Raw genomic sequence first — 60,948 nt, 5'->3', positions numbered from 1 at the left:
CCAACGTAAAATTATGACAATTTTACGAAACATTGGTTTTATGCCAAATATTACAGGAAAAATAAAATTGTGTCTGTCGTAATTTGGAAACTTTTTTTAAATAAAAAAAACTTTTCAGATTTTAACTTTCAATTTAATCACTCTTGGGGATTTATATTGTACTTAGAGTTAAGTACTACCAGAATTTACGTAAAATAATCTCTTTCAAATAAAGTAAAAACTGTTGAAATCGGTTAACATCATAAAGAATTATCCCTGAAAAACCAACATACTATACAGGTCGCGCAAATTAGTTAGCGAATTCAGCGAGAGATGACGCTACTTCTAGTCAAGTTACATGAGAAACATGATTATTTTAACTATTGAAAGTTTGTACGGATACGGAACTCGGTGGGCGAGTCCGACTCGCACTTGGCCGGTTTTTATTTATTTGCATAAGTATACATTACATTACCTTATGCATAGTTTCTTGTTCTTACTTCTTAATAATACCCAATAGTCATATTTTTCAGGAGATCACGGTCATTAATATATTTTTGGCTGGCCAGTTTTTCATTAAAAATTGACAATACTTTATTGATATATACAAAACACACATAAGAGGCGAAACTTATCAGTTATCATACAGTTCGACTAAATAACCCTTTCGATAGTGTAAGTAAATATGACTCTATATATAAATAAATACACAGCAAGCAATCATCCAGTATTTGGCTGCCATCGAGTCTGGGAGGAGCGATCTTGGTCGGCGTCCGCACTGACGTCGTTTTCGCGCACAACCCACTGCGTCCGCGCAGACAGACCAGTACCACATTATCAGTAACGGTGTTACGACCGGCCTCGGGACTAGCGCCAGGTGAAAGTCTCCGAGTCTCAGACGCACAACTCTCCTCGACTGCACAGCACGCGTTCAATTTCGAGTTTATCAAGCGCGAATTACCCGAAGTTAGATAAAGGAGTAAATAAACAATAGGTCGTGCGGATCCGTCGGTTACAGTACAGCCGGTGCGGTGCGCGTCGCGTCATATCACGCCTGACGAGTGCACGTTGAGCGGCTGATAGTGCCGCGAGCGCAGGCGCAGCTCAGTCTCGACCATGCTGACGACGGGTGTCGTCGTAGCGCTGGCGCTGCTGGCAGCCGCCGCCGCCGACGACGCCGACAACCGACTGGACAACGCCACCGGCCAGGACCCGCCCGCCGAGGTCGCCGAGAAATACTTCATTAACAAGATCTTCGACAAGTACGGCGACAAGGGCTTAATTACCTTCGAGGTGAGTTTTTTCTTTTCAATTCAATAACACAGAAATATCTTAAATAACTTAGAGGCAGTTATTCAATTTATAATCATTGGAGAGTTATTATGCGTTCGATTATGAATGAGTGATGGAAAGTTAGTCAACTTTCTACATGATATTTATAAGCGCACGTAACTTTACATAAACAAATTCCTAACTATAGCTACCTAGTTAGAATAGAGTGACACTTCACAGCAAATAATAGTAAATACACATAGTATTTCAGCACCTTAATTGTCATGCTTGACTGATTTTCTAATAACCAATGGAACTGAAGTTTTCCTTAACGTTATAAGCATTCAGTCAACGGAAGTTCATCAACCTCAGGTACACTGCGATATTTTTTATCGTAATCATTTGTCAATATTGAACTTTTCAGTTATTCCGACTAAAATATTGATAGCTCCGTGAGACACGAATAAAGTATATCCTAAATATTCTAGATTCAAAATACAAAATTGCCACTGATCAGACTGAACTACCGAGAACTAACACTCAAAGCAAAAATATGAATTTAAATACAAAATTCTCCTTTATCTACCCAATTTATGAATGACTATTGTATTATGTTATTCATCAATATTACACGACTAATTATCTCAGATACCTGGCTAATTTAAATAAACAAATACTAATTAGTTAAGTACCTTTACACATTATGAATTAAATAATAGGTGGATATTTCTTACCTACTGTTAATAAATATCTTACTCACTGTTAACAGGTTCGATTCTCGCGTCAATACAAATATTTACGCATTACGTTACATTACATTCGAGGTTAAATGGTTCCATTAAAATATATACCTATATTATATCCATAACATCAGTAGCAAAGCATGCGACCAAACTAATTATTTATATAACTACTTAGCTACATTACTCATTAAGAATTTACGACTTTATGGAACTAATGTATATCTAACTATGTGTCTTAAAATTTGTTTTGTTTTAAATTTAGTTTCGATAGGTACTTATTTTAGATGTGCAGGACTCCTAGGTTTGACTTTGAATCTACTACTTATTTCTAAATAATAACAAATATTTATAAACAATCTTATTTAGTCCTGCACTGAACAAACTTTGTAGAAAGTAAAAATAATTATATACATACTGTAAAAAATCTAAAAAACAAAATGCACTTACCACCAATTTATCCGAACTTGAGACCTACCTGACTATTATTATTATTATTCCCTGATATAAGTAGGTAGGTAATTATCTGTATCAGACAATATACATAAATACACAATATACAAATGCCAATTGCCAAATCCTAATGCCTACCTTAATAATTAGTGTTTTGCAATCAAACAATATTCCAATCTAATGATATTATGAGAAACTCGACAATATTATTGTTTCGAAGCCAAACAAAAAATTGTTTTTATATGAATAATATCATCATTACTATTGTTCGCTCTGTAGATTAGGCCACACACAAACCTACACAATGTACACAACTACTAATCTATTTATTTTTGACATCACCTGTTTGGAAACGGAACTTTTCTTACCGACTAGGGGGAAAGAAATTACACTTTTCCTTCCTTGCTAGAAGGGAAGAGAAGTAAAATTTCTTTTCTAGGATTTTCTTTTCTTATATGCATCTTTTTTAAATGTAAATAATATTTTGGAACATAATTATTTTGCTACCATATGACACATATGTAATGTACTACACTGTTGTGAAAAGCAGTGGCACATTTGTTAACACTTGAATCCCTCACTTTGCTCACGATTATTTATTTTAGAATCCCCCGCTAAGTAGCTCGAGTCGCTGCCCACAAGATCGCCGTAAATGGAAGCATTTTGCTCCCTAGCGGCAAAAAAACTAGGTATTACCCATTAAATGTGATAGTACTGATAGTAATAGGTTTATGTACATACGGTGTAACATGAGGAAACCGAATAATTTTAACAGCGTATTCCTCATGATATTAGAAGAGTAATAGTTATTTTCCCCTCACTAGCTCGGAAACACGCGTTTTGTCCTTTAATACCTTGAATATAGCCAAATGTTCTGCTTCAAAATTGATAAAAGTGGATTAATCTAGTGATAAAGATGTTTTACCACCTGTGGAACTACTGGAAGCAGTGATAAACGAATTTTTCCCCTCACTAGCTCGGAAACACGTGTTTTGTCCTTTAATACCAGCGGGTAAAAACGCATTTTATCCACTAGTGGGTAAAGTAATTTGACCTTGAATAAAGTCAAATTAACTGCTTTAAAATTGATAAAAGTAGGTGAATCTAGTAATAAAGATGATTTACCACCTGTGGAACTACTGGAAGCAGTGATAATAGTTATTTTCCCCTCACTGGCTCGGAAACACGTGTTTTGTCCTTTAATACCAGCGGGTAAAAACGCATTTTATCCACTAGTGGGTAAAGTAATTTGACCATGAATAAAGTCAAATTAACTGCTTTAAAATTGATAAAAGTAAGTGAATCTATTTAATAAAGATGATTTACCACCTATGGAACTACTGGAAGCAGTAATAAACGCATTTTTTGCGTTCTAGTTTCCTCGCTATAGTGAGGGGAAAAGTTTTGTGTTACACTCGGGTGCAAATGTATTTTACTTCTCGTGTGTTAAAAAACTCGCAAGTTCAGGATTCTATTCTCGAACCCACACTCGACGTTAAAATACAACTCTGCCCCCTTGTATAACAAATAACTATTCTTATACACGGGGGCAAAGTTGTATTTTAACACACGAGAAGTAAAATACATTTGCACCCGAGTGTAACACAAAACTTTTCCCCTCACTATAGCGAGGAAACTACAACGCAAAAAATGCGTTTATCACTGCTTCCAGTAGTTCCACAGGTGGTAAATCATCTTTATTACTAGATTCACCTACTTTTATCAATTGGAAAGCAGTTAATTTGTCTTTATTCAAGGTCAAATTATTTTTACCCACTAGTGGATAAAATGCGTTTTATTTTAAAGGACAAAACACGTGTTTCCGAGCTAGTGAAAAAAGTTTTGTGTTACACTCGGGTGCAAATGTATTTTACTTCTCGTGTGTTAAGAAACTCGCAAGTTCAGGATTCTATTTTCGAACCACTCGCTTCGCTCGTGGTTCAACTATGGAATCCTTTCACTTGCTCGTTTTTCAATTCCGGACTCGGCATTAAAATACAACTTTGCCCCCTTGTATAACAAATAACTTAGAGCCCATTTAGACGTAAAACACGTGTTTCCGAGCTACTGAGGGGAAAAATACATTTGCACCCGTGTGTAACACAAAACTTTTCCCCTCACTATAGCGAGGAAATTACAACGCAAAAAAACGCGTTTATCACTGCTTCCAGTAGTTCCACAGGTGGTAAAACATCTTCATCACTAGATTAACCCACTTTTATCAATTTTAAAGCAGAAAATTTGGCTATATTCAAGGTCAAATTACTTTATCCACTAGTGGATAAAATGCGTTTTTACCCGCTGGTATTGAAGGACAAAACACGTGTTTCCGAGCTAGTGAGGGAAAAAGTATTTTTTAGAAAAAAATTAAATTTTTATTGTGTCAGTTTTACGAATAAAATTTTCTTTTTATGTGAAAATACATTAAAAAAAACTAAAAACAAATAACAAAAAAATTTTGGTGATATTTGCTTAACGTCATTTAACATTTTATCTTTTTTTTTTGCCCTCCGAAATGCGTAGTTACCTTTCGGTGCCCTCATGTTACACCGTGTATGTATAGTATATACAAATTCCATAAATTATTCCATAAATGGTACGGGTACGGGATTTAATACTTATCTACAACCCGTTTTTATTGAATTCCGTTAACTTTAAGGGATGGTTGTTTAGATCAAATATAATTAATTTCCCTAAGAGACTAGTGTCTTAACTCTTACAGTTACCAAGTTATTAAAAAAATAAAAATAATTACTGAACATGTGTGTGACAGCCTTTACCAATTCCCAATGTTATTTGTTTTGACATGTGCCGTCAATCACTTGACTCAAACTTGAATATTATTCTTAAGGGTCTCTCACACTAACTAATTCATTTATTATGTATATGAAAACGATGAAAAAATTTTTTTTCTGAATTTAACTAAAAGTAATATACAGAATGGTCCCTGATAATGAACCTAACAACGTGTCGAATTTAACGGAAAACAAAAAAAACACTGTGTATATCCCGCTAGCTTCCATGACGAATTTCATTTCCTTGCATCGCAAACGTAAATGCATTTGCCGTCTTGCCAGAGCGCTCTTACCTAATCCTTACTGAACAATATGACACTCCTCTATTTCTGAGATGGCTGTTGATTAAGCACCTAAAATTGCACCTCGACGGTATTGTTCTCTACAGAAAAGATAAACACGAGGTGATTACTGAGCAAAGCACGGGTTGAAGCAAAAATATTAGCCTTATAAAGACTTGGATATACTTAAATAAGTAGACTATGTTTTTTTAGCTTTTTGATTTTTATCGACATTTCGACGCAGTTACATGCATCATGATCTCAAAATCATCAAAACTGAAGAAGGCGGGTGGATGTCTACACAACTTTGTAGAAATATCGGGAGCTCGATTGATTGGGAGCTCCACATAAATCAAAAAGGTAATCACGGTCTAATTATATTCCGGCATAGAATATATAAAAGTACAAGTCCGTCAAGTTCCGGTCAAGTCTAATGAACATAACCGTGAATCATTTAATTAACACTTATAACAAAAATATTGCTTTTCATAGAAGGTACTAGTAAAGTATTGATGATATTACAAGTTTTTAAATATTGTTTGAATAGCTAATCGCATACAGCACTTACACAATAGTTTTGATACATACATTATACCATACTTTACAAAACAAAAAACCGGAAATGATGTTCTGTGACGCTTACGACTAATTTTCTATTGATATTTGTTACCTACAAATGAAAAAAAAAATACTTTTTGATTTGATATTTTAAGTGGTAAGCTGAACCCGTGTTCGATTCCCGGCTCGCCACCAGTGGGCTTGATCGCGTTTTCTTTGGTGTTGTAGGTAGGTATTGTATTTATTTCAGTCCATAATTTCAAATGTTTTTTTTTATTATCCAAGAATTACACCGTTTAACAGTTAAACTAAAGCACTATGAAATTCATTAACTAAGACTACTTTAAGTATAATAAAAACAAAATGCCATTGATACGAAATAAAAAATTAGCAAAATAAATATAAGTAATAGATAACTCCCTTTTATCCATCGCCTCACATAATCACACACTTCACACAATTCCACCCAACTGCAAATACATCGCATTCCGGTGATACATAATTGATTGGAGAGCGCAGTGGTGATTTACCATAAAACACAGTACGATTTTCAGGAACCGCGACAAGTTAACGGTAACGGCTTCTCGGTCGGAGATTAAAGTTAGCCTTAGCTTTCTATCAGTCCCTATATACCTAACGTTATTTATGCATAGATATATAGGTATCTCTACAAAAACCTTCTATCTGCGTAGAATAAAATAAACGTGTGACGTCAAGTTGCGCCTATTAATAATTAACTAATTAAAGTAATTAACAATGAAACTGACTTACTTAAACGCTACGTTCGAGCAGCCATTATAGATTTATGTTACAGCTGGTTAAATAATGTAAACAAACATGATACCTACCTAATTATTAATTACCAATAATCGATAATTTCATTTTTTTTTAACATAGTTAATGCTTACGTATTTAAAATAGGTTATCCTACGTTTTTAAAAAAACATTTTACAAATTATACATAACTATTTCATACGCCAATATTAAGCTACATTGTAAATTGTAACTGTCTTAACAATACAGTAATTATACAGAAATATGTACCGGTCTATATGCTGCGGCGCCTGCAGATGTTTAATTTATGCCACCACCTACTTAGCAACAAAAATAATGTACATTACGAAAAGTGCGTTAAAAAATATTGTACAGTACGAGTTCATAAATAGTGGCGATAAATTAAAACACGTCACTACTTTTAAAAAAAACTTGTATCTTCGTCTGTCAATGAAACGAAAATTGTAGTAAGTGACCCTCCGAAGTTTGGAATGGCATATAATGAACCACTTCTGCACTAGTGCGTAAAGAAGCACACCAGATACTGAAAAATATTTTAAAGTCGAGTTCATAAATATGTGTACATTTTTTCACCTTATTGCATAGAATTAAGATTAAAAAATGTACACATAATTATGAACTCGACTGTACAATACTAATATTGCACCATGAATCAAACCTATTACTGAAATTCAGTTATTTATTTATGTTATAAAAAAAAATATAAAAAAAGGTAAGTGGATAGTCAAAAATGTAACCATGATGAATAGACTAAAAGTTTGTAGAAAAATGTGGCGTTTGTCTAAAAATTACTCGATCGTCCTTATCACACTATACGTATGGCCCGATGTTTTATCATTTATCGCGCGACCATACTTGCCTGCCTCTGGAGTCAAGCATAGATCTAAGTCTATATTATTACTCTGCTGGTAGTTTCAAAAAGAATTTCAGGGTGTAACAAAAAAGAATCATCTATTCTCATCAGGAAAAAGTAGGATAAAATTTTTTTTCGCAAAAAATTTTTTTATCTTTTATGGAATTATACACGAAAATAGCGAAAGAAAAAAATTACGGTCGCCCTTAAACGGATCGCGTTACACTCTGTATTTTAATATCACAGCTACACAAGCGTGATGGACCATAACGAGCGCGGCGACATTCACAATATCACCTAAATCTCTTCACAACCACTAGCCTGTGAAATTTTCACAAAAACGTAGGTTTAAAAATAATCCTTTATCTATGTGTGGTTAATTAGCGAAAACACAGGATATTTAAATTTATAGTTGTGTTGTAACGAATGGTGCGAAAGGCCTTAATTGCCTTGCACAATCAGTAAGCAGGTGCAGGTAATTTTCATTTGTGATATAATCTTATGACGTTATCAATTTTCTTCGTTCTTCTTAGAACTAAATAAATGATACATACCTACAGGATGTAATTTTTATAACCGGCAATATTTTTTGGACATAGGGACCTAGCTATGCAAAAAAATAATATAAACATACCACACGTACACATTCAAACACATTACATTTCACATTTCGTTAAATTTTACCTAGACTTTACCTATTTCACTCTGTCTCAAACAATCTCTAATGAATCGCCGCACACTCCGCACAGCGGTGACCTAACGCGCGGGGCGAGTTGATCGGGTGATCCGGACGATTGTTTACTCGTGATGCACGCACTCGGTGAAAATTCAGGGAAATGTTGATTCAAATTAAGGTACCTACAATTTTATTGTTTTTTTGTTCTGTATCAGCATGATCAGCTCCTGAAATACAACCTGTGATTATTGATTTCCGATAACTTTCAAAGTCTTAAGGTCAAATCTGGGGCCACGGTAGTGCCCCCGCAAATACGAGCCAAGTGCAAGAGGGTTTTAAATTAATTTCTCTAAGAAACTAGTCAAATTAATTTAACGTTTACTTTATGTTACACTTTTATTACTTTCTAATTTAATTATTTTGACATGGGGTATTGCTGCTTATAAAGATTACACCCTGTAATTTATATGTGAATACCTTAGTATCTTCAATTAAGTATGTATTTACAGTTGCTGTTAGGTAACACATTTTTATCTATATAGGAAAGTGATAAGTAATGCTATTCGATTATGAAACATTTATTTATTTTTGCATTATCTTACTATTCAAGTGGTGAAATTCGGTCAGTGAGTAAAACACGTTTGATATTTTGAATTCCGATGTTTACATAGTTAACATGTTTTTGCTTCTATTTGATAAATATTAGGTTTTCCTGTCAAGATATCCGTTATCATCATCATGGACTATGATAACTTGTTAATACTAAAATTTTGTCTTATCCCGCCGCACCTAATTGTTATCTAATCTTCTTATTTCAGAAACATTACATACTACTGAATGTTAAATAACCCGATACCTCGAACTCATATATCGTCACTACTTTAAAAAAAACTTGTATCTTCGTCTGTCAATGAAAAGAAAATGGTAGTAAGTATGTATGGAATGCACATAGACTTACTGCGTTTTAACTTTGAGGAACAGCGTGAGATACGAGATTTTTTTAAAGTAGTGACGATATGTATTATGTACACTAAATGGTTCTCGTCTGGCCAGATGGCCAAAGAAGCCTATAATTCTCTCCCGGCAGATAGCAAAGAGACGAGTCTTGACATTAAGCTCTTGTAGAATAGATACATTAGTGCGACGTGCTGTCCATGAAATTACACATTATTATTTATTACTAATTACATACTCTAATAACTATCATAGTTTGCACGTGCAGCATGTTCCTTAGTGTGTCGGAAAATAGGGAGCCCGTCAAAAAAAGAAATTGGTCATCAATAAAATAATTAGTTTACTTTCTCTACCAAAAATGGATAAGTATGGAATACCTATTCTTAATTTGTATATGTGGCTTAAGTTAAGAGTAATGATCTCTGAGAATAATGTCCGTGGTTGTGGCTAATTGTCACGACTGTTTCATATAACTACATATGTACATATAGTATAGGTCGTGTCAATGAAACTGCATATTCTTTGAGAATGACTGAGGACTAATATCGTCACTACTTTTAAAAAATCTCGTATCTCACGCTGTTCCTCAAAGTTAAAATGCAGTAAGTCTATATGCATTCCATACATACTTACTACAATTTTCTTTTCATTGACAGACGAAGATACAAGTTTTTTTAAAAGTAGTGACGATATGCAGAAATCTCGACATCATTAATAAAATGTTTATGTAACAAATTACTGTCATATTGCCCACGCTACAATAGGCTAGTTTCCTACTAGTCAAATCAGCTTCTTTTTAAGAACTGTCAAAACGATTTGCTAATATGGAATTACTATGAAATCCTGAGGAGTGACGTCACGGTCAATTCATTTACTTTATATCTTTCTCTTTGACTTATTAAATAGAAATTATGTTTAAACATAACTACTGTCCATATTTTTCTTCTAATTATGTGGTGTTTTATTTCGTGCACTGCATATAATATTTTATTTTAAGTATAGGAAACTAGCCTATTGAATCCATGTTCCGTAATCGACTTCTAAGACACCCAAGAGAGGAAAGGGGGTAGTGACATTCTTACTCCGTCACCACACTGACATAGCCTAGCACATTTCTGGTGGAAAGGCGCTAAGTATGTACTTCTAAGCTATGCTATAAATTTGCAAGATATTATTATACATACCTACTTACCTAGATATATCTTATTTTAATTTATGAATGATGAGTTGTAATAATTATGTTGTAATCCTTTGGTCGCTTATCAAAAATGGCAACTACAATTCGTTGGCCTTCAACTTGACTTCCTAGTCTCCGTTTCTTGTATTGTAAATAATTTTGCGCGTTTTTATCTGATATGGTGTTGTTAGAAGGGGATACCTGTTTACGAATAAGTTGCTATCATTTGGGAAGGAGGTTTTTAGCCCGTGTGGTGACGGGTTAAGAATTTCACCACCCCCTTTCTTCCCGTGGGTGTCGTAGAAGTCGACAGTGGGATATGGGTTAAATTGTGGCGTAGGCGAGAGGCTGGCAACCTGTCACTGCAATGCCACAATTTCGTTTTATTTTACCCCCTTTTTGCCAAGAGTGGCACTAAAACATCAAAGGTTCATGTGCTCTGCCTACCCCTTCATGGGATACAGGCGTGATTGTATGATGATGATGATGATTTGAGAAGGCTGATATGTTAAATAATATTTGTATAATATTATAATTTCCATCCGCCTTTTCTATTAGTCTTTTTACATATAAATATACTATTGTAATTTAGGCAACGTTGCCTAAATTTAGGCAACGTGATAATATTTCATTGCAAGATAAGTTAGGTACCCAAAAGCTCTCAACTAAAAAAATAAAAAATTAAAACAAACAATAGTACATAGTTTGCTTGGGGCTAAGTTGATCTGTGTAAGGTGTCCCCAATATTTATTTATTTATTTATTGTGCAACCTGGGGCGGAAGCTGAAATATTGCCAACGACAGTAGCAGGAGCGATTTAAAGACTCGAGTTAGCAATATTCTTACGCCCCGTGTTACACACAATGTTTTTCATCATACTCGCAATATAAAAATATGTAAAAAGAAAAAAGTTCAATACGGTACTAGAAATTTCATAACTCCCTCGGGAGAACGACTTTTCTATAACTCCCGCTCCGCCTGCGTGCAATAAATAACACAGGTGTGATAAAAAGATACTAACATTAACATTGTTCTTATCGAATCCCTGTGTGCGTAGCCGAATACACATAACGCTCACGAAACGCACACGATAATATCTCTTTCGTAGCTATCTATATCTCTCGCTCTATTGCGTATTGGCGCGACAGAGCCAGACTACATTTCTGACCCGTTTCGCGTCGCAGATATTCCATTCGGCTACGGGGCCTGATCAGTGATGACCGTCATATACTTAAACAGAAACATAAAAAAATACTTAAAGAATTTCGCTAAAGTTATCCTTTACATTTCCTCAGGGTTTCGAGCACTTGCTGGACAGCTTAGGGCTGGGTGGGCGCGTGTTCTCCTCGCCGCACGCGCTGGCAGACCATCGTGTAAACGGCACCTTCACATTGCTGCACGACACACAGCATCGCCACCGGCGCTCTCTCTCCAGTGAGTACTGACTTACAGCTATGTAGATTACCCCACCTGTAAGCTGTAGACCTGTGTTGGTCAATATCTCTACCGTGTCAACTGCACGTTACTGCACGACACACAGCATCGCCACCGGCGCTCTCTCTCCAGTGAGTACTGACTTACAGCTATGTAGATTACCCCACCTGTAAGCTGTAGACCTGTGTTGGTCAATATCTCTACCGTGTCAACTCCACGTTACTGCACGACACACAGCATCGCCACCGGCGCTCTCTCTCCAGTGAGTACTAACTTACAGCTATTTAGATTACCCCACCTGTAAGCTGCAGACATGTGTTGGTCAATATCTCTACCGTGTCAACTTCACGTTACTGCACGACACACAGCATCGCCACCGGCGCTCTCTCTCCAGTAATTACTGACTTACAGCTATGTAGATTACCCCACCTGTAAGCTGCAGACATGTGTTGGTCAATATCTTCACCGTGTAAACGGCACCTTCACGTTACTGCACAACACACAGCATCGCCACCGGCGCTCTCTCTGCAGTGAGTACTGACTTACAGCTATGTAGATTACCCCACCTGCAAGCTGTAGACCTGTGTTGGTCAATATCTCTACCGTGTCAACGGCGGCTTCACGTTACTGCACGACACACCACTACTATGCCACTAATATACTAGCCACCACTGCGATGGAGATATCGACCAGCCAGGTGTTGTTCGATATTCTCCATTGCGTCAAAGGCATACAGACTCATACAACATAATCACCGACGCCCCTCTCCAGGCTAGACAGTAACTTGCCTGAGTGTCATCAGCAGCACTTCTAACGCTAAGTAGAGAAATTAATAAGGGCTACTTACCTACAGCTAGACAGGCCGAGGCACCTTCACATGACTGCACGACACACGGCATTGCCATCCCTCCAGTGCAGAGTACCTACTGACTTACATCTAATAGATAGGTTGAGATGACGTGGTCTGTTGTCATGGATGACACTGGTGACACTGGTCACCACACCCCCGCGTTAATGCCTATAAGGCTACCTACCTAGAGTTTGAACGCTAACAAAATGGTACTCTCTACAGAGTTAGATTATCGCGTAGCTCCTTAGTTAATGAGTACCTACTTAATAGTGGACCTGTAATCGGAAGTGGACTTTTAGCAAGGTAATAGTCTGTTATTACCGAGGCTACAGCAGCTTCAGTCGACCATCGTTTGAGATATTATGGAATACCAAAGAGGATCGAGTATTATAGAGAGTTACTGTCAAAGTAAAATGTGTAATCACAGTGCATAGACTGCCATCTCTCGACACAAGCTTAAAACTTTTGAACCTCAGTTTTGACAATTTGGCCAATATTCTTAGCTGGATATGTGTTAAAACGACAAATATTAATATTAGCGCCATCTAGCCGAGCGTCCCCCAAAGGTGTATCGCCATCTAGGTCACCGTACCTTTTTCTGTATGGTTTTGAGGTACGTTTTTTTCTTAGACTTTATCTGTCTATACGGAGTTACATATGTCTTTGGTAATAGCTAATCAAACATCAGGTAGCTACTTATGTCTTTCTTATGTTACCTAGAATCCGTCTACGTTACGATAACTCTTGGTTGGATTTCTTATTAGCAGTGACAGTTTATGGCCTCACAAAACTTGGATATCGACAAGTATGGAGGTGGAGATTGCGCATAGGGAAATACTTTTGCTTCTTAGCACTGATCTGCGATAATGCAATGTGACAATGTGAACTCATTGAGTTTAGAGGGATATTCATATTATTCACATTCGAAAATATATCAGAAATACCTACGAATAAAACATTTCAAGATTTATTTACTTTAACATGTATATAAACAAGTAAGTATGTAGGTATCTATCAATATTATGGCTTCCTCTATTCAAATTCGACAGCGATGGTTTTACGCTGTTAAAAGAAAAAATCTAATATGTAATTAGACTAAGACTCTAGGTCAAGTTCGGTAAATGACTTTTGGCCTTGACTTTAGAACTGTCTCTATAATCATTTAAGTAAGTTTGTAAATAGACTCTACCGGGTTGATAAGTTGTTCGACCTTCGCGCCACTATTCAACCGTCATTCAAGAGATAGGTATGACTAAGGCTTAGCGAGAAGGTATGTTTGATTAAATAAGTATATGATTTGATCTCACGGTGTATTTACATTCAGTACAAACATACACATCATTGATAATAAACCCTTAGAAACCTTCATAAACCGCTGCGATAGCGGAAGAACTACATTTTAACCTTAGACTCATTAGTCGCAGACAGTGAATAGGTATATGATAGTACGTATAATAGGAACCTATATGTAAATAACTTATCACGGAAAAGGAGACACGTGCCAAATCTTGATACCGCTATATTCTTAGAATACATAACAATTATTCCTTTCGCAAACATAATGAAGTCCGCGATTAATTTCCTGATTTTGCTCGGTCGCAGTCGAGTGGTCTCACGTTGTCGCATGCCCACAAAAAAGGCAATTGTAGACACCGTTTCGTATCAACCTATCAACTACGCGCCAAACACGCGACTATGACCAAACGACAATAATGGGCACCAATCCGTTTTTCGACGGCCTTTTGAAGCTGTGACCAATCCGGCTAGATTGGCGTTTGTCAATGCATTTTTCAGGCTACCGTGAGGAAACCACATTAGTGGAAGCATTTCTTCCTGATCATTGTTGGTATATGTGATTGTAAAATCTAACCTTGTCCTGTCATACGACCTTCAATGCCTTTCAAATGCCGAATATACTGAAAAAAACGCTTATATACCAGTACTTTGGAAATTGGATTTTCTCTACTTCCTCAGGCTCTAGCGGAAAAGAGGATATAAGAGGTGATAAATTAAAACACGACCGAAGTCAAGTACAAATAGTTAACGATTACCGAATTTAGATAGTCGGTAGATACTTATTCCACATAATAAAAAAAATTGCAATCTGTGTTTAAAAAATAAGAAATTACTAAGTACTTAAATAGGTAGTAGGTACACGAAATGATATAATATACGTGTAGTACCTACCTATAATACATATGATTAAATTTTTCATCAAAACCTCAAGACGTCAAACGCGTTATCGAATGTAGTATGAGTTGTTAGAAATTAGCATACTTAGGTCCGGTGTATTCTATTCTAACATAACATGTCCCGCGCTGATTTCAATAGAAAGCGATACGAACTCTTCGCGCTGCTTTCTTTTGTCTCTAGATTCCCTTCGACGCAAATCGACTTTTAACAGACTTGTTTTATCCCTGAAGGAGACGGTTCTGTATTCGGTTGTAGCTTTTTTATGTGTAATCGACGATCACTCCAAGATCCGTGGCCGAACTTGGGATATTAATTTTTTGCAATGTAAGATCGATCTTGCTTTTTGAGATTATAGAAGCGCATATGCGTACTCTCAAGTCGATTTCTGTTTTCAACTTTTTTTTGAGGATTTTATGGCCTGGTTACGAGACCTTTAAGCCAAGTCTTTAATTTTATAATAGAAATAAAGTCTCTTTCATCCACTAAATTCCTCAATCGTCTAAAAAAATATCTTATCGAACTGTGTCCATATAGTCTTAAAGAGTACTTTCAGCTTGTAAAATAAAATAAAATGTATTGCATGTTAGTTTTACTTTTGTAAACATTGTTTAAATAATGCTACACCAATCTGGTAAAATTGTATTGAAACTTATTAAACATGTACATGTACCATCTTATGTAAACATACAATTTATGGCAAATAAATGAAATGAAATGAAAGTTTTTCAACTTTTCAGTTCCTTTCCTCGACATCCTTACAGTGTCGTATTGAGCCATAGAATGATTGTTAATTCAAATAGAGATCGCTGAGTGGAACTGTCGGCCGGGATCTCTCAATTACGTGCTTGCGTCTTAGTATTACCCAACAGCCTCGATTGCCAAGTTAGGCTATTATACTGATAAGCTGAATAAGATGAAAAATAGCTAGTCCCGGTCACTCCAGTCTCACTGCCCGTTTGCGTGAACGGTACATCGGTGACCTAAGCAAAATGCATTTGGACCTTTCGCTTCAAATGTACCATTTACGGATGACCTCTAATTCCGTGTCAAGTATTATTATTGATGGAAGATCACACATGTACTGGTTTGCTTCAGAGGGGTGCTCGGTGAGGTCTCGGAATAGCATCCCTGTGTATGTGTATGTCTCGTGCGGACGGATAGTGTCATTGTCATTTTATAGCCCGCGATTATCCTATTAGGGATCTCGCTCTTGCCAGCTCGCGTAAATACTAAATTCGATCAAGTATCCTCCTCAATAGGGTCATAGCCGGACATAAGCAGTCGTTGTTCTATAATGCGTTCATTATGCAGCAATAAGTGAATTTGTTCAGCCATTATCATAAAAAGTCGTATCCCCAAGGGTACCATAATATACATAGAGTTTATTTCCAATTTTATCGTTCGATATCTTAATATGATTTTCAGCGGAACCAATACTGAAGAAGTCATGCCTGTCGCCGAAGGATATATTAGAAGTGTACGGCATAGAGAGCGAGCCCGGAGTGATCACCATCAGCCCGCAGACGTTCCTGGACATGTGCCCGGCGCTGGTGTACCAGCTGGACCAGCGCTCCTGCTACAAGACCGAGGCACCGCCCACTAAATTGGATAAACAGTGGAGTAAGTAGTATCTAAATTATTAGTATTAGTTAGTACTTAAGTGATACATTTGTACTTTGCTACACCCTTATCAGGGTCCATGTATGTAATACATAGGTATTGTATGTGGTATGCAAATAAATTCTCTATTCTATTCTCTATTCTAAATTCCTTACCACTTATAATACCTAAGTATCATCATGTTAGATGTGAATGTACTGCATGTATTGATAAGAAATTAGTTGGTAATCTTATCTGTGGCTGCTAGATAGTTCTTATGATGCGAACACAATTTCTCACGATTACTTTCTTCTATTTATAGCTTGGATATACGCATCACTGAGCATACTTGTGATCAGCGCTACCGGCTTACTAGGAGTAGCAGTGGTACCGCTGCTCAAGTCGGCTATCTTCAGCCAAGTCCTGCACTTCCTCGTGGCCGTTGCAGTGGGAACGCTCTGTGGAGATGCCTTGTTGCATTTGCTGCCACATGCCCTTAAATCACATGGCCCTTCATCTGAACCGCAGGAAGAAACTGAGGTTATTCTTAAATGTAGTGTCACATTCCTCACTATTTTACTTTTCTACGCTGTCGAAGCGATTATGCAGACATTGCATGGAGGACACGCCCATTCTCATGACGTTGCCCTTGCACCAACTGTGGAAGAAATTAAAACAGAGAGTGCTAAACAAATAGAGCCCGTACCTATAGAATTAGGGGCCATGATGCCGGGGTCCCCGCCGCCGCCCGCTGAGCGGCCGATGACGTCGACAGCGCTGATGGTGATCGTGGGCGACGGCCTGCACAACCTGACGGACGGGCTGGCCATCGGCGCCGCCTTCGCGGGAGACCCGGTCACCGGCTTCGCCACCGCCCTCGCGGTGTTCTGCCACGAGCTGCCGCATGAGCTCGGCGACTTCGCTGTGCTGCTACGTTCCGGCATGAGCATCCGGCGTGCGCTGTACTACAATCTGCTTTCATCTGTGCTCAGTTTTATGGGCATGGCGGGCGGAATTTGGCTTGCAGAAGACCACGAATCTGCGTCTCAGTGGATCTACGCCGCGACAGCGGGTACTTTCTTTTACATAGCGCTGGCGGATTTAGTGCCCGAGATAAACGAGAACAATCATGGAAAAAGTATGAATTTATTGTTAGCTGTGTTCGGGATTCTCACGGGAGGAATAATTATGTTGCTCATTGCTCTTCATGAAGACTCGATACAATATTTGTTCAGAAATTCGGAACAATGAGAATCCGAAGTTGTGGAGTAATATAATGTGATAATTGTACTCACGGTTGTTCAAATTGTTAATAGATAAAAAGAGTAATGTCATTAGCTATAGGTAAGTAGGAGTGTAAGTATTTAAGTAAAGGCCCTGAATCCGTCTTGTATTAGTAAAAAATAGGCCGTTATATTTATATAGGTATTTTGAATATCTATTTTTATAACGAGTATTATACGTAAAATCTATGAGTTACTATAAGTAGATAGTAAGATTAATTAGTCCTAAGCGTTAAATAAGCTAAATAAGTATTTACTAAAATGAAGCCTTTTATATTTAATAATATTTAATTTCCTAGTTCTGATGGTCTAAATGTACATAAATAGAAATAAGTAAATATGGTTTAATTAATATAGTTATACAATAACAACTGATTATAAATACCTACATAGAACGAGTATTTTATATTTAATAGTGCTTTTTCAATTGATAATTGTCATTGACACTGATTAAACTTTCATATTGTTATGTATAGGTGAATAAAATAAGGGATCATCCATAAATTACGTCACACTAAAAAAACATGTTTTTTGTCACAGCTGGTCACATTTGTTAGACTCCCCCCTCCCTAGTGTGACGTCACATATTTTGCAAATTTACACGTAGAAATTATTGAATGAAAACAGCGGTTTGAAATCAATCTTATTTCCATTTATGTACTTAAATTATTCTTCACCATACCAGCAGGTAAAGGCTCTCTTGATAGGTACTTCAAAAACGAATGACAAAGTTTTATTTTATCAACAAGAGTGCAAAGTAATTTCATATAAATTTTAACTTGAGCTGGTTGTAAAAAATATTTATCAAACTAAATTGTTTGATGTTTTGCAGTTAATATTTTCCACGTGTTGGTGTGTGTATGTGACAAATTTCTTTAACATACGTGCCTTGAACACACCGAAACGCTCAAGATTCCACATTCTGAATCGGTCGACATAACAATTGGTATAATATATTTATAACCAGATGCAAAGCCGAAAATAAGTGATAGTCTAGGCCATTTAGAAATTTTTTAGCTAAATGTACATGGCTTACTCTTAGACAAATTTATTTTATGGTATACGATAGACATTTTACAACACGAAATAAAACCAAAACAATTACCTACAGTAACAAGAGTACGCTTATCGATTTAGTCTGAAATTTTGGAGTTTTCACTGACAAGTTTTAAAAAACGACGAATCAAATTTTATCCAAGTTTATAGCTAAAGAATGCTCTAAATGGCTTAGACTATCGCCTAATTTCGGCTTTTAATCCGGTATTTGTAGATGTTTATGAGGTTTTAATAAAGTAACAGTTTAAATTTCGTGTTTTAACCCTTAGATTATGATATGTGACGTCACGAAATTTAGGACACCTCCCTCCCCCTTGTCACAGATTGTCACACTTCGTCGACCCCCTCCCCCCTAATGTGTGACGTAATTAATGGATGATCCCTAAGTAGTGTAGTTCACTGATCGCTTCAGATGCATGCTCGTATTTAAAAAGGTAAAATGAAAAGTATTAATCATTACGTATTTCCATGATTGAGTATGTTGAACGTAAATAAGTAGGTACCTAAGAATTAGCTGCCGATTAGATAAAGCTGCCTTTACCATTGATTAAGTATTTTCCTTGACTTCTATATTTTGTTAATAAAAAATTCGTTGGAACAGCTTTAATATACGTAACTAATTTTTGTATTTTTTTTTGTATCTACATTCTAGATATTATTAAACTTATATTCATTAAACTTTACTGAAGTAACCCTGGAACGAAGACGGAAGGTTTACATTTTAAAGCCTCAACCACACATAAAGCGTTTTGATAGCGTAGCGTTAGCGGAGCGGAATGCGCGCTGGACGCGCGCGCATTCCGCTCCGACGCCGACGCCCAATGCGCGCAACGCCAGCGTTCGTCCGGCGCACCGCTATCATTACGCTCCGCTAACGCTCTGCCTACGTCAAAACGCGCATGTGTGGCCGAGCTTTCTTGGTCAATTCGCTCGTCTAATTGAGTCACTGCTGGATGTGCTTGATAAGGCGAAGAAGGTATTGAGTACTAAATATCCATACCTACCTGTTCCATCAGCTATTGTTGAGCAGCATAATCAGTAGAACAGTTTTTTTTTGTTTGAAACAGCATAATCTTCTATACTTTTCTTATCAGTTTTGGCGTTCAGGGGTAGTTTATCACTTTCATTTTCTAAAAAACTTTTTAATCTGGCAAAATTCGATGACACATTTGAATGACACTCTCTGTTGCAATGTTTAGAAAGTTTTAATTTAATTTATTTCGTTCTTTACATATTCATTTTACTAGTCTATTGGATATCCACACAAACTAAATAAAACAACGTGCAGGCTGCACTTAAGAAGTTCTGATTAATACTAAAAAATTACCTAAACCAAAACACTCAGTCAAAATTTCTGGTCGGATTGTTTTGACAAAACACTGTAACTTTAGTCACCGATTGAAGAAATGGGGAGTTTTATTTTGACAAAATTTTGACCTATGTACCTATACCAATTTCTTTTACAAACAAATAACTTAATAAAAATAAAAATTATGAAGTTTTATAACTCTCCTCTCAATATCTACCCACTTAAAGCAACATTTATGTGTTACCTAAACATTGAACCTACCTAAGAAAAGGCTAATCGACATTAGTATTGATTAATGATAATGACTGTATAGTTCTAGTAAGTAGGTAGGTAGGTACGTGTATATAAGATTTCAATTAACAAATAGACCACGTGACCCCTACTCGCACAATTTGATTAGGTTATATCGATTTCATGGTACCAAATTATAATTTGATTAGTTTCTCGATGTCATGGTAATTATAGGTACTAACTACATATTAGGTACCTACACGTATTAGGTTAATAGAGTGACAAAGAACAAAATAAAAAAATACTATTAAAATGCTTGTGTAGTTTTATTTTTGCGACTAAAAATTAATTCCACTAATTACGTGATATTTTTTTGTATGTATGTTCTTCTCTAGATACGTTGCACTTATCAACCGATTCTTATAAAATGTTGTAACCGAATTCTATGATCAACCAATTTCTTTTTGTCCATTCTGTTTTTGCCAAATTCGTAAGATGTGGAAATTGCGATAAAGGGCTTATGTCAATAGCGTATTAAGGAAGACCATCGTGAGTTGAGAGTGATAATGACTTTACGAACTACCTAAGTAATTAAGTATTTTTCAGCCATGCATTTTCTAAGCATGTCGCGAAGGTCTACAGCTCCAAAAGCCACTGATTTTAATCGGATTCAAAGAGAAGGATACGTAAATGTTGCAAACTTCGCGGTAGGCCCTCGCTAATGTAATGTGACTTCGACTCGGCTTCGGTGATAGAGACATTCAAGTCCACAAACGGGATGATCAAATATATGTGCGTGTGCACGGGAAAACGTCCCACTTTGTCGATTGCTAATATTGCTATAAAGCCGCTTTGTCAGTTTATTCATATAAAGATACCAGTAAATCTCGCCGGTAGCCGACAAAGTGGAACGTTTTACTAAACACACTCAGATGTATATTGTATAAGATTTTTAGCCTAAGGCGAAATCGAGACGCGTCGTATCGAGTTCTCATACATTTGACGCAATTTCATAAGGAATGCAGAAAGTGAATTAACGAGGCTCGACTCGACGCGCCTAGTGGACGGCAGGCCTTAAAGCTCGGCCACACATGCGCGTTTTGATAGCGTAGGCGGAGTGTCAGCGGAGCGCAACGATAGTGGTGCGCCGGACGAACGCTGGCGTTGCGTCCAGCGAACGCCGACGGGAACTAACGAGCGCGCGGATTGCGAGCGGAACGCCAACGTTCCGTCAGCGCACCGCTATCATTACGCTCCGCTAACGCTATACGCTATCAAAACGCTTTAAGTGTGGCGGAGGCTTTAGAGATACACACCCACTTATTTTCTGATAATATGGTCATTCAATCTGGTCTGGCCTTTTAGACCCAGATAAAAAAAAGTTTATAAAATATACATACAATTTGGACATCTACGGTTACCTTTATGTAGAGAATGGACCCATGAAGACCAAACGTCAAAACTACTGTCAATAGTGTCAATGTCAATATCATATCATCAGCAATTTCGTCTTCTCGAGCAGGTTGATTTTAGCTGCACAATATTAGTTAAGTGTAAGTCAATATTCACCACTGAACATGCTGAGAGGACTGGTGAGAATGCTCTTTGTATTATTTTACAATAACTAATTGAATATCTTGCCTAAATGTTGCTACAGAGCGTTGATGTATACCTCGTAAATATAACAGGACGATTAATATTAAATACTTTTCCCAAAACTTGTTTTGATATCAAACAAAAGAAACCTATCACTAACTAACGAATAAGAATCATTGAGCTTATTAAGTATCAGCTTATATTTGGACACGGGATCGATCAAATCTATATGTAAAGGCATTGAGAAAGTTAACTAAATATCAGTTTTTTAGGTTTTTCTTATATAACATTAATATAACAACTACGCATCATATCTAATTTTATCCATATTCTAAAGCAGTGTAATTTTATTGTTCTTTGTGTTTATAAATATCTTCAAGTTGAACAGCCAAAGAATAAGTATATAGATACTTACAATACATTCCCTGAACTAGTAGTAGTATGAAACTTTCTCGTTAGATAGCACAATCACAATATTTCTGCAGATGGTAGAAATAACACTGTGTATGAAAATTATCCGTCCATCAGTAAAGCCCCTGCTCTCTATTCTGCTGTCAAAGTCAGTGCAGAGCCAACTTAGACAGACTCTATGCATAGACTTTCTTTACCATCTTAATAGATTAAGTAAAAAATATTTGAAATTGGAATGTCATATTGACAAATTGCAGTTATGTCATAAATATTGGTGAACAATGTATCAAACAATATTCAATAATAAAATGTGGTTATTTGGATTGTTTTTGTAGAATTGAAGAGACTTATCTAATGAAGGAAGTCGTTTGTCATGGGTTTTTGTGGTTTTCTAATTAAAAATGGGGTAAGTTAAACAAACTGTCGGAAGTGAGAAAAACAATTAGTTAAGGTCTGCCTTTGCCAGTGTGATTGCACCTACTCTACAATTATATGAATTTAGTCTTATGAAGCCAGAGAGTATACCTAATGATAATTATCATATGAATAAATAATTTTTGTTTGTACATGTATAAGATGACCATACTATGGATCAACTATTCTCTAAGACTGGCAAGTTTGTCACAAATAAAAGGACTTTTGACTTTTTATATTGGTACTATAAGTCTTGTTAAAGTTGGGACTTACAGTGCCAATGATTGCATATTTAAATTACTTTCATATTTTTACAGATAGTTTTTGGAGCTGGAATGTATGCAGGAGTGTATGTAGCCCAAAATTATCAGGTAAAAATAATATCTAAATATTAATAATTTTAATAACCTTTTTTGATTGTTAATCTACAATATAACCTGAACTATTGGGGACACCCAGTATAAAATCATTTTGAAAAATAATTGCAAAGGAGGCTATGCCACCATGCTAATGATCATGCCTTAATAATGATTGTCTTAAAATTTTGCGCAAAAAGTATTTATTGCATTTGTATCAAAATTTGTACATTTAGAATGTTTCCTGGTATTCCTTGTATAGCCTCTTTTGTGGCTATGATACTACTGTAATACATCCTTCCAAACAATTAGATATATCTGAATGACCTGTTAACAAAATATAATTATGTAACAGAAGTAAACAGAGAAATTTAAAACAATGTAGTAAGATTGCTAACATGTCATTCACATTATGGAATAATTAATTAATTACTTATTTTGATAACCAGGGCTATTTTTCTTGACACAGGGTGCGTTAGTATATTTCTGTGAGAAAACGAGTAAAGCTTGTGACGAAGCAATGGATAATAAAAAGCGATGGTTGGTGTACTTTAACTTTCTTTCTATTTTACTTTAAATTATGTAAGCCAGGAACCATTCTGTCAATAATGTTAACATTATGTAATAACTATAATTTTATTTCACTATGCATATGTTTTCTAAGCTTAGCTAACATACAATATCTAATGATATACTTCTGTTCACTTTACAGATAGACAAAGTGGAAGACCCAAAGGTGTTATTTAACAAAGTTTATGATAAAATTAAAGAGAAAGTTGATGAAGTAAAAAAAGACAAATGAAACTCAATATGGAGAAGTAACTGAAGAAAATGCATTCAATTTTGTAAATATGATTTATTTTAGTTATTGTTATACAATGATAATTTAAATAGTAATAAATAATATTTACTGAAACGTGCTTTAATTTACAGCATTGATAGGCCCCCGCCAATATGTTCAACTCTAGTCTGAGGTTCCTCGAATGCTAGCCAATCACTTGCATGTGTGGGCAACAAACCCATGCTCTGACATTTATACAAGGCAAGAAGTATATTCACTATGTTTCCAATGATAAACACCAGTTTTTGACCAGCTGCTTGTGTCCCTTCCACCATCTTAAAGGTACTTTGTGTGAGGAACAGAGATTTTACTGGCCGGACAATCAACATACCCACCATCATTATAGGGAATATAGATATGGAGTTACCAGCCATGTACATGATAAACAGGTTCATCGGCACCTGCTTGAGGGGCCCCAGTGCCACATCCCACAATTTTTTGATCAATAAATGGTTTGAGTCCGTATCCTTTGAGGATTCTGTGTGACTTGCACTGGCTGACTGGCTGTAACCAGGAGGAGATGGCAATTCTACTGACTGAGATTTATTTCTGAAAATGAAAGTATAGGTTATAAATAATACATTACACAAGAAATAATAGAAGTCACTTCGATGATTTCTTACTTTGGGTTAAAATCCAAAGCCCACTTGAACTTTTTGTTCGTCTTCAGTTGTGACATGATTATTGATCAAGAAGCGTTTATTTTAGTATTGGTATATTTCTTAGTGTTTTGTATCTGGTTCTTTATAGCCGAATTACTAATTTACAGTAGAATAAATCACGGAATAAATTGATTAAAATCAATTTAGATACTCATGAAGCCTCAATGACATCTAATGAAATGACAATGACAGGCGAATCGCAATACAGATAAAGTATGAATTGTTTTTGGGTGCGGTCGAAAATATCGAATACAAACAATAACAAATTGTATAGTCTTCTCCTATTCCCTTTGAAGTAAATTTATTTGAAAATATAATTGTAAGAGAACGAGATAACATTAATTGTAATTTCTGCTGTCACTTTTTAATTTCTGTTAGATTTTTTTTATTATAATAAGAAATTTAGAACTATCCCTAATCTATCTAGTGTTGCCATTATTCATTCACAGTCTAATTACGAACGATTGTGTTATTGCTAAAATAATCGATATAAAAATCGGTTATTAAAGCTCATCCAGGCGGAATGTAAACAAAAAAAGAACAACCAAGTACGAGTCGCACTATGAGTCCATACAAAGTTAAACTAAAAATGTGAGTGTGCACAGAAAAAACTTCCCACTTTGTCGATTGCTATAAAGCCAGCTTTGTCAGTTTATTCCTATAAAGATACAAGTAAATCTCGCCTTAATGGTAACTGACAAAGAGGGACGTTTTACTACACACACTCACAAATATTTTTAATTTTACAACTAAAAAAATCGCATTTTTTCCTTATTTTGTGCTATAACACGTTGGCCACGTTGCCTTAAACCAAAGACGTTGTATTAAGACGTTGCCTTGTACCAAATTTAGAGATTTTGAGTTCACGGGTAGTATAGATGGTCAACCAAATCTTGGCGCGAAATTCAAATTTTCTGAAAATGATTCCCAATGTCAAGGTTTAGGAGGCCGGATCTCTACATTTTTCAAATTTGCCGCGTTTTTTATCTGTACCTACATATTGTAGAATATATGGATGTAGATAAAGTTATGTATGCAACGGTGCCTGCCTACATAATTAGGCATTATGCACCAGTCACATATTTAATAAATAAATAAATAAATATTGGGGACACCTTACACAGATCAACTTAGCCCCAAACTAAGCAAAGCTTCTATTATGGGTGCTAAACGACCATATACATACTTAAATAGATAAATACATACTTATATACCTACATAGAAAACATCCATGACTCAGGAACAAATATCTGTGCTCATCACACAAATCGATTTAATCCCGATAAGGGCATTTAGCCCTTATCGGGCTTCGAACCCAGGACCGCGGCTTAGCAGGCAGGGTCACTGTCACTACCGACTGAGCCAGACCGGTCGTCAAATTTACCTAACTATTCAATCAAGTAAAAACACTAGGTACTTATACATCGTGTTTTTTTTAGATAAATTTGACCCGACGTTAATCAGGAACCACCCGGTATATCACTTTTAGTTAAATTAAAAATATTTCCATCGTTTCATACATAATAAATTAATTAATACCTAAATGTGTGAGACCCTTAGGCCGTTTTCACATTATCCGATACGATATCGGATGTCGGAAGGATTTCAATAGAAAAAATCCAAGATGGCGCCTGTAATGTATGGGATATCGGTCCAACATCCGATATCGGATCGGATAATGTGACAACGCACTTAAGACTAACATTCAAGTAATGTCAAGTATCTGACGGCACATGTCATAATAAATAATACAAAGAAGTATTAAAGGCCGTACTACACTTATTGAGCCATTAAATTTATATTTTGAATAAATCGATTTGTTTAATTGTTTCTTAGATAAATTGTAATTCACCTAAAGAACTTAACGGAAATCAACAAAAACACGGACCTAAGCAGCGGTAAATATAGTTCTTAGGAAACATTTTAAATTCGCTACCTTTTTGTATCGATCTTGTTGCCTATTTAAAAATACAATATTACCAAATTTGAAGTCATGAAACCTATAGGTTTAAGTTTAAAATAAAAAAACCGGTCAAGTGCGAGTCGGACTCGCTCACCGAGGGTTCCGTACAAACTTTCAATAGTGAATCATCAAAATGTTATTCATAGAATTGACAACGTTTCAAAATTTTCAATGTCCCTAAATCGAAAACCATTTCGAGATATACGCTTGTAGATCACATAAATATATTTTTTAATTTTTTTTCCGTATTTTTAGTATAAAAAATCATAAAAATAGTTTAAAGGGGAAGTGACGTCAAATAGCTGATTTAGAGCTGCCACCATAAGAAAAAAATCTTCCAGTTGGGATGTCCCTTGAGTTTGACAGTGACACTTTCACAGTTCGTAGCAAAGATATTAAAAATTTCATGGCTTAGTCTATGGTTCGTAGTCATTCACTATGGGTTGACAGTGACACTTGACAGTCAAACATACCGGACTGTTTGAGCTGACTGTTAAAACTTTATTTTTTTTTAAAGATTTTGTCGTTTTCTTAGGTGTATGAAACAACACATGTGACGTCACGAAGCTGCGTCTTGGCGTTTGTAACTTACGCTCTTTCTGCTCGAAGTAGTAATAAGAAGGGATTTTCTCATTAAAATAGCAGTTTTTGGAAAAATAAAAAAATACGTGTATCTTTTAGTATTAAGTTCTTTCAAACCAAACAATAAAAAGTAGTACTCAAAAATATGAAATGTTGTCAATTCCCACATAACATGTAATATTTTAATATACAATTTTATTGTTAGACAACGTCCAAATAAAATCAAGACTATTCGACTTCAACAGTTTACGACTTACGACATGTCCCAAGGACGCTCCTGAACCGACCTCATTATATCAGGAAAAACGCGATGTAGGAAATGAGCGTTCTACGTACAGGGACATCTATCGGCAAATTGAGTAAACTAATGTGCGCGAGCTAGCATGGAAGATGATTTTTATGGAATAATTGATTATTACGTGAACCGTTTTCAACCATTTTGCCTCTATTTGAAAGCAGGTAATTTTATTGTTACTTTGATAAAAAATACAGGTACAATAAACACCCGCAAGGGTGTTGAAATTGAAAATGTAAATCTGAAAGTTTTTTTTTAATCAAAAAAATTGTTTGTCTGTAAAGTCGGTTTACGGACGGTAGTTTAACGTGATAACGTCAAACATTACAGTAGTATAGACAGGGGCGGTCAGAGTATAGCAAAAGGGGCCCGATTCTGGGACTTTTTTCACGTTTTTTTATTTATTTATTTATTTATTAAAAATACACAAAAGTTAACAGTATTTCACCAAAGCACTTATGTGGTAATATAATTATGTACATGTTAAATTGACATAAATAAAAGCAAACACACTTAAAAGTTAAACTATGGTTATTACATTAATAACCTAAGGAGTGTAGAGTCTATGAACCTTAAGAGTTTTCTGTAAAACACACCAACACTATCAGCAAATATGTCAATATCGTCTGTCTCCAACATGATGCGGTTAAGAGCAGCTCGGGCTCGAGCGGTGCGCCGGCCGCCGCGAACAGGCGCCGCCGCCGCCGCGCCGGCACCGCGCCCGGCATGCCAACCACCACATTCGCTCTTGGCACTTGCAGCCCCATTCTCTCAAGCACGGATGCGTCATCTACTCTATGGTGAAACAGTTGGCGGTAATGCATAATATGCAGCAGTTTCCGTCTGGTTTCTAGAGTTTGAAGACCAACCATTCCTGTTACGAATAGAGATGGATACATATATGGGTAATATCCGTACAGTCGTTTGTAAATGTGCCTACAGAACTTCCTCTGCACTCTTTCTAGCATAGTGTCTTGTTCTTATTAGAAAGAATGCATTAAAATAAGCATCTTTTATAAATTAAAGTTTTTTTTAAAACCTACTAATTTAGGAGTTAGAGTGGTGCAAAGTTGCAAAATTTTCCCGTAGCATTACTAAGGCGCCAGAGACAGAAAGCGATATCGACGGAGCCCCGCTTATTACAGAAACTGCACAGAATAGGAGCCTTCGTCCGTTTGAAGATACCTAACGAACCTAACCTATACCTATATAAAAGTCGTCATTTTGTATCCTAGACCGTTTGCGAGACACGCGTTAATTTTATTAAAGTGCTAGTGCCATTTACTAATCTTAGAACCCTAATATCTCAGTAAATATTAATGGAGAAGAAAAAGTTTATATAACAAAACATTCTTATTTAAATTGGTTATATTGGTAAAAAAAATCTCTGGCGCCTTAGTAAATACTATGGGAAAATTCGCAACTTCGTACTGCTCTAACTCCTAAATAAGTAGGTTTTTCAACCAACTTCATTCTATAAAAGATGCTTATTTTAATGCAATCTTTCATGTTTTTAAATTACAAACACTCAAAAATAATAAACACGGGCGCGCCATCTGTCGCAGCTGTGGTGCTTTACTCAGGCCACACGCTACAACCATACCGACTTTTGTGTCAAAGTGACAGTCAGAAATGTCAGATTCCACATTGGTCATTAATTTTGGAATCAGCACCCCTAAAACCTATTTTACGACACCCATGATGCCTTTTGTGTCAAAGTGACAGTCAGCAATGTCAGATTCCACATTGTTCATTAATTTTGGAATCAGCACCCTCTAAAACCCATTTTACGACACCCGTGACGACTTTTGTGTCAAAGTGACAGTCAGCAATGTCAGATTCCAAATTGGTTATTAATTTTGGAATCAGCACCCCTAAAACCTATTTTACGACACCCATGACGACTTTTGTGTCAAAGTGACAGTCAGCAATGTCAGATTCCACATTGTTCATTAATTTTGGAATCAGCACTCCCTAAAACCTATTTTACGACACCCATGACGACTTTTGTGTCAAAGTGACAGTCAGCAATGTCAGATTCCACATTGGTCATTAATTTTGTAATCAGCACCCCCTAAAACCTATTTTACGACACCCATGACGACTTTTGTGTCAAAGTGACAGTCAGCAATGTCAGATTCCACATTGGTCATTCATTTTGGAATCAGCAACCCCTAAAACCTATTTTACGATACCCATGACGACTTTTGTGTCAAAGTGACAGTCAGCAATGTCAGATTCCAAATTGGTCATTAATTTTGGAATCAGCACCCCCTAAAACCTATTTTACGACACCCATGACGACTTTTGTGTCAAAGTGACAGTCAGCAATGTCAGATTCCACATTGTTCATTAATTTTGGAATCAGAACTCCCTAAAACCTATTTTACGACACCCATGACGACTTTTGTGTCAAAGTGACAGTCAGCAATGTCAGATTCCAAATTGGTTATTAATTTTGGAATCAGCACCCCCTAAAACCTATTTTACGACACCCATAACGACTTTTGTGTCAAAGTGACAGTCAGCAATGTCAGATTCCACATTGTTCATTAATTTTGGAATCAGCACTCCCTAAAACCTATTTTACGACACCCATGACGACTTTTGTGTCAAAGTGACAGTCAGCAATGTCAGATTCCACATTGTTCATTAATTTTGGAATCAGCACTCCCTAAAACCTATTTTACGACACCCATGACGACTTTTGTGTCAAAGTGACAGTCAGCAATGTCAGATTCCACATTGGTCATTCATTTTGGAATCAGCAACCCCTAAAACCTATTTTACGATACCCATGACGACTTTTGTGTCAAAGTGACAGTCAGCAATGTCAGATTCTAAATTGGTCATTAATTTTGGAATCAGCACCCCCTAAAACCTATTTTACGACACCCATGACGACTTTTGTGTCAAAGTGACAGTCAGCAATGTCAGATTCCACATTGTTCATTAATTTTGGAATCAGAACTCCCTAAAACCTATTTTACGACACCCATGACGACTTTTGTGTCAAAGTGACAGTCAGCAATGTCAGATTCCACATTGGTCATTCATTTTGGAATCAGCACCCCCTAAAACCTATTTTACGACACCCATGACGACTTTTGTGTCAAAGTGACAGTCAGCAATGTCAGATTCCAAATTGGTCATTAATTTTGGAATCAGCACCCCCTAAAACCTATTTTACGACACCCATGATGACTTTTGTGTCAAAGTGACAGTCAGCAATCTGAGGTACTACATATTTGTAATCTGAAAGTAATCAAGTCAATAATTTCAGTTATTTTAAATCGACTATGATTCCGAATTATTGGTAATAGACGGAGAGCTGGCAGGATTTTGGAGTAGGTCCTTGAGGCAACCTGGAAAGGTGCTCAGATGCTTCTCTGATCATAGCCAACATCAGGTCTGCAAGTCTGGCAGCTGGGGAGCGGGGCTTTATCGAGCTATGAATTTTTAAAGATTTAATTTTTTGAGGCCCAAAAAAGGTGTTTGAGGCAACCTGGAATTATTAAAAAGTGAAAATAGAGTTCCTCAGAAGTCGCATAGTATTTATGCCAGATCATTTGGCCGGGTCCTTCACCGTGCCAGAACGGTACAAAGTGGTAAAAAAAAAAATTCCAAAAAAGGTTCTTGAGGCAGTCTGTCATTTTTACCAGTGAAAGATGAGGGTCTAAATAGCCATGGAAAAATAATGCCATGACATGAGGTGGGGTCCGTACCCTGCCATTCGATCTTGAAAGTCAATTTTTTAGTTTTTCGTAAATAACTCGTAAACGGTGGCCCACAGCAAAAAAATATGTTAAACAGAAAATATCTACATAAAATTTCCTACAAGAAAGGTTATGTATGTTTTTTCGATAGGATCAATATATAAATGGATAATTTAGTAAGAAAGTTTTTTTTAATCGATTACATGCTCCGTTTTTCGTCAATACCTCGTAAACGGTGGCCCACAGCAAAAAATTATGTTAAACAGAAAATATCTACATAAAATTTCCTATAAGAAAGGTTATATAAGTTTTTTCGCTAGGATAATTTTTTTAGTTGGAAAGTATTTTTAAATAGATATTTGGGCCGTTTTTTGTTGATAACTCAAAAACGGTGGCTCACAGCCAAAAATAATGTTAGACAGAATTAATCTACATAATATTTCCTACAAGAAAAGTTCTATAAGATTTTTCGCTAGGATCAATATTTTAGTTGGAAAGTATTTTTAAATAGATTTCATGGGCAGTTTTTTGTTAATAACTCGAAATCGGTGGCTCACAGCCAAAAATAATGTTATACAGAATTAATATACATAATATTTCCTACAAAAAAGGTTCTATAATATTTTTCGCTAGAATCAATATTTTAGTTGGAAAGTATTTTTGAATAGATTTCATGGGCCGTTTTTTGTTTATAACTCGAAATCGGTGGCTCACAGCCAAAACTAATGTTTCACAGAATTAATCTTCTTAATATTTCCTACAAGAAAGGTTCTATAATATTTTTCGCTAGGATCAATATTTTAGTTGGAAAGTATTTTTAAATAGATTTCATGGGCCGTTTTTTGTAAATACCTCGTAAACGGTGGCCCACAGCTAATAAAATGTTCAGGAGAAAAAATCTACATAAAATTTCCTACAAGAAAGGTTCTATACGTTTTTTCGCTAGAATCAATATTTTAGTTGGAAAGTATTTTTAAATAGATTACATGGGCCGCTTTTTGTTGATAACTCAAAAACGGTGGCTCACAGCCAAAAGTAATGTGATACAGAAGTAACCTACATAATATTTCCTACAAGAATGGTTCTATAAGATTTTTCGCTAGGAGCAATATTTTAGTTAGAAAGTATTTTTAAATAGATTTCATGGGCCGTTTTTGTAAATACCTCGTAAACGGTGGACCACAGCTAAATAAAATGTCCACGAGGAAAAATTTACACAAAATTTCCTATAAGAAAGGTTACTGCAGTTATAGGTTACTACAGTTTAAATCCACATCCACATCACTTTTGTCTGAACTCATTTTGAAATTTGAAAAGTATAGGTATTTGATAAATCCGAGCAAACATAGGTATATTTTTTTAAATTTCCGCGCTTAAACTTTTTTTGAAATCTTTTTGAGGCAAAGTTTTAACCGGTGACATTTACCGCATTAATAGTCTGGCAAAAAAGAGTAGAAATTAATAGGGGCGCCACAGTCTATGTAAACCGTTTTGCGAGGGGCGACCGTCGCGCGGCCGTCGCCGTCGCGTCTCATCGCATCGCCTACTTCCATATCGATAAGGTTTGATTTCGTATGCGTCGCATCTCCGTCGCGCGACCATCGCGCGACCGTCGCCCCCGCAAGCCATAGCGTGAGCATTTCTTTTTTTTGCCACTTTTATGAAGTGTGATATTTTTGAAAAAAAAAAATGCTATATCTACTCAGAATTACTAGCTTTTTAAAATAAATAAAATAAAAATAGTTTATTTGCCAAAAAGTGTTACAAAAGATTTTACCTTTGACCACCACACTAGGCTAGGCCTGTCTCGTGGAGTCAGTCCAAACATTACCATTTACATATTACATTTACTTTTCCTACGCTGAAGAAACAATTCTAATGACTAAAAAATATTTAAGACTAAAGCTAACCAGACTTAACAAGGGTAACACGGTTAATCACAGTATAGTTCAGTAACGAATTTTCGATTTTACTAGTGTTAACATATTTAATTAATAACATTTATTGTATATTAGTAGTTTTCAATCCTAGTAGTTAAAAAAATTGTCCCATACAATTTTTTCTTATTTTGTTACCATTTTCCGTACATGTTGTATGGGGTAACAAAAGAAAGTAACAAAAATGTATGGAAATTCTGGGACACTTTTTGTCTCCCAGTGAGATTGAAAGTACCTACTCGTGTTTCTGAGTACAATTGACCTAAAATTTCCTAAAACAATCAAATTTTTTTTGTTGTCAATAAAAAAAGAAATGCTCGCGTAAGGTCTGCAATGTACAGTCAACTACAAAGAGATGTGTCCATGTTATTCTTACAAAATGAAGCAAATTTTCATTTGCATTAATGAATTACCCTTGGTTCGTGACATTTCTAGTAGCCATCAAACCTTACATTATCATCGACTCGAAAAAATGCTAAAATGGAAATGTCCCCCTTTCAAATAGGGAATATTTGTTAAATATACTCTTGTTATTTATTAACTAGGTTTATAGAAAACAATCGAGGTGCCACTCTCGACTATTTCGTCCTCTAAAACTTAATCAATCGGAACGAAATTTGAAAATCTGAATTTTTTTTATGCTTCCCGTGCTGGATGTAACAAATAGGATTGTGATCATTTATTACCCCAAATAACATATTTAACAGCACAATCACGATTCTAAACGAGTTATCCCACTACGAAATTTAAAAACGTCTTCCGAAGAAACTGATTTGTTTTAAGTATAAAAAGACATATTTTAAAATATTATCTTATGATTAACTAGCTTAAGATATGTTCTTTTAGGAACATTATCAGTTTTTTAATAATCACTTAAGTATCTTTATAGTTTTGAATGAAAAATGTTACATTTTGCAAAAAACGCTCTTCTTTAGGAATAAGGCCTCTTAACCTTGGTTGATTCCGTTTCGCGCTACTTAGATAGAGGGATGCAGGTGGACGTGCTGTACTTTGATTTCAAAAAAGCCTTTGATCGCGTAGATAACGACGTACTCTTAAGCCGGGTATTCACTAGCGAGCAGTAACTGTAACCGTTGCACGACCTGTTACCAAAAAACATAGTGTGTACGTGGTTCGCGAACCTTCTGCGAGCGGTACGCGTTGCTGCTCGCAGCGAGCCGATGTTTACAACGTACTCATTTCCGAACCTGTAACGTTACAGGTAACCGTAACCGTTACTGTAACCAAAACCATAGTGTGTACGTGGTTTGTGAACCTCCTGCGAGCGGTTCGCGTTGCTGCTCGCAGTGAACCAATGTGTACAACGTACTCATTTCCAAACCTGTAACGTTGCATGTAACCGTAACCGTTAATGTAACCAAAAACATAGTGTGTACTTGGTTCGCGACCCTGAAACGAACGCAACACGATCGGCTCCCAGCGAGCCGATGATTGTCGGTTTTTGCCGCGAATCAAAGGGCGCTCGCAGTGCGCTCGTGGACGTCGAGAAGAGAGGTTGTAACAAGCCGCTGCGAAAGTCAGTTTTCATCATGAGTGAATGGTCAGAGGAGAAAATGTCTTCTATTGATAGACGCCTATAGGGAGAAATGGAGAAAAGTGTCCTGTAGAATCTTAAATTTATTAAATATTCGAAATCGGTTGCAATCATTCGAGTGATTTTTTTATAAGGGCTACATTTTATTTTTTTGAATATTTACAGTAGATCACTTCTTTTTCGGTACATTATCTGAATCGTCCATCTTCGTGGCCGATAGGTATCATAAAGTAATGCATCTATAAATATACATACTTATACATATGCTGCTCAAGCGAGAGACACCTTCGTCCGACATTGTGGAGTTACAATCCAATAACAAAAAATAAAACCGCCTTCAAAAATAAGCGCGTTACAAAACACGGAGAAACTAAAAAGCCAAAAATAATAAACCTTTCAATTCAGATTTCTTATCGTATTGCAATAAGCTAAACATCCAAATTATAAACAAATCAATTATTTTTGTAGTCGGTACCAGACCTGTTCGTCGCCTTGCTATTGCCTGTTTGCCCCACCCAACCATACACAGGCTGGTACCGACTCCAAAAATAATTGATTTGTTTATAATTTGGATGTTTAGCTTATTGCAATACGATAAGAAATCTGAATTGAAAGGTTTATTATTTTTGGCTTTTTAGTTTCTCCGTGTTTTGTAACGCGCTTATTTTTGAAGGCGGTTTTATTTTTTGTTAAAAAGTTTATTTATTTGTTGATTTTTAGTGGTTCCTAGTGATATTATATGTATCAGTCCGAATACATGTACAGTAGTGAAAGAATTATCCTTTAACTCCTAACCATTGAGGAGTTGACCTTCCATCATCAGCTCAGTTGATTTTTAGTGGTTCCTAGTGATATTATATGTATCAGTTCGAATACATGTACAGTAGTGAAAGAATTAACCTTAAACTCCTAACCATTGAGGAGTTGACCTTCCATCATCAGCTCAGCCACATAAAATTATTACCATCAGACGTAAATACTGGTGTACCTTTGAAAAATAGACTAAAAACATTACATAAGCCTATAACATTTGAAGAGTTCCCTCGATTTCTCCAGGATCCCATCATCAGACCCTGACTTGGTGCCAATGGGACCATCTCGGGGTTATACCGGTTCGATCAAAAAAAAAATTTTGAAAATCGGTCCACGATTCTCGGAGATATCGAGTAACATACATACAAAAAAAAAATAAAAAAAAAATAAAAAAAAAAAAACATTCAGTCGAATTGAGAACCTCCTCCTTTTTTGAAGTCGGTTAAAAATGCAGGTACGAGTACATCCGGCTCGTCATTAACGTTACAGTGACGTGGCCTTCTCGTACACACTAGAACCTGGTTACTGTATCTTTTTGGTTACAGTTACTGCTCACAAATGAGTACGCTCGAGGAAATGGATCCGGCGACGTCACGAGCCTGAAATGTGACATGCGTACACACTAGACCTCGTTACTGTATCTTTTCGGTTACAGTTACGGCTCGCTAAATGAGTACGCTCGGGGTAATGGATCCGGCGACGTCACGAGCCTGAACTGTAACATGCGTACACACTAGAACCTCGTTACTGTATCTGTTCGGTTACAGTTACAGCTCGCTAGTGAGTACCCGGCTTTAAGCAAATTATGCAGCATTGGTTTCTCGCCTGAACTGCTTTGCCTTTTTGCTAGTTATCTACGTGATAGACGGCAATATGTGCAGCACGGATGCTTTGGTGTTATGGTCAATGATCTGGCCTTGGTGCCTAAGCATGCGCAATGCCTACTCTATGCTGACGACCTGAAACTAATTTACAGGGTCCAGGAAGATTCTGACTTACAATCTTTACAAAGTGATATTGATCGGGTTTATGAATTGAGTCTTGTAAACAAACTTCTGAAACTTCAGTTCAATGTTGACAACTGTGCGGTTATTACTTTTTGTAAAGCGCGTAGTCCCCTGTGTAGGACCTACACGAGTCGAGGGCCTTGTCGAAGCAGTTGTTGGAGGAAAGGGAGGAAAGCGAAGTGGAGCTCCAGAAGGTAATCAACAAAAACTCAGAATTGAGAAGGGAGCTGGCGGACAATGATGTGCAGCTGACTGATGCCCGCGGAGAAGTGGACCGTTTGCAAGGCACAATAGACACCTTCAACCAGTGCGCTTCGACACATGAAGTGGCCTTGGCCCGCATCACACAGTTAGAAGAAGAACTGGGTGCGGCAAATGAGGAACTTAATTTGTTTAGGAAAGAGCGGGAGCACTATGATGCTTCGCAGTTACAGAATGTGTACCAAGAGTTGGTAAGTGGTGAAACACAGTTGAGTAGGGACTCCAAACACATAGTATTCTTTAATAGTAGTAATAAGTTAAAAAAGTACATTAAGATTAATAGGTATATTAGGAGAACCCAAAAGCTGATCAAAGGCCAGGCATGTATTAAAAAATATAGTAAATTAAAACACACGTTAACAGTTATGAAAAACAGGGTTCAAGGCTGTCATTCAGAGCTGGAAGTCAAGGAATCAAATTTTCTGAAATTAAATGCCGACATTAACAGGCTGAAAGATGAGCTTTTGGCAGTATCCACCATGTATGAGACCACTAAAAAACAAGTTGAGGAGCACATACAGGCTTTTAATAAATTGCTGCTAGAAAATAGAGATTTGGAGGAGCGGTGTAAAGCATTATTAAATAGAAAACATTGTAATTGTGGCCAAATGCCACCAGCAAAGATTATTCAAGCCGATGTGGCCCACGACACAACTAGGCATGCGGCAGTAGTTAAACAGCCCCCTAGAGCAGTCAGTAAGACTGTTGTTTTTTCAGATCAGATTGGGTTAGGAATGGGCCCATTATTAAGCTACCAGTTAGAGCAACAAGTGACAAATTACTGTTATCAAAACATTACTTTGTCTCATTTATGTGACCTTATTTCAAAGGGATGTTATGATAGCAGTACTACATTAGTAATTTTATTAGGAAATAGTCTTAATGTAGATAAGCTTAGCATAGATAAATTGATGTCCACTCTAAATATTATTGAAAAATCTGGTGTGGGGAAAATTATATTATGTGCACTACCTTATGCAGAAAATGTATCATCCATCCATACTAAAAACTAAAAACGTTAAATGCGAAAGTAACTCTGTCTGTCTGTCTGTCTGTCTGTCTGTCTGTCTGTCTGTCTGTATGTCTGTTACGCTTTCCCGCTTAAACCACGCAACCGATTTTGATGAAATTTGGAACAGACAATCTTTAGACCCTGAGACAGAACATAGGCTACTTTTTATTTCGAAAAAAAGGGATGAAGGGGTTGAAAAAGAGGTTGAAAGTTTGTATGGGATTTCTTAATTTTAAATGATAAAACCATGAAACTTTATATTTTAGCACTTGATAAGAAATCATTAAACATATATTCAAAGTCACATACAGGTCGAACGCGATTAATTAACATTATTTTTACCTTTAAAATAAACATGGTAGGAAATAAACATTAACTAAAAGCGGGTAGATTATATTTATTTGTCTACCCCGAACATTTATATAAATTAATATCGGGTAGTTTTGTGTTGTTTTCATCTCCGGTGACATTTTGCTGGGACGTCAGTCTTCCGCGACCACGGCCAGTGCAACCTGGCCGAAACGTTGGGAAAAAAGGTAAAAATAATGTTAATTAATCGCGTTCGACCTGTATGTGACTTTAAATATGTGTACAAAGCGCGAGAACTTAAAGTGTTATATCATTAAACATCTTGATAAGGGATAGGGATAGGGATAGCGATAGGGATAGCGATAGGGAAAGCGATAGGGATAGCGATAGGGATAGCGATAGCGATAGCGATACGGATACGGATAATATGGGTATCGTTAGAGGGATACGGATAATCGGTCGGCGGTCTCTTACAATCAATGTGCTCTAAGACGATCGTTGTTTGCTTGCTTGAAGATTACGTTTGCGATAAGTATAAGCAAAATGTAAAAAATTGTAAGGGATAATAGAAAAAAGTACTTTTTACCCACCGATCATAGTGTCGAAATACGGGCTATGTGGGATGTTTATAAAGGTTTCCCCAGCGTATATAGAATTACCTACGCTGTGGTCGATGTGTAATATTTCTACAATCATTGTAAGCAAAAGTATTATGTGCAATCGAAATAATCGCAGATAAATATACCTACAGAGAAACCTACGGTCCCTACGGATCCAAATGAAAATCTTAATGAATACTTTTATTACGCGGGCGAAGCCGCGGGTAAAAGCTAGTATGACTATAATTGCAAGATAGCTTACTACAATTCTTTAATGTACCATGCCATAGCTGTTAATAAAAAGTACCATTTCTTTGACTTAAATAAATTCATTGAGCGCTTCATGCTAGCTCCACGGAAGGTATTTTTGCCAAAGAAATTTTTTGTATATTTAGTGGAGTTATTGGCCTTCAATATTGAGCCAAATAGATGTAATAGTGTTATATATAAGTCTCAGTCAGCTGACAAAGCCAAGGACCCCATGCCTCATTTAAACTAGATTGTAAGACAGCGGAAAAATACCTGAGTATGAACGTTGTTCACCAGAATATTCAGGGTTTTTCCAGCAAAGAATTAGAAGTAGGATTATTTTTAGATAGTAATAATGTTGAAGTTATGTGTATTACTGAACATTGGTTGAAACAAGAACAGTTGATATTTGATTATGTTAATTTTAAATTAGCTAGTTTTTTGCCAGAAAATCTGCTGTTCATGGTGGCTCCCTTATTACTGTTAAAAATTGTATGAAGTGTAAAGAGCGCAAAGATGTTGTAAAATATTCCATAGAAAGAATTATAGAAATTTCATGTGTTGAATTAGACAGATATATTATTGTATGTGTTTATAGACCACCATCAGCTGACTTCAGCATATTTGAATCTACAATGGAAAATGTTCTGAAGTTAGTGTGCAAGGGCTAAAAACATGTTATTGTATGTGGAGATTTTAATGTTAACTTGCTCGAGTCATCTAGTAATACTGTTAAAATGCTCTGTTTGTTTAAATCATTTAATTTATTTAATTTATTTCTTGAACCTACCCGGGTAGGTGTGACTAGTGCAACATGCCTAGATAATATTTTTTGTGACTGTGAATGTATAGATAAGAAATTATTTAACTGTTTTCATTCCGATCACAGCGGCCAAAGGGCAGCTTTCTTAAACGTTATTCATGATACTCCACAAACAATAACATATAGACCCATACTGGATCTCGCTTGGAATCATTCAAAAATGAAATTCAACATAGTTTGTCTATAATACCATTTTCGCATTATGACTGTAATCATTTGTATCAAGAAGTTTTCAATGTAATTCTGAATCAATTTAATAACAATTTCAAAGTGAAATCTATTAGTGGGTCAAAAGTTAAAACAAAGTTTAGTGAATGGGCTACTGTAGGTATTCACAAAAGTAGAAAAAGACTTTATGAACTTTATGGTGAGAGAGAGCTGAACAAGAATTCAGAATTCCTGGACTATGTAAGAAACTACTCAAGAATCTTCAAGAAAGTGTGTTTAACTGCCAAGAAAAACTTTATTAGTTCTAAATTGAAAGTGTCGGACAACAAAGTGAAAACAACTTGGAGTATTATAAATAAAGAAGCTGGTAAATGTAAATCACGCGATTGTCAAGTCAACATTGTATCAGATAATCAACAAATAGTGTCGAACAGCGATGTTGCCTCGGCATTCGAAGATTATTTCTCAAACATAGCCGTTAACACCACAAAATGTTTACATTCTTCTGCGGCTCAAGCCCATTCATTACTTTGTGCTAATGTTAAGAAATGTAATAATTCATTTGAATTTAGTCAAGTAGACTCTGTAAATATTGTTAAAACATTCAAGTCACTCAATTTAAAGAAAACGGAAGACTTATGGGGAACATCAGTTAAAGTAATTAGTCATGTCATAGATATAATAGCACCTTACTTGGCCGTAATATATAATATTTCAATTTCACAAGGCACCTTTCCAGATCTTATGAAATGTAGCAAAGTCATACCGCTTTTTAAATCGGGTGATTCGAGTGATATAACCAATTTCCGTCCCATATCAATACTTCCTGTTCTAAGTAAAGTCTTTGAGAAGCTAATGTTAAATGATCTACTGGGACACTTCAACAGACATAGATTACTTACAAGCAAACAGTTCGGTTTCACAAGGGGCCGTTCCACGACCGATGCTGCTTCGGTACTCATTAAACATATATATAATATTTGGGAAAATTCTTGTGATGCAATTGGCATATTTTGTGATCTTTCAAAAGCCTTTGATTATGTGGATCATGGAACGCTCATTTTGAAATTAGAACACTATGGTTTGTCTATAAATGCCCTAAACTTTATGTCTTCTTACCTTAGCAATAGAACACAAACAGTAGTTGTTAACAAAACTCGCTCTAGCGGGACTGTTGTCCAATTAGGAGTGCCACAAGACTCAATTTTAGGTCCATTCCTGTTTTTGGTTTATATAAATGATTTGCCATGTATAGTAAAAAACTTTTGTGAAATAGTACTTTTTGCTGATGATACATCACTGCTTTTTAATATTGACCGAAAATCTACGGATTACAATGTAATTAATAGCACGTTAGCTGATGTACTGCAGTGGTTTACTGTCAACAATTTACTTCTTAATTCTAAGAAAACCAAATGTATTCGATTCTCTCTGCCGAATGTTAAACCAATCGATACAAAAATACTTTTGAATGATGAATGCTTAGAGATGGTAGATACAACACTGTTCCTTGGCTTAACATTGGACAAAAATCTACAATGGAGTCCTCATATAAGGAAACTAGCAAGCAAATTAAGTTCAGCCGCATACGCCGTTAGGAGAATCAGGCAACTGACTAATGTTGAGACAGCTCGCCTAGTGTATCATAGTTATTTTCACAGTGTAATGTCATACGGTATTCTGGTTTGGGGCAAAGCAGCTGACATACAGACTATCTTTGTATTACAAAAGAGAGCCATTCGTTCTATTTACAACTTAGGAACACGTGAATCAGTAAGAGAACTCTTCAAAGAAATTAATATCTTAACTGTAGCTTCCCAATACATTTATGATAGTATAATTTATGTTGTTAAGAATTTAGACTGTTTCACTAAGAATTCTGATATCCATAATTATAACACTAGAAACAAAAATAAGCTTGCCATAAAGAAGTTTCGTGTCCGTAAAGTACAGAAGTCATTTGTTGGGCAATGCATTCATTTTTATAATAAGTTACCTGACACTGCTTTGAGATTACCCCTCCCAGCTCTTAAGAACTACTTAAAAAAATCATTGATGTTAAAGGCTTATTACAGAGTCGAGGACTATTTGACAGACAAACATGCATGGCCCGAACCAGAAACTACAAAAAACGAATAGCAATTAAAATAATTGTATTATGTATAGAGGACACAGTTCAGATAAGAAAGCACATCAAATATTTTTATGTTGTGTAGGTAAATTACATATTTAATGATATTGAGATTCATATTATCTTTTTCTTCTGTGACAATTTGATATGTTTTCTCTGAAGAAGAACGACGTATTATTAAGCAATAATATAATTTATTGAAATTAATTTCCATAGAGTACCTAGTCTGTTCATATTCTTTGATGAATACTTTTGCATGTTAAATTGTATCTTGTTATTTAATGCATGTTAGTTATAAGATGTAATGTTTTGAAAAAGAAGTTGCCCGCCGAGTTTCTTGCCGGTCCCATAGTGGATACCCCCCTCCCAACTGAGGGGGGACTGAAATCTTCTCGAGGCTGAGGCGTAGGGTTAGAGCCGGCGTAGCTTTATTTGACGTTCATATGCGCATTGTAATATGCCTACTTGAAAAATAAATATTTCATTTTCATTTTCATTTTCATTTCATTTCATTTAAATATTTCATTTTCATTTTCATAGGCAGTATCTCCTGGGGTGGAAACCCATCGCCCGTGTCACATCGATACAGGACTAGGGGGTTGTTTTAGATTCCCACCTTAACTTTCATGAGCACATGACAATGCTTGCTGCAGACTGTTACCGCAGGCTTGGGTTTGTTGACATAAAGCTTCTTTATACTGCCCTCGTGAGAAGTAAGCTTGAGACAGCCTCAGCCGTTTGGAATCCCCATGAAGCGCCCTACATCCTGCTGCTCGAAAAGGTCCAAAAAACATTTTTGCGTTTCTTTTATAAAAAAATGTACGGGTATTACCGATTCTTGTACCTAACAAAATTCCTTTTGGGGACGTTGGGTTTCTTCTCGTTAGAAGTTAGGCGTAATGTCGTGCTGATGTCTGTTGCATGTGGTATTTTGAAAGGGGAGTCAGATTGCCCGGTTTTAGTATCCCAGCTGGTACGTCTATTTGTTCCCCCTGTGACGAAATATGCTTTTCGTGAATGTAGGCACCCCCTACTGGCGGTGCCGGCCGCTCGAACCGTGTTTTGCCGCAAGTCACCGCTACTTTGTGCACTGCAAATAGTGAATGAGTTTTTAGACGTGGCACCTAATGTTGATATTCTTGCGAGCAGATGGGCGTTTATACGTGACGAATGCATGAGGTTTTGTGTGTGATTGGATGCTAGGCCTTTATCTGTTATTTATTAGTTATGTTATGGTATGTAATGTTTTGATTTTGCTGTTTATTTAATATTTAATTTTGTGTTACTTGTTGTAATGTTTATTTAAAATTCACGGTGCTTTAGTTTTGTACACTGTCATACTGTGTAATTTTCTTTGTGTAAATAAATAAATAAATCTATTTAAATATTATTGATCCTAGCGAAAAAACGTACAAAACTTTTACTGTAGCAAATTTTATGTTTGAAGATTAATTTAGCTGTGGACCACCGTTTTCGAGTTATTTGCAAAAAACGGCTCGTGTAATCTATTTAAAATACTGTCCTACTAAAATATTGATCCTAACGAAAAATCTTACATAACGTTTCTTGTAGCAAATATTACATAGATTATTTCTGTTTAATATTATTTCCGGTAATGGGACACCGTTTTTGATGTTATTAACAAAAAGCGGTCCATGTAATCTATTTCAAAATTTTTTCCAACAAAAATATTGATCCTAGCGAAAAAACGTATTAGAACCTTGCTTACAGGAAATTTTATGTAGATTTTATTCTCGTGAACATTTTATTTAGCTGTGGGCCACCGTTTACGACGTATTTACAAAAAACGGCCCATGAAATCTATTTAAAAATACTTTCCAACTAAAATATTGATCCTAGCGAAAAATATTATAGAACCTTTCTTGTAGGAAATATTAAGAAGATTAATTCTGTGAAACATTAGTTTTGGCTGTGAGCCACCGATTTCGAGTTATAAACAAAAAACGGCCCATGAAATCTATTCAAAAATACTTTCCAACTAAAATATTGATTCTAGCGAAAAATATTATAGAACCTTTTTTGTAGGAAATATTATGTATATTAATTCTGTATAACATTATTTTTGGCTGTGAGCCACCGATTTCGAGTTATTAACAAAAAACTGCCCATGAAATCTATTTAAAAATACTTTCCAACTAAAATATTGATCCTAGCAAAAAATCTTATAGAACCTTTCTTGTAAGAAATATTATGTAGATTAATTCTGTTTAACATTATTTTTGGCTGTGAGCCACCGTTTTTGAGTTATCAACAAAAAACGGCCCAAATATCTATTTAAAAATACTTTCCAACTAAAAAATTGATCCTAGCGAAAAAACTTATATAACCTTTCTTATAGGAAATTTTATGTAGATATTTTCTGTTTAACATAATTTTTTGCTGTGGGCCACCGTTTACGAGGTATTGACGAAAAACGGAGCATGTAATCGATTAAAAAAACTTTCTTACTAAATTATCCATTTATATATTGATCCTATCGAAAAAACATACATAACCTTTCTTGTAGGAAATTTTATGTAGATATTTTCTGTTTAACATATTTTTTTGCTGTGGGCCACCGTTTACGAGTTATTTACGAAAAACTAAAAAATTGACTTTCAAGATCGAATGGCAGGGTACGGACCCCACCTCATGTCATGGCATTATTTTTCCATGGCTACTTAGACCCTCATCTTTCACTGGTAAAAATGACAGACTGCCTCAAGAACCTTTTTGGAATTTTTTTTTACCACTTTGTACCGTTCTGGCACGGTGAAGGACCCGGCCAAATGATCTGGCATAAATACTATGCGACTTCTGAGGAACTCTATTTTCACTTTTTAATAATTCCAGGTTGCCTCAAACACCTTTTTTGGGCCTCAAAAAATTAAATCTTTAAAAATTCATAGCTCGATAAAGCCCCGCTCCCCAGCTGCCAGACTTGCAGACCTGATGTTGGCTATGATCAGAGAAGCATCTGAGCACCTTTCCAGGTTGCCTCAAGGACCTACTCCAAAATCCTGCCAGCTCTTGGACCATTACCACCTGTATATGTAATGAACATGAATGCAATAAATGATATGAATATGAATATGAATATGTAAAGCGGAATTCATTTGAATTCCGCTTTGATGAATAGTCGACTGCTCGTTTCGAGTAGAAAACCAATAAACTTCAACTATAAAGGACCCAAGGAAGGACCCAACTATAAAGGAAGCTTTAGCCCAAGACCGGGAGAAGTGGCGTACTAGAAGAGAGGCCTATGCTCAGCAATGGGCGATAAAAGGCTGATATGATGATGATGATAAAGGACCATTTACACTAGAAAGGAAAATAATAAAATTAAATAGCAAAGGAAAAAAAGAGCTACACAATTTTTGTATTTCTATCTAAGGGCATTTTCAGAATTTGGGACACCTCAATTAGCGTAAGTTGTTAACAAAAATTAACTCACTGTCATGAAATAAAACTATGGAAACGGATTAAATCGCGTATAATGAATTTAAAATACATCCCGACGTTTCGAACTCTTTACAGCGTTCGTGGTCAACGGGTGACTGAGGAAAAATTACAATGTGCAAAAGCTACCCACCCAATATTAACGAACCATGACCACAAATAATATTATATATTTCTAAGGCAGGTTCACACACTATTAATAAAGCTAGTTATACAATACTAGCTTTTACCCGCGGCTTCGCCCGCGTAATAAAAGTATTCTTATTGAAACGTTTACAAAAAATAAGATTTTCATTTGGATCCGTTTCTTTGTAAGTACATCTGTCCGCGATTATTTCGATTAAGGTAAAGCGGGGCAATTCTCGACTGGGGGGGCCATTGTAACTGATCTATTTGCTGTACGGTCAGCCAAGAAAGTGATTTACCACTTTTCGACTCTATTGATCGAAAAGTGGTAAACCACTTTTTTGGCTGACTGTACCTTACACATATTACTATTGTTTTAAAAGAAATTCTTGCAAGGATTGTAGAATTGTTACATAGCGACCACAGCGTAGGTAGTAGGTACGAATATGTGTGTATTTTACCTGTGTATTTATACTGGGGAAACTTCATACAACCCACATAGCCAGTATCTCGACGCTATGGTCGGTAAGGTAAAAAGTACTTCCTTGCATTATCGCTTACTAATCCCTTCCCACTGAGCCACCTGCATTTTACACTGCCTAGATATCGATTGCCGACCGATTATTCCGACCCCAATCCCTATTCTTATCCCCGTCCCTATCTCTATCGTTGTCCCCGTCCCCGTCCCCGTCCCGTCCCGTCCCGTCCCTGTACTCGTCCCTCCCCTATCCCTATCCCCGTCCCCATCCCCTATTCCTATCCCTATTTCTATCCCTATCCTTATCTATACCTATCCCTATCCCTCTCCCTCTCCCTCTCCCTCTCCCTCTCCCTCTCCCTCTCCCTCTCCCTCTCCCTCTCCCTCTGCCTCTGCCTCTCCCTATCCCTCTCCCTCTGCCTCTGCCTCTCCCTATCCCTATCCCTGTCCCTGTCCCTGTCCCTGTCCCTGTCCCTGTCCCTGTCCCTGTCCCTGTCCCTGTCCCTGTCCCTGTCCCTGTCCCTGTCCCTGTCCCTGTCCCTGTCCCTGTCCCTGTCCCTGTCCCTGTCCCTATCCCTAACCCTAACCCTAACCCTAACCCTAACCCTAACCCTAACCCTAACCCTAACCCTATCCCGTTCCTGTCCCTGTCCCTGTCCCTGTCCCTGTCCCTGTCCTTGCCCCTGTCAAATTATCATGCTAGGTGAACTTTGAAAAATCCTTTCTTAGTGCTCCTCTAAGGAACTTCCGTGTCAATTTTAAATCTCTTGAACCAGAAGTAAAGATAAAAACTAAACCTATCCTTATGGCTATTTTGGATATTTTAACCCCATTGCACAACAACAGGGGAGAAAATTTCATTTCCACCTCATTAGATTTTAGAATCCTTGTATTTATCGTGATCAGCGACCCAATAAACCGTAAAAACGAGACGCATAATAGTTTTTTTTACTTTATCACCCCCTTTTCACCCTTTTAGGGGTTAAATTTTCAAAAAACCTGAAACACGTCTCTAGTCATATATTTTTAGGATCCCTCCTGTGAAGTTTCGAATAAAACAGTGAATCTAACATTGTTTCCCCATACAAACTTTGAACCCCCATTTGACCCCCTTAGGAGGCGAATTTTGAAAAATCCTTTCTTAATGCTCCTCTACACTATATAAGGAACCTACGTGCCAAATTTGACATCTCTAGGACCAGCGGTTTCGGCTGTGCGTTGATATGTCAGTCAGTCAGTCAATATCTTCTTTTATATATTTTTTTGATATTTAAACCCCATTGCACCACAACAGGGGAGAAGGTATTTCACTTCCGCCTCGTTAGATTTTAAAAACGTTGTATTTATCGTGATCAACGACCCGATAAACCATAAAAACGATACCCATATTGATTGTTTGACTTTATCACCCCCTTTTCACCCTTTTCGGGGTTAAATTTTCAAAAAACCTGAAACACGTATTCAGTCATATGTCTTAAGGAATCTTCCTGTGAAGTTTTGAATAAAATAGTCAAACTAATCTTGTTTCCCCATACAAACTTTGAACTCCCATTTGACCCCCTTAGAAGGTGAATTTTGGAAAATCCTTTCTTAGTGCTCCTCTACACTATATAAGAAACCTACGTGCCAAATTTGAAATCTCTAGGACCAGCGGTTTCGGCTGTGCGTTGATATGTCAGTCAATCAGTCAGTCAGCTTCTTCTTTTATATATTTAGACACCACAACAGGGGAGAAGGTATTTAACTTCCGCCTCGTTAGATTTTAAAAACGTTGTATTTATCGTGATCAGCGACCCGATAAACCATAAAAACGATACCATATTGATTTTTTGACTTTATCACCCCCTTTTCACCCTTTTAGGGGTTAAATTTTCAAAAAACCTGAAACACGTATTCAGTCATATGTCTTAAGGAATTTTCCTGTGAAGTTTCGAATAAAATAGTCAAACTAATCTTGTTTCCCCATACAAACTTTGAACCCCCATTTGACCCCCTTAGGAGGTGAATTTTGGAAAATCCTTTCTTAGTGCTCCTCTACACTATATAAGGAACCTACGTGCCAAATTTGAAATCTCTAGGACCAGCGGTTTCGGCTGTGCGTTGATATGTCAGTCAGTCAGTCAGTCAGTCAGTCAGTCAGTCAGCTTCTTCTTTTATATATTTAGATTCAAAAAACTTTGACCATTACTATGTTAAAAAATAATAGATAATCAAACGAACTTACCTGTAAGTGATGTTCGATGACTATTAAACGATGTGATTCGCCCGAGTGATTACACTATACTTTACATGTAGTAGCACGCGAATGTGCTGCCATCGTACACAATTTTAGAGTAACATTTTTAACAAAAAAATATCTCGCCTAAATTGGGGGTATTTCATACACGTTTCTTATAAAAAAGGCCATCAAATACGTGTGCTATTTCGTGACCAATTGGGTAGAATCTGGAGCTTGACCAGTTCGGGTCAGGGAGGGTTGTAATCACTCGGGCGAATCACATCGTTTAATAGTCATCGAACATCACTTACAGGTAAGTTCGTTTGATTATCTATTAAACTTCTGTGATTCGCCCTTCGTGATTACACTATACTTTACATGTAGATGTTTAGAGTTACACGAAATAGCAAATTAAATGAAACATGTATGTTTGAAAAATATAAATAAAACAAACGTTTACGTCAGTTTAACTGTAATCAACAGACACTTCAATTATTATTACCATGTAATATTGTACGAGCAAATACTTCGGACGAGTCCGCCAGAACATCTCTATTATAGAACCTAGCGAACGTCAAGGAATTATCTGAAATTTGATTGAATTTTAATTCTGTGAAACATTAGTTTTGGCTGTGAGCCACCGATTTCGAGTTATAAACAAAAAACGGCCCATGAAATCTATTCAAAAATACTTTCCAACTAAAATATTGATTCTAGCGAAAAATATTATAGAACCTTTTTTGTAGGAAATATTATGTATATTAATTCTCTATAACATTATTTTTGGCTGTGAGCCACCGATTTCGAGTTATTAACAAAAAACTGCCCATGAAATCTATTTAAAAATACTTTCCAACTAAAATATTGATCCTAGCAAAAAATCTTATAGAACCTTTCTTGTAAGAAATATTATGTAGATTAATTCTGTTTAACATTATTTTTGGCTGTGAGCCACCGTTTTTGAGTTATCAACAAAAAACGGCCCAAATATCTATTTAAAAATACTTTCCAACTAAAAAATTGATCCTAGCGAAAAAACTTATATAACCTTTCTTATAGGAAATTTTATGTAGATATTTTCTGTTTAACATAATTTTTTGCTGTGGGCCACCGTTTACGAGGTATTGACGAAAAACGGAGCATGTAATCGATTAAAAAAAACTTTCTTACTAAATTATCCATTTATATATTGATCCTATCGAAAAAACATACATAACCTTTCTTGTAGGAAATTTTATGTAGATATTTTCTGTTTAACATATTTTTTTGCTGTGGGCCACCGTTTACGAGTTATTTACGAAAAACTAAAAAATTGATAATAGTAATTATTGTATAGATGATTAGTGATTCCTTTATATGTAATGGTAATTTACCGTTTCACTTGATTACATTACAAGTAATCTGACACCCAGTAGTGGATTACAAAGTAAAATCAAGTAATCGTGTAATCCGGAATCGATTACGATTTGCCCATCTCTGCGGCGCTGCTGCAAGTTTTGAGACAGAAGTATATGCTAGAAAGAGATGCAGATATTTGCCACTCACTCTTACCTATAGTTGCGTCTCAAAACTTGCAGCAATAACTTGCTGGTCTAAACTCAGCTTAACGAGAACAACACACGGGCGCGCCATCTGTCCCAGCTGTGGTGCTTTACTCAGGCCACACGCTATAACCATACCGAGCGCATCGATCAGCCGCTTAGTTCCAACGCGCGCCAATAGATGGCGCAAAAACTATATTGCGAAACGGGACAATGACGTCATCTTTTTCGTGCATGCTGCCCGTAGTAACGAGTTATTAAACGTTATCACGTCAAAAAAGTTTAACCCCGTAGTAAATTAAATTTTTTGAAATATTCAATTATTAGAATATTTGATAAGAAAATTTATAAATTTTTTGGTAAACATTCGGAAACATTTGCAAGGTTATTTTTTTCCTACATTTTCTACATGATTGGAAAGTTCGCGGCCAAAAAAAAATAAAAAAAAATTGGTTGTCTGTAAAGTCGGTTTACGGACGGTAGTTTAACGTGATAACGTCAAACATTACAGTAGTATAGACAGGGGCGGTCAGAGTATAGCAAAAGGGGCCCGATTCTGGGACTTTTTTCACGTTTTTTTATTTATTTATTTATTTATTAAAAATACACAAAAGTTAACAGTATTTCACCAAAGCACTTATGTGGTAATATAATTATGTACATGTTAAATTGACATAAATAAAAGCAAACACACTTAAAAGTTAAACTATGGTTATTACATTAATCACCTAAGGAGTGTAGAGTCTATGAACCTTAAGAGTTTTCTGTAAAACACACCAACACTATCAGCAAATATGTCAATATCGTCTGTCTCCAACATGATGCGGTTAAGAGCAGCTCGGGCTCGAGCGGTGCGCCGGCCGCCGCGAACAGGCGCCGCCGCCGCCGCGCCGGCACCGCGCCCGGCATGCCAACCACCACATTCGCTCTTGGCACTTGCAGCCCCATTCTCTCAAGCACGGATGCGTCATCTACTCTATGGTGAAACAGTTGGCGGTAATGCATAATATGCAGCAGTTTCCGTCTGGTTTCTAGAGTTTGAAGACCAACCATTCCTGTTACGAATAGAGATGGATACATATATGGGTAATATCCGTACAGTCGTTTGTAAATGTGCCTACAGAACTTCCTCTGCACTCTTTCTAGCATAGTGTTTTGTTCTTATTAGAAAGAATGCATTAAAATAAGCATCTTTTATAAATTAAAGTTTTTTTTTAAACCTACTAATTTAGGAGTTAGAGTGGTGCAAAGTTGCAAAATTTTCCCGTAGCATTACTAAGGCGCCAGAGACAGAAAGCGATATCGACGGAGCCCCGCTTATTACAGAAACTGCACAGAATAGGAGCCTTCGGCCGTTTGAAGATACCTAACGAACCTAACCTATACCTATATAAAAGTCGTCATTTTGTATCCTAGACCGTTTGCGAGACACGCGTTAATTTTATTAAAGTGCTAGTGCCATTTACTAATCTTAGAACCCTAATATCTCAGTAAATATTAATGGAGAAGAAAAAGTTTATATAACAAAACATCCTTATTTAAACGTGTTCTATATGATTTATCAATATTAACATAGGTTATATTGGTAAAAAAAACATCGTAAATTTATTAAGTCTCTGGCAGTTATTAGACGTTATCACGTCAAAATAGTTTTGATATGTACAATTTGAGCTCTTTCTAACGATACCCCACTTGACCTAGTTACTTGACATTTACAATTTGCCCCCCTTTCATATTGGCCATTTTGTATAGTTAATATTAATAAATAAATAAAATAATCCTTTAATTTTGTAGAGGTTAACAATGTTCATAACTATTTCAAATTTCAAGTTGATAGCATAAGTAGTTCTCGAGATATTTAGAAATGTGACAGACGGACAGAGTTGCACCATAAGAGTTCCTATCAACTCGGCCAAGTTGACGAAAAATTCTTAGAGCTTGACAGAAACAAGCACAATTACCATAAGAGTACCTAAATGAAACATGAAATAAAACAACGTATTGTCAATAAGCAGAACTTTTAATATTTAAAAAAAAAAACATTTAAGTTTAAAATTATAATAATTACCTACACGCCTTCATATTTAACTGAATTGCCTCTATAGTACCTGCCTATAGGAATTAAAATACAAAAAAACCTACCTCTTATACTTAGTAATTTATCCAAAGAAAAAATCTGGAAAATGAGAACCGCCGGATACTTATTACCCTTAAATGCATAGTGATGTATACTTATATGCATCATGCATTTTTGACTCTATTGACAGCATGTCAAAATTCAAATTTGAATAAATCTTTGTCAAGGTCATGCATTTAACCCTTCGTCTGTCTCTGTCAAAAAATTGTCATAGAACAATTAACTTTGATATATTATTTTAAAGTCCAACGCCTTATGTTAGGATCCTTATCAAACACAGGCGAAGGGTTAAGAGTTAATTGGCAAAGCGGTTGTCGACCATTATTTTTAAGTAAAAACACAAATCTAGGGCATTTATGGATCTGAGCTTTAAAAACTTTTATAGCATTATGTGCCTACATAAATGTGTTGTCTCATTGTCTAAATTATCTAAATTCTCAATTGTTTTTTTATCATTTTTAGTGTAATTTCTCTCCATTCCTTTTTTTATGTAATTATTTTTTATAAATTATGTGTGAATTTATTTAATTATTTGTCTTTCTGGTACCTTGTTGTACATGTTGCTGCATTTGTCACTCTCATCTCTTTTTATCCTCTCATTCACTCAAAGGTTAACTGGAAGAAATCCCTCAAAGGGATAAGTCCGCAATTTTTGTTATTAATTGTACAATAAAGAGTTTACTATTACTACTATAACTTTTATATAAATGTGTCGATTCCAAGCAAAAAGTCCCACTTTATCTCTTGCGGTAAAGACGCTTTAACTAGCTTTATTCCTATAAAAAACTAGCAAATCTCGTCCTTAAGACGAAACAGGAGTGAAAATGATAAAAATGCAAAGAATAAATATACTTATGTCATAAAAACAATAAATAAACACATAAACACAGACATTACTGACTAGATTTATAGAAAAAAAATGTGAGTTAAAGACAATTGAAAGATATATTGATTTAAACTAACACGATCTTCACTCATATTATTAAATTAAAACGGAGTCTACCCGTGATCACGGACGTAATGTCATAAGTCTCTGGCGCCTTAGTAAATACGATGGGAAAATTCGCAACTAAATAAGTAGGTTTTTCGCAACTTCAAATTCATGTTTTTAAATTACAAACACTCAAAAATAATAACTGAAAATTTTTAACAAAAATTTTTAAGTCCTAAAATAATGCAATCTTTCATGTTTTTAAATTACAAACACTCAAAAATAATAACTGAAAATTTTTAACAAAAATTTTTTAAGTCCTAAAATCGGGCCCCTTTTGCTTATACCCCAATAAAACGTAAGTTTTACGCGATTAAGTCCCGTTTTAATTTAATAATATGAATTGAAAGATATTACGATAAAATCTTTAAATAGTCGAGAGCATTTGTATGGAGAAATTGACCCCTCGTGTTACGTCTTAAAATGAATGACAAAGTGGGCCTATTGACTAGACTTCGACTTATTGGGTTGTGTCTTCAGATGACTTCGCTGACAGGCTCCACCGACACGGAATTGGTATCTACGTCTTTTATGAGTAGATTATCCCTGGAGGCAACGTGGTCCCTGCAGAACACGGTTATGCGATCGCATGCTTCTCGCATGATACCTTCCGGTACTGTCAGCACAATTCGCATGTAGTTCGGGTACTCGAAACACTGAAAATAAACACAAATTATTGTAAACACTTTAAAGTACAGTCGACTACAAAGAGATGTATCCATTTTTTCACCTTTTACAATGCAATAAGGTGAAAAAGTGTATAGGTAATTACATCTCTTTATAGTCGACTGTACAAGTTTGTGGACGTCGACGATTATGGATGAGAAATAAGAGCTTTATGTTTCGTACATAGTCGGCCATTTTCAGAAAAAAAAATCTTGAAAACCTGAATCTCACAAATCCTGGTGGATTTTTTTGGGGTCATTCTATACACAAAATTGATAGTACTCTCCATAACACCATTAAAAAAAACGGCCAAGATTGAGTCGGACTCGCCGAGGATTCCGTATTAGTACAAGCATTCAAAAGTTAAAATAATTTCATGTTTCTCATATAACTCTAAAGACTTGACTTGAAGTATAGGTACTAATGAGTATTATTGTGTATAGCGGCATCTCTCGGTGAATTCGCTAATTAATTTGCGCGACCTGTATAATAATATGTTGGTTTTTCAGGGATAATTCTTTAAAATGTTAACTGATTTCGACAGATTTTACTTTATTTGAAAGATAATGTTATACGTAAAATCTCAAATTAATGAATACGATATTCTGAAAAAAAAAATGGTCAAATAAAAAAAAAGTTTCCAAGAAAAAAATTAGCATAAAACCATAAATAGGTATTCCGTAAAATTGTCATAATTTTTCGTTGGTAAACTTCGGAGATAAGGGGGGTGGGCGGTTTTTTTTTTTTAATTTTCCTTCAAAATTATTTTTTTTACCACAAAAAAATATAAAAAATAGTTTTGATATGTACTAGAGATGGGCCGAATATTCGGTAAATATTCGGTATTCGGCATATTCGGCAAGTTTTTCAATGTTCGTATTCGGCCGAATAGTTCGGTTATATTGCCGAAATTTACCGAATAAACAAAGTAAATAAATCGTAATTCATCGGATAATGTCGTTTCGTGATTCATCGGATATAGTCCGTTGCTTCTGGAAAGTTATGTATGAAAATGTTGGCATAATTAATGGAAGATTTTTTTTGATTGGGATATGTACATTACAGGCCGAAGTTATTTTTCATCAACCCTCCCCATCCCTCTCCCCTCTGCGTCACCCCTCTTCCCCCCCTTAAATAGCCGAAAATGCGGTTTTTCGCGATTTCTGACAAAACCGTTGTAGATACAGAAAAAGCGTGTAGGAAAAAAGTAATCCTTGATAAATTTACTACAAATCGTTCATTGACACTTTGGTTCTAGCACTTATAGGTTTCGCGTGATCCATCACGAAAGTTGGTCCTTTACTGCAATTTTCTTTAGTGAATGTTAAGTTTTCTCCCAAATTGCTTACGAAATCTGTTTGATATTACTAAAATATTATAAACTGAAAATGAATTTCAGGGGGAAAAATCACTACCATGGGTGGGACTTGAACTCACGGCTACTGCATTGATACTCCAGGGCTCTACCAACAACTACCAAAAGCTCATCCCCAGTCATAGATACACTATATAGATCAATGGTACTCCTAGCGACTACTACCGTGAAAATATTACGTCTTAAATAGTTACTGGAATTCCAAGACATATTGGAAATTCCACCCATGGTAGTGATTTTTCCCCCTTAATTTTATTTTAAGTAGTCATGAGTTACAATATTTTAGTTATATCAAACAAATTTCGACGATTTCGTATGCATTTTGGGCGAAAACTTAACATTCACTAAAGAAGATAAAGCAGCAAAGGACCAACTTTCGTGACGGATCACGCGTAAACTATAAGTGCTAGAACCAAAGTGTTAATGAATGATTTGTAGTAAATTTATTAAGGATTACTTCGTTACTACGCGCTTTTTCTGTATCTTCAACAGTTTTGTCAGAAATCGAGAAAAACTGCATTTTCGGCACTTTAAGGGAGGGTAGAGGGGTGACGCAGAGGAGGGAGGAGTGGGGAGTGTTGACGAAAAATAACTTCGGTCTATAACGTACATATTTCAATTTAAAAAAACCTTCCATTAATTAGGTATGCCGTAATTTTAGCTAATTTCCCCCTGCTAATAATGACATCCTATTTCAGGATTCTAAGGAACCACCAAAGGGATTTAAAAATGCGTTAAAATATAAGTACTTACAATAATTAATTAATTATGTAAAAAAGTGAAATAACGTAGCTTAACATACAAAAACCAAACACAATGCTTGTATTGTTTAAAATCTGAATCTGAATCCTTAGTACTCATTACTAACCAATCATTGAAAAGTTTTAAACTCTACGCCAGGATTTAAAATATGGCGGAACCAAATATTCCATAAACCAATTATTCAGCTGTTACCGAACCGAACATTCGGCCGAATATTCGTATTCGGCAAAGTCCGTATTCGGCCCATCTCTAATATGTACCATTTGAGCTCTTTCTAACGATACCCCACTTGACCTAGTAACTTGACATTTACAATTTCCCACCCCTTTCATTTTGGCAATTTTCTATAATTAATATTAATAAATTTTAAAAAATACTTTCTATTTGTAGAGGCTAACAATGTTCATAACTATTCCAAATTTCAAAGTGATAGCATTTTAAGTAGTTTTCGAGATATTTATAGGAATGTGACAGACGGACCGACAGACAGACGGACAGAGCGGCACCATAAGGGTTCCTTTTGTATCTTTTTGGTACGGAATCCTAAAAGTTATAACCGGAAATGTCACTACTTACACGTTTTAATTTTTTTTCTCACACTTTATAAAAGCGACATCATTTGATAGCTTAATTATAATTTATCTATAGGTACCTGTAGGCCTAGCACATGATGGCTGCGAGAGTATGTCGCCGCGAGATAGATGACAGCTCTTCTTCTAACTGTATTAATGACATAAGGACGGGTAGTCTATCTCGCGGTGACATACTCTCGCGGCAATCATGTGATAACCCTGCTGCTGATATTGCTGAATGCATTGCAGTACAATAAAGTTATTGTCCTACAGATTCTCCGACGTGACCCATTTTTGGTCTTTCTAAACCATGTAAGTCTTATTTGGCAAATGGTGGCCACGTTTTTCCGTAGTAGTAGTAGGTATTACCATACTAGGTACATAAGCATGGGCCTATTATTTTTATGGACCTGACTATTAAATAAATTAATTTAAGTACTGACCTTTCCAGGCAGACAAAAAACCGATTGTTCTGACACTAGCCTCTCGACAAATTGAAGCTCATTTTCAAATTGCGGAAATAGAGACATCTTTATTTGAATCATCATATACATGGCTCCCTGAGGCATCACGGGCCGCAGTCCGGGGGCTCGGCGCAGTGCTTCGTAAGCCAGCTTAGCTTGGCCCTGTAAATGTAAAAAAAGATACAATAAAATCTTCGTGGTACAATACTATATATTTTAATACAGAGGTCTGAGTATCTTGATTATAAGTACCTACTTGATTTTTTTTTTCTACAAAGTAGCCACTATTTAATATATATCAACAGTAAGTAAACGGTCTCAAAATAAACCGTAGGCATAGCAACGTGGAATTAACCATATCCACTTCTACACCTCTCACTTAATCTATTCAAATTTCTTCATCCTAATTAAAATACTACACCGGCGCGGCGGCGCGCGGCGCCCACTAACCGATAAGCTCGCGGTGACCAGAAACTTCCACTCACCTCTAGAAACATTAAAACTTCGTCGAAAAAGCTCTGCGGCGTGAGCTGCAGTATAGCGGGTAACGCACGCTGAATTAGCGTGTTCGGGCCAAGTATCCTTGTTGTCATATTATTCAAACCTCTTCGAACTTCTTTTCCAAATATGTTCTGACGATCATGTATGATCACCCAGCCCATTCTCCAACCAGGCACTAAAAACCGCTTAGTCAGTCCGCCACAAGACAGCACAGGAACATCAATTGAAAGTGAGGAGAGAGCATGATACTGATTACCAGAAAACACCATATGCTCGTATATCTCATCTGCTATTATGGGAACATGATTTCTGGACGCGATATCTAATATTTCAGTCAAGTGCTCTTTACTGTACACGGAACCGCAGGGATTCGACGGATTTATAATAACTATTGCCGCAGTATTGTCATCTATTTGACCCTCAAGATCATCAAGATCTACTTTCCATTGTTGATCAGGCTGTAAAGAAATATAAACAATGTAATTACTGAAGTAAACCTCTAAATTCCCTTAGCAGATACCTACGCAGTAACTAAGAAGATCATGCGTAAATGATCAATATGCAAACTAGTCTACAATCAAATGAAAACTTGTTATGTCTCTAGAAACTTGAATGCCATCGACTCTTGTTTATCTACTTCCACATTTCAATAAACGAGGCGACTTTGCAAATTTTATTAATAACTATAAACCACATGTCCACGAGCTAGATTTATATTTTCCATGCAAGTATACCTATGTATTTCATCAAATTTTTTATAGTTAAATAGCACTTACCAACAAATTGTAATATTTTATTTCAATTCCTAAGCCTTCGGATAAGGTTCTGTATATCAGGAACCCCGGTCGCGGCACCAAAATGTTCTGGCCGGCATCAGCCAGGACGGTAACGGCCATTTCGATGGCGTGTGAGCAGCCGCTGCAGAGGATGACGTCATCGGCCGTGATCGGTCCCTGGTGAGCGCAGTACTCGGCCACCGCTTCCCTGACATCTTGATGTCCTTTACCTGGCCCGTAACTTCTAGAACTATGCAATTCTATACTGTCCCGCACTGCCTGTAGGACTTGGTCTGGTGGATTAAGGTTTCCAAATGTAGTCGGGTCACCTAAAAATATAAAATATATTTATAAATATTAGCAAATAAACTGTTTGTGATAGGTACGTACCAAAAATATTATGCAATAACGAAATAGATTTGTTAATTCCCTTAAAAATCCGGCTTTAATTCTCGCTAATTTGAATGCCAACCTTGTTAACCTTGACTTAATTGATATACCTCCTCTAATTCTAACAAATATCACATTTTTCCACTAGTCACCTATATTATAATGTTTTCTTTTCCTTGCTTGAATCGAACTTATTCAGTCAACTATAATAATTATTAAGTCAACTATACAATATTGTCACCACCCCTTTTCTCGCATAAGTATCGTAGAAGTTGACTGTGGGAATAGTTATTTTTGCAAAAATGGTGATCCGCCGTTTCTCAAATTAAACAAATCGATACGACAGGTGTAGCAATTTTTAAATTATAAATACATTTTTTTTTTCTTAGCCTATTGGAGTGTCCCACTGCTGGGCAAAGGCCTCTCCCCTGGCTCTCCATAATAATTCCCGATTTTCCGTTACTTCCGGCCAGTTATTTTGGAAGTCGTCAAGGTCGTCCCGCCATCTTTGCCTGGGCCTGCCCCGCCCACGCTTTTTCGTCGGCATCCACTTGGTGGCTATGTTAGCCCACCTATCCGGATGCATGCGATAGACGTGGCCGGCCCAGTCCCATTTAAGCCTGGCGGTTTTTCTGCCAACGTCAGCAATGCGAGTCTTAGAGCGCAGCGTGGTGTTACGGACGCGGTCGGTCCTTTTAACACCTAAAATGCTGCGCTCCATAGCGCGTTGGCAAACCTTCAGTTTGGACTTCTGGTTTCCTGTGAGCGACCATGTTTGTGCATCGTAGGTTAGGACGGGCAGTATACACATGTCGACGAGTTTTCGCTTTAGTGAAAGTGGAAGGTGTCCCTTCATATGCTCCTTCATGGACCAGTAGCTCTTCCAGGCGTTATCGACACGGCGTTCGACTTCTTTGTCTTGCCTGTTGCTGAAAGAAACTAGCTGGCCCAAGTAAATGTACTCGTCGACATATTGTATATTCTGCCCGTCTACCTCGACCCTACGTTTCTTGCTGTTGGTCATTGCTTGGGTCTTTGCACGATTCATTTGAAGTCCAACCTGAAGGCTTGCATTGCTCAGATCTTGGAGCATTTGTTGTAATTCTGATTCCGAAGAGGCGAAAAGGATAATGTCGTCGGCGAAACGAAGGTTTGTTAATCTTCTGTCGCCGATGACTATCCCTCTAGCCTCCCAGGAGACCGCTCTTGAAAACTTCTTCTTCTTCTTTTTTAAATACATATTATATTTAATTATAAAGGAAAATAGTAGGTATTTAAATAACGTGAATCTCGCTACAACGTAATCCTGCAAAAGGATTCATGTAGGAGGTGCAAGCACACATTGCTCGCCCTTAGAGTTAATTGGTCAAAGGCGCCTAGCCTTCAGAGATAACATACACTAGAGAAATTTCGACGGGTACCTCGGCGGTCGGGGTGGTGTAGTAGTTTAGCACGTCAGCCGCGACAGCTGGAGACCCGCGGCTTCGATTCCCGGCTTCACCACCAGTGGGCTTGATCGCTTTTTAACCGCCTTCCAAATCTCAAAGGAAGGGGTTATCAAGTCTTCCCGTGAACTCAGAATCTTGAAATTTGGTACGAAGCAACGTCTTATAGCATAGATAAAGGAAAAATTACGAAAACCATAAATTTTTAGTCTGTATGAAATTTTTTGTACGGAACCCTTTTATTTTTTTAAATATTTGTTCCTCGATATCTCCGTTGTTACTAGACCGATTTTGAAAATTTTTTTTTTGATTGAATGTATATTAGGGTGTTTCACATTTGTATGGGAAAAATAAAATTGTGATATTTTTTCTGACTTCGCTCGGCTTTCGGTTCTAAGCTTATCTTAAACGCATATATACCAAATTTCAAGTGATTTGGACGTTGTTTAGAGGTCGCGCTTGATGAACAGTTTGAAAGAAAGTCACTAACAAGTAATGTTATTCAATTTTATTACCAAATAAATAGAGTAGTTGTAAATTATTTTAAAGTAAAAGTAAATTTATTAAACTTAAAATACAACAGTTGTAACATCCATTCTTGATAAAAGAAAGTCATCACCCAACTAACAAAAATTAGTCTTATAGTGGCTTATAATGCCAAAAATAGTACTCTTATAATAACCTTGTAAACCCTTTACAAGAGGGCATTTGGGCACACCTTATAAGGCCAAAAACCTTATATCCCCCTTGTAGTTGCTATATTATTAGCTTTCTTATCTTGTACGTGCTTTATTATGGCATGCAATAAGAAAGTTAACCTTATAATGGCAAGAAAAGTGCTTTTAAAAGGCTAATGTAC

At 36.3% G+C, this 60,948-nt stretch overlaps 4 protein-coding genes across 10 annotated transcripts in view; 2 read left to right on the top strand and 2 right to left on the bottom strand.

Annotated features, from left to right (window-relative positions):
- Positions 1 to 243: 243 nt before the first annotated feature.
- On the top strand, positions 244 to 19,806 carry LOC125227104 (zinc transporter ZIP10). Its single transcript, XM_048131313.1, has 4 exons — positions 244 to 1,272; positions 11,829 to 11,967; positions 16,436 to 16,630; positions 16,932 to 19,806. The coding sequence occupies exons 1-4, from the start codon at positions 1,096 to 1,098 to the stop codon at positions 17,858 to 17,860; spliced, it is 1,440 nt and encodes a 479-aa protein (XP_047987270.1). The 5' UTR covers positions 244 to 1,095; the 3' UTR covers positions 17,861 to 19,806.
- Positions 19,807 to 21,785: 1,979 nt separating this feature from the next.
- On the top strand, positions 21,786 to 24,340 carry LOC125227103. Of its 7 annotated transcripts, none has more exons than XR_007177140.1 (5): positions 21,786 to 22,080; positions 22,831 to 22,901; positions 23,227 to 23,280; positions 23,735 to 23,805; positions 23,978 to 24,181. XR_007177140.1 is itself a non-coding variant. In XM_048131311.1 (4 exons), the coding sequence occupies exons 2-4, from the start codon at positions 22,869 to 22,871 to the stop codon at positions 24,065 to 24,067; spliced, it is 177 nt and encodes a 58-aa protein (XP_047987268.1). In that variant the 5' UTR covers positions 21,823 to 22,080; positions 22,831 to 22,868; the 3' UTR covers positions 24,068 to 24,181. The 7 variants fall into 7 exon arrangements, 3 of the variants coding, with proteins under 3 accessions (XP_047987268.1, XP_047987266.1, XP_047987267.1); XR_007177139.1 differs by lacking the exon at positions 21,786 to 22,080 and adding an exon at positions 24,199 to 24,340 and having other exon boundaries at positions 22,112 to 22,901; positions 23,978 to 24,110; XR_007177141.1 differs by lacking the exon at positions 22,831 to 22,901 and having other exon boundaries at positions 21,787 to 22,080.
- LOC125227101 (ER membrane protein complex subunit 4) lies at positions 24,107 to 24,960 on the bottom strand. Its single transcript, XM_048131308.1, has 2 exons — positions 24,730 to 24,960; positions 24,107 to 24,655 (listed from the first exon to the last, which is right to left on the bottom strand). The coding sequence occupies exons 1-2, from the start codon at positions 24,783 to 24,785 to the stop codon at positions 24,193 to 24,195; spliced, it is 519 nt and encodes a 172-aa protein (XP_047987265.1). The 5' UTR covers positions 24,786 to 24,960; the 3' UTR covers positions 24,107 to 24,192.
- A 28,475-nt stretch (positions 24,961 to 53,435) lies between these two features.
- Positions 53,436 to 60,948, bottom strand: part of LOC125227400 (tyrosine aminotransferase) — an 18,389-nt gene continuing 10,876 nt past the window's right edge. The window contains exons 2-5 of the mRNA XM_048131708.1: positions 58,255 to 58,583; positions 57,463 to 57,936; positions 56,957 to 57,139; positions 53,436 to 53,794 (exon numbers count right to left, since the gene is read on the bottom strand). Of these exons, the coding sequence (XP_047987665.1) occupies positions 53,615 to 53,794; positions 56,957 to 57,139; positions 57,463 to 57,936; positions 58,255 to 58,583 (1,166 nt within the window). The 3' untranslated portion in view covers positions 53,436 to 53,614. The remainder of the gene's footprint in view (positions 53,795 to 56,956; positions 57,140 to 57,462; positions 57,937 to 58,254; positions 58,584 to 60,948) is intronic.

This window comes from Leguminivora glycinivorella, chromosome 6 (genome assembly GCF_023078275.1).
Source record: "Leguminivora glycinivorella isolate SPB_JAAS2020 chromosome 6, LegGlyc_1.1, whole genome shotgun sequence".
Classification (NCBI taxonomy): domain Eukaryota; kingdom Metazoa; phylum Arthropoda; class Insecta; order Lepidoptera; family Tortricidae; genus Leguminivora; species Leguminivora glycinivorella.
Note: the sequence above shows the minus strand (reverse complement) of the source record. Positions and strands in the feature narration are given on the sequence as shown.

Bases quoted from the DNA above. Each gene is read 5' to 3' on its own strand.
- LOC125227104 (XM_048131313.1), top strand. From the start codon at position 1,096: ATGCTGACGACGGGTGTCGTCGTAGCGCTGGCGCTGCTGGCAGCCGCC. The intron at 1,273-11,828 runs GTGAGTTTTTTC...ACATTTCCTCAG, and splicing joins AGGGCTTAATTACCTTCGAG to GGTTTCGAGCACTTGCTGGA. The intron at 16,631-16,931 runs GTAAGTAGTATC...TTCTATTTATAG, and splicing joins TAAATTGGATAAACAGTGGA to CTTGGATATACGCATCACTG.
- LOC125227103 (XM_048131309.1), top strand. From the start codon at position 21,969: ATGTCAATATCATATCATCAGCAATTTCGTCTTCTCGAGCAGGTTGAT. The intron at 22,081-23,226 runs GTGAGAATGCTC...ATATTTTTACAG, and splicing joins TGAACATGCTGAGAGGACTG to ATAGTTTTTGGAGCTGGAAT. The intron at 23,281-23,977 runs GTAAAAATAATA...TTCACTTTACAG, and splicing joins ATGTAGCCCAAAATTATCAG to ATAGACAAAGTGGAAGACCC.
- LOC125227101 (XM_048131308.1), bottom strand. From the start codon at position 24,785: ATGTCACAACTGAAGACGAACAAAAAGTTCAAGTGGGCTTTGGATTTT. The intron at 24,656-24,729 runs GTAAGAAATCAT...TTTCATTTTCAG, and splicing joins GCTTTGGATTTTAACCCAAA to AAATAAATCTCAGTCAGTAG.